At 34.2% G+C, this 72089-nt stretch overlaps 6 protein-coding genes across 10 annotated transcripts in view; 3 read left to right on the top strand and 3 right to left on the bottom strand.

The window, feature by feature from the left end:
- Positions 1 to 1780, bottom strand: part of LOC121115309 (transient receptor potential cation channel subfamily A member 1) — a 2131-nt gene extending 351 nt beyond the window's left edge. The window contains exons 1-3 of the mRNA XM_040709531.2: positions 1628 to 1780; positions 1365 to 1565; positions 1 to 1310 (exon numbers count right to left, since the gene is read on the bottom strand). The exon at positions 1 to 1310 is cut by the window's left edge and continues 351 nt beyond it. Coding sequence (XP_040565465.1) covers positions 1 to 1310; positions 1365 to 1565; positions 1628 to 1661 — 1545 coding nt within the window. The 5' untranslated portion in view covers positions 1662 to 1780. The remainder of the gene's footprint in view (positions 1311 to 1364; positions 1566 to 1627) is intronic.
- A 934-nt stretch (positions 1781 to 2714) lies between these two features.
- On the bottom strand, positions 2715 to 4588 carry LOC121115307 (uncharacterized). The gene is made up of 3 exons (XM_040709530.2): positions 3992 to 4588; positions 3197 to 3929; positions 2715 to 3065 (listed from the first exon to the last, which is right to left on the bottom strand). The coding sequence occupies exons 1-3, from the start codon at positions 4134 to 4136 to the stop codon at positions 2990 to 2992; spliced, it is 954 nt and encodes a 317-aa protein (XP_040565464.1). The 5' UTR covers positions 4137 to 4588; the 3' UTR covers positions 2715 to 2989.
- A 7317-nt stretch (positions 4589 to 11905) lies between these two features.
- On the top strand, positions 11906 to 15518 carry LOC121115306 (uncharacterized). Of its 2 annotated transcripts, none has more exons than XM_040709528.2 (2): positions 11906 to 12218; positions 12288 to 15518. In XM_040709528.2, exon 2 carries the CDS (start codon positions 12595 to 12597, stop codon positions 14008 to 14010), a length of 1416 nt encoding a protein of 471 aa, XP_040565462.1. In that variant the 5' UTR covers positions 11906 to 12218; positions 12288 to 12594; the 3' UTR covers positions 14011 to 15518. The 2 variants fall into 2 exon arrangements, with proteins under 2 accessions (XP_040565462.1, XP_040565463.1); XM_040709529.2 differs by having other exon boundaries at positions 11916 to 12218; positions 12265 to 15518.
- Positions 15519 to 19709: 4191 nt separating this feature from the next.
- On the top strand, positions 19710 to 32181 carry Nipped-A (Transcription-associated protein Nipped-A). Its single transcript, XM_040709527.2, is given in 6 exon segments — positions 19710 to 20161; positions 20231 to 20570; positions 20639 to 20869; positions 20933 to 23887; positions 23890 to 27594; positions 27596 to 32181. Coding segments are annotated over 6 exon segments (11898 nt in total). The 5' UTR covers positions 19710 to 19874; the 3' UTR covers positions 31976 to 32181.
- A 3009-nt stretch (positions 32182 to 35190) lies between these two features.
- Positions 35191 to 38823, bottom strand: LOC121115304 (retinoblastoma-like protein 1). The gene is made up of 5 exons (XM_040709526.2): positions 36863 to 38823; positions 36666 to 36794; positions 36310 to 36599; positions 35775 to 36254; positions 35191 to 35700 (listed from the first exon to the last, which is right to left on the bottom strand). Exons 1-5 carry the CDS (start codon positions 38643 to 38645, stop codon positions 35470 to 35472), a joined length of 2913 nt encoding a protein of 970 aa, XP_040565460.1. The 5' UTR covers positions 38646 to 38823; the 3' UTR covers positions 35191 to 35469.
- On the top strand, positions 38795 to 60617 carry ATP8A (ATPase phospholipid transporting 8A1). Of its 4 annotated transcripts, none has more exons than XR_005863455.2 (5): positions 38795 to 41736; positions 45391 to 46170; positions 53422 to 53616; positions 58393 to 58436; positions 60054 to 60617. XR_005863455.2 is itself a non-coding variant. In XM_040709524.2 (4 exons), the coding sequence occupies exons 1-3, from the start codon at positions 39144 to 39146 to the stop codon at positions 58434 to 58436; spliced, it is 3417 nt and encodes a 1138-aa protein (XP_040565458.1). In that variant the 5' UTR covers positions 38795 to 39143; the 3' UTR covers positions 60054 to 60617. The 4 variants fall into 4 exon arrangements, 2 of the variants coding, with proteins under 2 accessions (XP_040565458.1, XP_071743567.1); XR_011779470.1 differs by having other exon boundaries at positions 53422 to 53684; XM_040709524.2 differs by lacking the exon at positions 53422 to 53616.
- The last annotated feature ends 11472 nt before the right edge of the window (positions 60618 to 72089 follow it).

Below are 72089 nucleotides of genomic sequence, written 5' to 3'. Positions count from 1 at the left end.
TTCAATTAACTTTGAACCCGAGTCAGAAAGATACGATATCAAACCTTCAACTAAAATGATTTGTTGTGCTTTATTAATAAGTTCTTGCATCATCCCAATGTGTCTCAATTCGCTAAGATCGGAAACAATTATTGCGACTAGTAAATTGATGAGTACGAGACTTCCAATGAATATCAGACCCACCAATAAGACCATTGTGAACGCCAAAGATACCATATCTTTTTCATGGGCAACATAGAGTTCATTAAACTCAAACTCTCCTAACGTCATTACAAGAGTTTTTAAAATGGCCTTGATTGGATTCTCAAAATGATCATTTGGCTTTGAGTGTGAAATGATAAAAAACCCAAAGGCGAAACCAACTATTAATACAACCAATGTTAGTACACTTCGATAAAGATGTTTTGTTATGCTGTAGAACATGAGACTTATTCTGCCTCCAAGGAGTGGATAGCGACCCATCAAAAATATAAGCTCTAGATATGAAAGACAAATTCCTATAGCAGAGAGCCATTTGAAAGTTTCTACATCACGTTGGGTTATTAGGGAGAAAGATACTATTGCGATAATGGTTAATTCTAGCCAATTTTCGAATTCTCGGAAATAAGATTTAGGACGAAGAGCAAGTAGTTGTATAACTTCTTGTAGAAACAAAAAAACAAGGCATATAGTGAGACCAATTTCAATTGAGCAAACGAGCTTCTTATATGAAGATAATCCTTTTTCGTTTTTCGGAGCTTTACATCGAGAGAAGGTTGATTTGAGACGAAGTTTCTTTTGCTTTTCAAATTCTTCGTCTTTTGGAAAAAGAAAAGGACTTCCTGCACCTGCAGAAACATCAACGTCTCCAAAACTCCTCCTTAAACTTGTTACAGGAACACAAAAGCCGCCTCCATCATTGAGTGTAAGGTCTTCAACGTTGAGTGACACTTTCTTGTTTGAGGGTCGATAAAAAATATCACCCAAAAACGCAGAGTAAATCAATAGAAATATCAAATATATTAAGAAATTCAGAAAAAAGAACCACTTGACTTTTCTCCATTTCATTTTTATAAAGGTTCTAAGCGTTGGATGCTCAAGAAGTTTCATGACGTTGCCATTTGACTTGTAATGTAGGATATCTCTAATGATATTCACATCGATTTGTTCGAGATTCATCACAATATTATTACCTCCCTCAGTTTTTCCATCAATATTTGAGATTTCTATACATTTGTCCAATTTTTGTGAGGCTAAGGAAATCCCATTAGTGGATGGATTGGTGAGTATATGATGAAAAGCCGTTTTTCCGCTTATTGCAGACTTTTGCCCTGAAAATGTTGGATAAAACATGTTAAATTGATTTTTTTTTTTAAATCCCTCACATAAGTAATGTTGATCCAAGTGTTTCATAATCAGCTCAGAACTTTTACTTTCCCCCATGATCTGAAATGCCGCTTCCACCTTGGGACTAATTTTTTTACTCTTATTAGTACTTGCTGAAGAACTCCTTGATGAAGAAATAGATATCGCGGATGTTCTCGTACTTTTGTCATCTTGTTCAGAGTCTTCCTTATAGAATAAAGCTTTAAATAGAATACAAATTAAAATTCCCTAATTGTATGAAAAAAATAATGAATAATATTACCTTCTTTATTAATTCCGTCTTCGACTTCCTTCATCCTATGCGTTTGTACAACTAACTAAATCTATACAATATGATTCTAAGGTATAGAAAAAGGCCCGCTTTCCAATTATATTATAATAATAGTACCATCCACCATACCTTAAGAGCTAATTCATTTGTTTCTTCTTTTTTTGCAAGTCCTCTTTTGGATTTGACCTAATTATATTAAGTAATGAACTTTATTCCACAAATAACGCAATATTTATTATATAAAATATTTAAATAATTAATTATTATATCAACTTCGAGTGATTTTTGTCTGAATTAAATTGTAAGCAAACATACGTTTCAAAAAAGAATTCCCCTTCAATTATCGGTATCAATCCTAAAGTAACTATAAATTTTATAAGCAAATACGCTTTTGTTCATTCAATACTAGTAATATTTTATACTTCAAATAATACTCCCTTTGGCTTAGAAGCAGGTGAAAGCATGTGGGATTATTCCTACAAAAACATAACCCTAAAAAAAAGGATGAACAAAGGTGGAAAGAAGTCCTTATACTACAAGTCCAAATCAGTTTCAAGTCTTTGAACATATTTTTCAGTGAGTCCAATTCTAGTCCTTAGAAAATAAAAGATACTGTAGAATAATTCGTATCCATTTAATAAAATTAAAAGGACTTTCAAGTTCAAGTCAAGACACGTAGCTTAGATTTTAAGTGGAAATCGAGTCCCAAGTGAAACTTTTAGTGAAATTACAATGGTTTTCCTTGATATCCTATAAAAAGGCTTAAGAATTAAGATACTCAAAAAAATTCAAAGTCCTAACCAAATTCGATATGAAAAACTAATTATAGACTGGTTATCAGATTGTTGATAAATAATATACTTAGATATTGATCTTAAAATATTATTTGTGCATTTCATACTTAACTGTAGGTCAATAATACATTATTGAACAAAGTTCGTATTGGTTTTGTGAGAGAAAATGCCGACACTCTTATTATAGTGGTGACCCAATTATAAAAAAATGCAATAACAGTAGTTTTCTTCCTTTCAATTAGTAGAAGAGGCCCACTTCGACGTTTAAATAAATCTAGATTGAGTAAGACAAGAGATAATATATTTCAAAGATATTTAGACACACGAATATTTGAAATAAGGAACATAAACTAAAGGGAAAAAAGATTACATATACCAAGAGCTACCACATAGCATATATTCAATAATGCACAGCTCTAAAAAAAAGCCTAATAAATGCCAATAGAGTTAAACACTCACATAATATAATATAATAATGAGCACGAATATTGAGTTTTAAAATATTTGTATAAAATATTTCGATAGGATTAACAAAATATATATTGAATTACAATTATTTTTACATATTGTATAATTGGTCAATGTATTTCAAGCACGTGATAATTTCTTCTGAGTCCTGCTTGAGTGGAATCATTCTAAAAAAATAAGGAACAATAAATATTAATGAAGATCAGGGTTTCAATTGAAAAAAGAAAGAAAAAAAGGATTTAAATTCAATTTACTAGATATTTAAGTATATATAATAGAATGGATAAAAGCAACGTACTTGTTCTTTATGTCAAGGTAAACCTCATCGCTCCACTCTCCCCTCTTTAAAGAGTGCATGCAATTAGCAGATAAGGATTTAAAGCATTGCTTTCGAATATTATTGTGAGGAGGATTATCCCATACCGGAGTTGTCCGTACATAAGCCCATGCCATAAGAGAGTAATCCAGGAGTGCAGGCCATTGATTGGCCTCAAGAAGCACCTTTCCTTGATCAATAAGTGTTTTTTTAAAAGCAAGCAAATGAGTGGCGACTCGATTATAAGCCATGGAGTCCGTTTTAGACTCTAAACGAGTATTGGGGAGGGCTTTATAGACATTGCGCTTTAAGTAGTTGAGGCGTTCTTCACAGGGAGCGAGATCCGGGGACGGCATTATTTGTCGTATATCTTCTGCAAGCTCTGGCTTCTTCTCCATGAGTCTGGAGACAAGAGAGACCAATTGATCCGGGGATAAGCCTTTCAGTGCACATGAAACAGATTCCACTGACTCCAGCCGGAATTTCTTGGTGATGGGACTCCTTTTAACGGGACTGGGAGGAGAATCTGTGAGTGTGAGTCGTTTACGAGGTGAAGATCGAGTGGGTAGGAGAAGGAGTCTTCCAGAAGTGGCTCGTTTACCTCTATAAGGGGTTAAATGGACATCAGGACTAAAAATGAGGGGAGTGGAACGACGGCCACGGGCCTGAATCACCATTTCGTCAGGGCTTGGAGTCAGCATACAGACATCAGAATCTGATACACAAAAGATACATTAGTCGATTAATATTTCAATTAAACTCAATTAAAATTACTACCATGATCCGGAGTCGTGGCGAGGAAGGATGGATTGTTGGTGATGGTAGAGGCAGTCATATTATCCAGCACTCCACCTCTTCCACGATGTCTTCGCCGAGTTGTAGGCGAGAGAGGAAACAAGTGCGTTCCTTCCGGAGCTTCCATTTTTAAATATCCACAAGATTAAATAATAGTAATATTAAAGAACTCAATGAACTAAGCTAAGGAGAGGACAACAGAGACGAGTCTTTGAAATAATGAAAAACCAAGCTTCCCTCCAAGTTTATCTTTAAAAAAAAATACAACAACCTATAGCTGCATAGCATTGCTGCTCGCTCCTCGACCACCCGGCCAGCTCTTCTACGCTTACCTTTTTTTAAATACTAAACTATTATGTACTTTAAATAAACTAACATCAACACTCCATCGCAACTCCACTTCGTAGCAATTTAGTCCATAAATTCTCGAAAATGCCCTCATATACTTTATTCATGCCGTTAAATATAATGCAAGGATCCAATATAATCCCATTTTCTTATCGATAAAATGCTTCAAATCACTCAAAACCCTTTGGTCTGATTTTAGGAGTTTAAATACGCTTAAGTCAGTTTAAATATTATGCGTGCGGGTCAAAGAAAAAAAAACAAGGATAAAAAACTAACCACCTAAAAACAACGCTACGAACCTAACAACAACAACAAAAAATTCCTTTTAAATGTCTAGCGACGCTGTCCTTTTAAATGCAATATAAAAGAAAATTATTTAAAAACTTTTTTGTTAGCATTTTTTCTCTCTTTAAAGAAAAATGGTTTTTGAGGAGGACTGAAAGGATATAGGGGGACTTATAATAGTCTCTATAACACATTTTTGAATAGGTTAAGCTAAAAAATTGAGTAGTTATGTGTTTTTAAATGACTCCAACTTGTAAATGTATTATAAATCCTGCAAAATGAAATACAAAATGTTTTCAACCAAGTTTTTACCAAGAAAGTAAATGGAATAATAATGTAACCGATAGTCATTTTTGAAATATAATACATATAGCGGGACTAAAAACAAAGAAAGAGAAAACGGAACGTTTTACGCGGGAAAATAGATTAGATACAGGAGGGATTATGACGTTAGAGGTTGGATCATTGACGTGTACACTCTACCTACATAAATAGTATGTTAACATAAAGTTCAATATCCTCACTTTTTGCGAAGATTATTATGTCTCATATTCACAATTCAGGCTTACCAGTCAAACAGTATCTATATAATTGGCTATTTGATCATTTAAAAATGATTTATTTAACAATGACGATATTTTCTTAGTTATAAATTGAGAAGATGCTGTTAAAGCTTTTTAGGCTTAAATCAAGGTCACTTATGTGCATATCTTACTTTATGAGTCACTACTTTTTTGGCGGGGCTTTACATATCATATTGATAGGCGTATTTAATTCTCAGAAATGCGGTTTTTTTCTGTTTTCGTAATAATAATCACATTCTCAAACATATCATCATTTCGTAGGGACTTTTTTATATATCTGTGAAATGTCCGGTTTTATTAGTTTTATTCATTATCCAATATTAAAGATTTATTAATTCCCATTCCCCTCCCCCCCTCTAAAACCGACCCTGATCATAGATTACTAGACTTAGGAATTGTGAGTGATTGCTCAATTCCTCAAAAAGTGCCGATTTTGCACTTTTTTGTGGGAAAATTGCACATTTTTCTAAGCTTGAGTGAAATATATATAAAAAAATTGGATTCTGGTTAGTTTACAATACAGCTTTTGATGATATGTTTCGTGAGAAAATCCACTTGGAAAAACCCTCCTTCATTAGGCTCTCTTTTTGGAGGGAAAACTATGCATATGATGCAATTAGGGTATGATTACATGATCCCCTTGGATATGCGATGGAGTCAGATTCTGAAAATAGCTAATTAGAGGATATTTGAATATTCCCCTCTGAATCTTGGAACTAAGGAGAAATACATTTGCACCCAATTGCAAAATCCTGATCTTCCCTTTATGCAAAAGTTTGGTGATGATGAAGTGCCTCAATCTAAAAAAAACACCTCTCGATCTCGCCAACTTCAAATTTACTCGAACTACTTATGGGGGAAGATCAACGGTATATTAGTACATTAACTACTAATATTGATGGACGGCAAAAATGAAGGGAAGAAAATATTTTTAAAACGATAAGTGAACTCGATTAATCAAAACTCGAAACATTTGAGTAATGATTAGTCAAATTATATCTAGTATCTTCTCGTCATTCCAAATGATTCAAACGTCCGTACAAGAATTGAGGAATTTCGGAAATTCTTCACACGGGTCGGCCTCTTGGCCATTGTGGCCTTACTAAGAAGCAGGAACTATTGTTGACGATACAGTTTCATCTTCAGGTCCTCCCTGACCACCCCTACGCATGGTTTCTCGAAACACGCATTGCCATCATTAGCCATCTTTCTCATGGAGAGCTTCTTTTTATAGTTGATCTTCGACTCCGTTGCCTTGATCAATCAGGGTGTCCTCGTGTACCTCGGAGTATCACTCCTGAGCCTGTCATCAACACTCTTTGTACCACTTGTTCGTGTAGTGAACCGATGACTTGAACATATTGAGGCCATTCAGGGCCTTGGTAATGACATTAAAGGTTTTTCCTTCGAAATGAAGCGAAATGATGGCGTACTTGAGGCTTATGATGTCGTCGTTAGAAGCTCAAGAACACGTTAAAAAAGAACAAACAGAATTAAAAAGTATACACCTGCCTAAGAGAAATATTAAGTTGAAGTTGCTGTCCCGAGACTTCTCGTTACACCGTTGAAGTCAACTTTTAAAACATCTTCACAATTAAATGAATCCATTATTAGTCAATCATCACTTAATCATTCCAATTCTTAGCAAATAATTAAACTTTTTATCATTAAAAATTGGAGTAACATTATTGTGAATCATTTTTAGATAAAAATTGCAGGATGAATTTAATCATGATATGTATGATTTATTTTTTCGGCAATGTTCTGCAAGTTGGCTATCAGCAAAGTGTCGGCGCACGGATATTGTATCCAATACGAACCCAACTCGACACAGAGCTCAAAAACTTGAACTTGACCAAAGGAGAATACAATATTAAAGATTACTCATTTTCTTATAAGTATAATGTGACACATTAGATAATTATACGACGGTCCATGGTTCTTTTACTTGTACATAATTAAGTTAGATTAACCTAAAGATTTAGAGCAGTGATGTACAACACGTGGCCCGCTCAATTTTTAAGTGTGACCCACCACTCATCCTTACTTCAATGAGTATTTTTTTGAAAAATTATCAGGCTGGATAAAAAAAAATATGAGAAAATAGAGAAATAAATTTTTTTGAAGGATTTTTTTTTTCTAAAAAAGATGGTCATTCGATCAAATTATGCAGCAGAGAATATTTTTTTTATTTAAAAAAAAAAAAAAAAACCAACACCCTTGAACAGGGTTGCTTTTTTTAAAATAATTTGCCCTAAATTTTTAATAAATATATTTTGATTTATATTTATCATTTTTCATGAAATTTAATTTAATAGGTTCAGAGGTTCATAGCATATTAGAATAGGTCCTTGGTGCTAAGAAACGCAGCGGTGCTAGAGTGTTTTGGGATATTATGAAGATTCTTTGATGCTCAGGGAAGCAAAATGAATATAATTAAAATTGAAATCTTTTTCTGCAAAATAACACTAATTATTTTAACACTTGTATGACATATATAGTAAATTGAACAATACTTATTTATCATACTATCATTTTTGATTGAATTCGTATGATAACAATAAATGAAATATCCTTTTTCGGCCAAATGTCCAAATCATCCGTCGGCGAAATGTACGTTCGGGAATAATATTTTCGCCCAAAATTGCGGGATCATGAATATGATTGCTTGCTTCGCAAAAATAAAATTTACAGCGTATTTTTATCAGTTGTTGATATGAATCAATGTTATGACTAACGTTGATTATTTGTGTTCGAAAAAATTTCCCAAAATAACTGCATTAAATTGACAATTCATTAATTAATAAATTAATTCCTTCCACAGTATCATTCTAAAGAAAACCTAAGAAAAACTGTTAAATGATGACGTAGTATCATTTAACAATTTTGTATTCAAAGTCATGATTTATTTATTTTTAGATATTGTGGAATCAATGTAAAGAGCATAAAGCCTCAACGGCACGGATTGTCACACGTACAAACTATGTCATGATTGAAGAAGAAAAAAACCGCTGTAGAAAATCCTAAATATTCAGCGAAGCTTTTCAATAAAACGTTTTCACTGACGTCATTAATTTGTATCTTAATTGAAGGTGATTTCATTTTGGGAGCTCAAAGTTGATATTTTTACTACATAAAATGGACTATAAACTTTGATAAAACTCCATCAAATGGCTTTATGATTAAAAAAGGCTTAACACTTGCATTGAATACTACTTTATTGAATTTAATCAAGGTATTACCAGGTGGTCAATTGAAATCTAAAAACTTACTAATTCAATAATTTATGACAGTTGAGTGATTGAAATTAATTCATATTCTGATATGTTAAAGGACAAAAATTAGTTAAAAAATAAAACAAACTTGAGCTATCTAGCTTAGGTACAGGTCGAGAAAATGACACTTGAACGTGATGGACGAATTTCCATTCGCTCGCTCGAAGCAGTAGGGCGGCTCCAGGACCAGCCTTTACGCTGTCAGAACGTCTAAACGTTAAATAGGAAGAAGGACTCTGTCAAAAAGTACAAACTGGACCCGGAGGAGTTAAAGAAAACAGAGCCAGCCCATCCCCTCAAGTCTATGCAAGAGATCCCTGGGTTTTACACCAGACTGTTCAGAGAGAAATAAAATAGTTGGCAAAAGAGCCTTATGAGGGTGGAGAGGCCACTTTTTGACACCTGCAATGAAAAAACCCATCTCTTGCGTTGTAAGACTCTTTTGAATGAGTCTTTTGAACTCTTTTTTGACACTTTTGGTCGCCACCCCCACCCCTCACCCACCACCCTGATGACAATCTCCTCGACTACAACTTTTGGGTACATGTCGAGGGGAAGAACACCAAGCACCGAGTCCCTCAAAGCCACTGTCAGCCAGTACTGGGACATCATAATAGAGGACTACATCCACAGCGAGTGCCAGGCCTTCCGCTGCCGCTCGAAACCCATCATTGCCACTAAGGACGGCTACATTAATGATAAAGAGAGCTCAGACACAACTCTATTTATTGTATTAATTTTGTTGAAGTTCTATAGTTAATTAATAAATGATATCTTGTTGAAGTAGAAAATTCAAAAGTGTTCAGATTTTAATGGATCACCCTTTATATATTTAAAATGACTAGATCTGTACATGTGTTTCGATCGATTAGAGACGAAAAAAGTTGGATAATAACGGGAAAATATCTTATTCTTTCCATTGCAATAGTTAATTCTTATCTACAACACGGAAATAAGATTGTATATTGAAAAATATATGATATTTTTAACAAATTTTAGGGTCAGATATATAACTAGAACGGGCACTCGGTAAAGTACAAAACCTCCGCTTAAAATCAAATTGAGTTATGTATCTCTATTGGTTTCAAAGTTATGGTTGATTATGTACGTTTTACGTTTTGTGTTACATTGACGTCTACAAATTTAAGGGCGTCTTACTCTGGCCATATATAATTTTCACACCTAATTTGATCAAAATGGCTACTTAAATTTTGCCGACTATTCTAAACTGGTTTTTTAAATCAGGAACATCTATTTCTATAGCAGCTGAGTTCTTCTACCCAAGTTTAATATAAAAAAAACATCTGCCTCACAATATCAAGCTGGCATAAAAAACAACTTATCGTCCCTCTAAATTTATTTCTCTATGTTTCGGTACCTTATACACAACGTGACCTTAAGTATATCACGTAGCCTTTCCTCTGAAAAGAAGCAGAAAAGAGTTACAAAATAAGTTCATAGTTGGCTAATTCTTCCGAACTATGGAATTATAATTAATAATTGTCGGGCATTGTTCACAGCATAATAAGGACTAGTTCTAATTCAACCAATCAGCGTTCAGAACACTGATTAAGAGAAAATAAAAATTGAAAGCTGACAACAAAGTATACTGTATATATATGTTAGCTGTGTAACGCCGTGTATAAAATATTCATCGCAGGAGAGTGGGGGCATTCTTCTCCACCACTGCTCCCTACCATCAGGACTGAATTAGGTACAGTGTTGTACAATGATGAAAATCTAGTAGAATGGGCATGTTAACAAAAAAGAAACTGAAAATCAACAATGACAATTTGAGGAATTTTTGAAGGAGAGCAGTTTAGCTGCCAAGACGTATCCTTAGATCAGCTGCAATCAGCTGTGACAAGGGAGTAGCAAGAGAAGGAAATAAACAAAGACATGGGCAAGACGACTCCGATGACGATACCCAATTCTACTCTGAGGTCAACAAGAACTTATAATTATAACTCTGTAACAAATCATCAGGGTTACTCACCGTCTTTTATGAGCACACACGAATTTTCAATCAGGTTTTGATTATAATTGAATTTAGTAGGAAAGGAAGTTCACAACTCAGAAATTAAATAATAATGACAACTTCTAAAGAAAAGAAAATTCATTCTTCAGATTACCAATTAAAAAAAACAACAAAAAAAACGCACCAGCTGAAAAATACACCGGATTTTTATCATTATCTAAATATGAAAATAAAATTCCATAAGTTTGTAATAACATGTTTTATAGACATTTTAGGCTCAGATATATAATCAAACTAGGCAATAGAGGAATATTTTTTTGATAGATAGTAAGGTTTAAGTCCTTTTATTTGTTAATACCATTTTGACATCTAAATGTTCGCTATCATCCTTAATATTAGTAAAAAAGGGTTTTTATTATTATAAATAATGATGAAAATCCAGTGTAGAATAGTCATGTTAAAAAAAGAAACCGAAAATCTATATGGACACCCTGACAATTTGAAAATTGTTTTTGGTGGAAAGGAAGAATTATACCCATGACATTTCATTAGATCAGCCACAATCAGCTGTGACGAGGGGACAAAGAAATAAACTAGGACATTTGCTAGAATTACTCCTATGTCGATCATCAATTATACTCGGAGCCCAACAAGGGACTTAGAATTATAACTCCCCCAACAAATCCTCAGGGATACGTCTTTTATGATTACACACGAATGTTCAATCAGGTTTTGAATATAATTGAATCTATTTAGGAAAAAATGTTCATTACTCGGGAATTAAATAATAATGACAACTGCTAAGGAAAATAAATTTTATTATTCAGACTACCAATTCCAAAAAAATGGACCAGGTAAAAAATAAAATGGATTTTCATCACTGATTATAAAACTTGGTTGTTTAGGGCCCCAAAATGGCCAAAATCGACAACGTTGAGGTTTGTTGGATCAGGTTTCATGATTCATGCAACCAAAAAAAGGCCCAAAATCATTTGGTAGATGGCCCATTCCTACCAACTATGAAATTATTATTCAATAATTATTGAGAACTGTTAACAGCTTAAAAGCAGCTTAATCTAATTCTACCAGTCAACGTTCAAAATATGGATTAGAAGAAAAGAAGCCGAAAAATCGACAGATGACAACAAAATATATCGTATAAATCTGAACTTTTATAATACAAAAATAATAATAATACGTCTATTTTATTACGATAATAAATCAGAGTCGTTTTAACATAGTTTCTCAAAATTCACTGAGGCTCAAAGGAATCCCATTTGTACCTCACTAACTGTTACTGCAGAGGTGAGGGTAATTGTACTTAAGTGCCCTTAAGTACTTTGTCCTCATTTAATATTTAATTTATACTTAAAAAGAATAACAAAATAATCCGCTTTGTTTACCTTCGGATTTTTCTTTCTTTTTTATGACGTCATAGAAAAGAAAAATGTTAGGTTAGGTTATTATTAAAGGATCTCTGTCTAATTCTAAAGCTGTTTCTGTCTTAAAGAGACCTTTAAAAAATAATAACTAAAATCGCAAATAAAACAGCAAGGTGTAAATCCACCTTAAGTCGACCCAAAATGGCGGAGAGTCCTCCGACTAAAGTTCCTAAAGTTTTAAGCTTTTATAAAACACCTTGTATTTTACCATCTGGTACATTTAAAGTTAAGTGCAAGTATTGTGATAAAGAGATTTCGGGCTCAAGATTAGTTACCACTAATTGGTGGAAGCATTTGGTAAGTAGACAAACTGATATACATAATACTATTAAGTAACTAATAGTTATAATCACATTCCATTGACAGAGAAAAGTACATGCAGGTTTCGTGAGGAGCACTCAGGAAAAAGATCCAAAAAAATCAAGTCGCACCCTTAACATTAAACCCCTCACAACCACGAAAGAAATACGACTCAAAGAGCCCTATTCAAAACAAGGCGACAGAAAAACTTGTTGATTTCCTTACACATGATGTAATTCCTCTATCTATTGTGGAAAGCACTAACTTCCAAAGCTTTGTTAGTACTTTGGATCCACAGTATGTTCTTCCAAGTCGAAAGCATCTCTCCACAACACTTTTGAAAAATAAATATGAAAAAATTAAAAATGGAGTTATGATCAAATTAAGAGATACGGATTCTCTTTGTTTGACCATTGATATATGGTCGAATCGTCAAATACAATCATTTTTGGGATTGACAGCTCATTATATTTCCAGCCAATGGACTCTTGAATCTGTTATGCTAAGGTGCAAACGCGTTATAGGTCCCCATATTTCAGAGAATATAACTTTGTGGTATGAGGAGACTGTATCAGATTTTGATATTGGCCACAAGGTGAAGTATATAATTACAGATAGTGCCCTCAATATGAAAAAGGCATTTCGGGAGATTCGTCTTGCTGATTTTGATGACGAAGACAACGGTTTATTTAATTATGACTGTGACACGGAAGAAGAATATTATATGGAAGAATTTGACATTAATGTGGAAATGGGCAATAACATTGCCGATATCCCATTTCCCCAACATGTTTGCTTTGCTCACACGTTACAGCTAGTTGTCAAAGACGGGTTGTCAAAAAATGGTTTAGATGTAAGTGGAATAGCATTGAAAAAATGTTTTGAGCTAGTTGCATCGATTAAGAAGTCTACAATAATTGGTCCTGATTTGCTGAAAGATGAAAAACAGCGACCTCAATCTGATAATATAACGAAATGGCTTAAGATGATTAGATCGGTCCTCTCTATTTCGGACGATAAATTGTCTTCTTTGCAAGGAGTTTCTAAGCTTACTTCCTACGAACGTCTTGCACTGAATGATCTACTTGACATTTTATCTCCTTTTGAAGAAGCAACTGACGCAGTGCAGCTCAGCAAGGGTCCATCTGCTGGGTATATTTTACCTTGTATTAAAGGCTTGACTCATCATATTAACAATAAAATATCTAAATACAACTCTTCTGTCATATCGAATCTTAAACAATCCCTTGTAAAACGAATGTCTTATTATGAAGAGTCAGAAGCATACCTTCTTGCAGCCTTATTAGATCCGAGATTTAAAACTAAGTGGTGCTCATCCGATGATGAGAAAAATAAATTTAATAATCTTCTAAAAAAAGCAGTATCAAATGTTGATGATTCGCAATCATTTTCTTCGACACCCCCACAGTCTTTTAGTATTAAGCAACCTCCAGTGAAGAAAAAGAAAACATTGTTTAGCTTTATGATCGATGAAAAGGAAGAAGATTATGTCCCTGGGAGGAATCACATGGCCAATAAAGAGGTTAAAGACTACCTTGAATCAGTTACACTTGAAATGAATGAGAATCCTGCTGAGTTTTGGAGAAGTAACTCCAAAAAATATCCTCTACTTTCCAAACTTGCAAAGGAGTTCTTGGGAATCCCGTCTTCATCAGCCCCTGTTGAAAGACTATTTAGCGTCGCTGGAAATATATTTAGGGTTGAAAGATGTCAACTTACCGATGCAAGATTTGAACAGTTGATTTTTATTAGGTGTAATAACAGATAACTGAATAACTGTAATTAAAATTTAAAAAAAAATGAAGCTATGTGAAAATTGTAAGGCCCTGGATATAGCTAGGCTAAATTATGCCGAGCTTTTGAAAAGTAGTTGATTAATATGTATCAATGACTACTAGAGAGAAGATCTGGCGACGTCATTGAGACTTTTGTTGACTGCAGTCCTGAAATTTAATTAATTTATTCTTTTTCCTACATTGATTTGTTAGTATTTCACTTAATTAAAGTCACTCATAAATAATAATGAGCAATTAAGTTAAAGGACTACAGTCAACAACTAACCCAATTTTGTCTCAAGTCCTTCTTCTAGTAATCTTTGATACTTGCTAGTGTTACAAGACTGAGTTGTATGCTAACAAGTAACAAATGAATCCCGAAGATAATATAACAAAAATACAAATGAGAGTCATGGCACAATGACGCTGCTAATTAGCTGTAAAAACGCTGAGCAAGCACGCTAGCTCATGTCCGAGTCTCTATCTGCATGTATGATATATGTAGCTAGGCTATTTATTATAAAAAATAAATGTTCACTGAGTATGTACTATGTACATAACATAGATATTTTAAATCATTGTTAATCACTGAAAAAATCAATTCATGGAATTGAAGGTGGATTTTCTTATGGAACATCGTTAATATCATTCTTAAATTGTAGGGGGTTCATTTTTGGGTAACAAAAGGGGGGTATTTGTCCTCTCCTTTCGCAACTACGCCAATTGATTATAAAATATTAGGTATCTTGGAAAAGTAATTTCGTATTCTCTGCCTTTTTTTAACTCAATATATCTTCCTCATAATATTTCACATCTGATTATACGATAATGCGTTGTATAGGTACGTGGGTATACTACAAACTCTTTTTGTACAGTTTTGGCCTTGGCCGGTTCAGTCGTGAATGATCGTGAGTCGAGTATGGAGGTTCAAAGGATTTTCCCCCCCCCCCATACTTAATATTTTTACTACCTGAAAGGGGAAAACACGTTGAAAGCCACCAAGAAAATTTGCAATGTATTCGGGGCCAATACTCTATCGGTTCGTATTGCACAACAGTGGTTTGAGCGATTTTCATTCTGGTGTAGTCGAGGTAAATGTTGCGGCACGCACTGGTAGGACTGTCGTCTAAAATGTTCATAAAATCATGGAAAATATCGAGATACACCCTCATGTTAGCAGTCGTATCATTGTCCAAGAGATGATCATCGATCAGCAAACTGTTTAGAGCCATATGCAGAAGACTGAATACAAAAAGAAACTCAAATAGGAGAGGAATCGTGTTTCATCAAAACAACGCCAGGCCGCACAAATCTTTGATGACGCGCCAGAAGATCGGATGGGAAGTTCCTATTGTTATGTATTCGTGACTTATTATTTAATTTAATATATGTATAAAGTACTACCCTCATTATTATTCTTATAAATAGCCGTGTATTGTATATGTTTGTCTGAGTAGTAATGATTATGTATTAATAAGAATATATACGTGTTCCTATTAAATTACATCATTGCCTTATTCCTCCATGTCTCTTCTCTCCTCATTTCTCTCGGTCGTCCTGGATTCCTTTATTTAATAGTTTGTGCCTCTTCAACCTCGTCAAGAAACAACACTTATGGATACACCCTACAGTGCGGACCTGGCTCTAAGTGAATACCCCTGTTCCTGTCTATGGCCGATGCGCTTTGGGGTACACATTTGGCACGTCAATAGACCTCTGTGAAAATTGGTTGTCAGAGTTTTTTGCCAATTGGGACAAGGGTTTCTTCGAGAAGGGAATTATGAAGTTGGATTTTCGTTGGTAACAAGCTATTAAATAGAAGGGGGGTATACTTGGCTTAAACATAAATCATTCTAACACTTTTTATAAAGCATTGAAATAATGCAAAAAATATTTAATAATTTTAGAAAAATTAATTTTTTTTTCATCTCTGAATGAGTGGTATAAGTGTCGCACATTGTTTAGGCACATATTTAATTCAAAAAATTTTGGGAAACACTCACCTAGTGGGTGTCATAAGACGTTAATCCTGATGAAATAATGCCCTTAAAGATAATATCGTGATGATACGTGAAAATTCATTTTTTTAAATGATATAAGTAGAGAAAATGGGGTGTGCACATGGCCGGTTTTACCGTGAGTGGACCCTACGCCAAAGATAATTGTGCCCTTTTCTTTCTTTTAAATCTGAATTTAATTTCGATTTATTTTTGTAAAGAAATTTCGAATCCTTGTATATTCTTACAAGATAAAATGTGTGCCTTTTTTAATGTTCAAAGTGAAATTATTGTTTTCGTAAAAAAAAAATATGGCTGCAATTATTTGGTTTTTTCTTGTTTTTTTTTTGGAAAATATATATTTTTTTCAAACGACTTTTTTTTAAGGAAACAGAATAATAACCATTTTTTTATTTTATGAATCAGCATTTTATAAAAATATATAATATATATTTCATAATTAAGAGAGGAGTCGGATCCAATACCTCCACACCCTAAAACTGTCAATGGATTTCCACCAGTGGCAAAAGAAACCATAGGAAAGGGAGGGGGGTGCATTCCATTTCAAGTGTACAAGGAAATTTTTGAGCTTGGGAGTCCCTCAAAGTTTGGCTCCCTTCGAACTTGAGTAAGTCATAAATCAATTTAGAACTGACTGATTTCATTTTTTTTAAATTAAATCAATTCAAGATTAAGAGTTATAACTCATATTTAATACAAAATGGTATATATGTAAAAAATACAATGAAAATTGCAAAATATATAAAATGCTACCCCAGCCAAGCTTCAAAATCGATTTCGCCATTTTTTTGTAAGAACTTTAACCAACTTATATTTTATATTTGTGAAAAAAAATAAACTGTGATCTCAATGGGATCATCTTCATTCAGGCCTATAACTGGAAAAGGTCCTAATCACCATGATAGTAAATTCCGTCCTTCTATTTAGAAAAATATTTAATTATGTCATATGTGTTATTGTTCCTTTCACTTACTCATGAAAGTATTTGAATGCAAACAAAAATGAAATTTATCTGTTCCAAATGGAGTTATGGCTTACTCAAGTTCAAAGGTCTTTCGAAGGGGCCAAACTTTTAGGGCTCCAAAATGGGCCCTTGCACCTCCACAAACCTAAAATTTCACACATGTTGTTTATTTATTCGGATAGACACCATGACTAAAAATTATCAAAATCGGCTTAAGGGTATGTGCACTTGACAAGGAATGCCCAGAGCCCATTGCTCCCCCAATTTTGAAGAATTTTTATAGTAATATCAATAAAAAAAATCCGTCTTGCCTAAATAATTTTTCATTATCAAAATTCTAGAGAATTTATTCATTTTTTTATGAAAAAGGTTATTAATTCATATTACTCCAAAAATTAAAAAAAAGTTTTTTTCTCAAATTGGGTATTTATAAAAAAAAACATTTTGTCAAAATTGTCAACAGAGAAAAATCCTAGTCACGGCCCCATCAAATCTTCCAGGTACCCTTGATAACGCCATCATTATATAATTTGCCCCACTTGTAAATATATTCCGTGCTGGTCATGTGCACTTGATGATTTCATCATTTGGGGAGCTTAGCCCAAAAAGTTATCAACAATTTGAAAATTGTACAAGTTGCTATTTATTTGTGATAAATACATTATTTAATTGCAATATTGGTCTTTATAATTACCTTATATTAATTTTCATTTTGACCTATTAAAATTTCATGCTGATTATTAGTGTTGGGGTTCGGTCTGGAAATCCTATACCGGTTTGAGACCGTTATATTAGAATTAGTTCTGTCAACAAAAAAAACTCGGTCTGGACCGGTCTCATAAAAAAATTTGGTCTAGTTCGGTAACAAAAAAATCGGTCTAGATTGATTTTACAAATAAATTGTTTATAACATAACATTTCAAGTACAATGACGTTATAAAAAGTTTAAACAGAGATGTCTCGGATTAATTTTGATCCTGCCGTCTCTTCTATGTATACAGTATTTGTTCTATCTATAACGTATAGGGTAATTTTGAGATTTTTTTGAAAAAAATTGAATGACAGTTGATCTAGAAAAAAAGAATGGTCTCACATAATATATGAGACCAAATCAAAATAGGTTTACAAAGTGAGACCGAAAAAAATCAGCCCACGGTCTGTACCCAAAAATCGGTCTAGAAAAAATAAAATAAGACCGAACCGAAAAAAAAAATCGGTGCTGGACCGAGTCTCAACATTAGTGACTATGTAATTATAATTAATATATCTGTGGGCAATTGAACTTTATTATGTATCATATAATACTTATATTTTAGTAATTTTCATTAAAATAGTCAAAAATTACACCATTATCGATCATCCATGGAATATTCAATAATTACATTATCCTTATCCAAAGTATTGTAAATCCTTCATTTAAAATAATTTATCTTATTTTTTGGTTGCAACCTTTACAAAATCGCATCTTGTACAACAAGAAAAAAAATAAGGTGCTTAATAAACTTTTTTTTAGGGGGGGGGGGGACTTGAGCCCTCCCAAAAAGGGTCTAGTGACGCCACTGGTAATTACTTATTTGTTTGTCAATTAATTTGTTGAAATAAAAGGATGAAAGACGAAGCAGAAGTAAATCGAATGAATTCATTTATCATATCTATAAAATCAAATAAAAAACTTACGAATTGTAGTTTATCTATTGGCAATTGCATTCTTAAACAAATACGAGCAATAGACAACAAAATTAGTGAGGATGACTATTAAAATCTCAATTAGCCAATTTGATAGCGCATATTTTTATAGCCCGATTGAAAATGATGATCACCCAATTGTGTTTTAAATGTATTAATCATTGAGTACAGCACAACTAGCACTTTATCGTAGGACTCCAAATTAATATCCCTCTAAAATAAAAAAATTGTGTCTAATTTAATGAAAGAGCGAGAACTACGAGGATTAAATAAACAAGTAAGAACATCACATCAAATGAGTAAATTAATTGTATTCATGTAAAATTAATGTTCAAATTGACATTTAATTAATTTTTCATGTTTAAATATCAAATAATTCAATGCAAAACCTAATAATATTAATTGTTAAATCATAATTGAGCCAATCAGCTTACAATGACTATAAATTAAATAATATTCTGCTTACGATTCGTCACACATAATATTATTATTATTTATTTCATAATTTATAATTCAGTAATTAATTATGATCTACTTTTGATTGCCCGATTTCTTGAATAAAATTACTTAAACTAACCCATGTCATAACTAAAAAGACTCATTCCATCACGAAACTCATGGTTAGCGGTAAAATAAAAAGCGCTCTCTTAAAAAATATAATTATAAATAATTTATATGATAATTAGATTTAATTAGTTGTAAATAACTAAATTAATTATGATTAAAATGAGGTGTTTTTTTATTAATATATCAAAAATATTAAAATATAACAAAGATATTACAATTGTAGTATGCTGGGATTGAAGCGACTCTTTCCGGGCTCGTCATAATTAGAAATTATATGTAACGGGTGCCCCATCAAAATTGTTATATTACTTGATGAGTAATTATAAAGTATGAAGAGCTTTTAGATGCATCATATTAAAATATCTGATTATCATATCGATATAATTGATCTGATAAGTAAACGGGATGAATTTTTATTCATAAATAATAATTTTCATTCTTTTTTCCTTTCTTGTAGGGACATTGGTTGTTACTCTATGTAGAGTGTAAACAATGCTGCAGCTGTTGATGAAAATATTATAAAGTATTTAACGAGCTCGTTTTTGTATTATTGAAAGACACTTTTGAAAAAGGATCTGGCTCGACGTCGAGAAAAGTCATAAACTCTCAAACAAATGTCGAGATGACAAGCATGGAAGAGTTATTTCGAGCGCATGCAACTGTGCTTCGAGATCCGTTAGCAAAGGATGAAGCCAAATTGAAGGCTGTGCAAGAGTTAAGTGAGCGATTAGAGGATCATCCGGAAGTTTTTGTAAAGGAGGCTCTAGGAGTGCTTCTGGGATTGCTCAAGGACGGAACTCCACATTTTATAGCAGAGTACAATGTGCAACAAGTTCGAAAAACAGCTTTGGAGTGTCTGCAAAGGCTTCCGGCTGATGCCCTTAAGCCTCATTTCAAACCTGTGTTAAGGTATACTCCCGAATCCGGGACTTGGATGAATGTACCGCTTACTAATTATTATGATTAATCTCTTTGCAGTCTCATGTTCAAGCTTTTAGAGTCGGAAAATGAGGAAAACGTTCTTGTCATCCTCAGGATCATCATTGAGCTCCACAAACAATTCAGACCCCTGCATTCCTTGGAAATAACTCAATTCCTTCAACTTGTCAAATCCATATATAAGGAATTGCCGAATCATTTAGCAAAAATATTTGAACCTAGAGACCCTATCAAAGTTAAAGACTTGAGTGAATTGAATATAGAGGCTCTACTTGGTGAAACATTCACTGTTACTACTATTACGACAGAGAAAAAAGCGCCGGATGGCGCTTCTCACGTATCCTACAACCTCATTCCCAAAGCAGTTTTATCCCTCAAGGCATGAAAAAATATACACATTTCTTGATATTTCCAGATTTGTAATTATTTTTCTCTCTCGTCATTTAGGTTCTTCAGGAGCTTCCAATCATTGTAGTGCTTATGTATCAGCTATATAAACAATTTGTACACCAGGAAGTTGCGGAATTCATTCCTTTAATAATGAATACAATAACTCTACAGCCTTCACTTCAAGTTCGAAGTCATCGAAAATTCAATAAAGAAGTGTTTGTTGATTTCATGGGTGCACAAATCAAGACTTTATCATTCTTAGCCTACATAATCAGAATATACCTCAAGGTAATGAATGGATGACATTTTGTAACATCTAATAATAATAATGATATGAATCCCTATTTCCAGGTTGTTAGTAGTCACAGTGCACAAATGGTAAAAGGCATGTTGTCCCTTTTAGCAATTTGCCCTCACGAAGTAGCGCATTTACGAAAAGAGTTACTCATTGCTGCTCGGCATATTCTAGCAACAGATCTAAGGACAAAGTTTGTGCCTCATATGGAGGAGCTATTTGACGAAAATATTTTACTTGGCAAAGGATGGACTACACATGAATCTTTGCGCCCTTTAGCTTATTCAACGCTTGCTGATTTAGTACATCATGTTCGGCAACAGATCCCGCTATCAGATCTCTCTCGAGCAGTTCAACTTTTCTCCCTGAACGTCCATGATGAATCACTCCCAACATCTATACAAACCATGTCTTGCAAGTTACTCCTTAATTTAGTTGAATGCATCCGAAGTCGTAGTGATCAAGAACAAAGTGGGGGAAATGGAAGAGAATTACTCATGAAAATGATGGAAGTGTTTGTACTTAAGTTTAAAACTGTTGCAAAGTTACAACTTCCCATTCTCATGGCCAAGCATAAAGCTGCAATATCAGCCAGTAACAGCAACAATAATAACAATGTGAGTAGTAGTTCGTCTCAGGGATCTACCTCAAATAGTTCCGCAGGCTCGTCCGCAACTTCTAACAATGGAAATTCTACTCCTGCGGGACATTCAGCTCCCTCTACACCAGATATTAACGTTAAGACTGAAGACATCAAACCACCCTTGACTCCAGCCTCTACTTATGAAACAAATAAGCTACCCACAACATCAACAGAGGATGAGCTTACCAAAAAGTGTAAATTTGGGTTTCCACCCTCACAAGCAAATAACTATACCGTTGCGGATTGTCGAGGTCTTGTTAAAACTCTTGTGTGTGGTGTCAAAACCATTACATGGGGCTGTACCAATGTTAAAACGGAACTCATTAGCCAAAATAAACAATTTCAACCCAAAGAAACTGCAATATACATCCGTTTGGTCAAGTGGGCCATGGTGGCTTTGGACGTTTATACATTGAATACAACCCCTCCCGCCCCTCCTCCTCAAGCAACAACAACCACATCTACTTCTTCGGCGTCAGGGGGAGGACCAAGCTCACGGAGTCCTGCGGTGCAACCATCTCAACAACAGCAACAACAATCTCAGCAACAACAGTCTCAACAGCAACAGCAAACCGTAAGGACCAAAGAAGAAAAAGAGGTCTTAGAGCATTTTGCTGGTGTATTCTCTTTGCTCAACCCACAAACATTCAAAGAAGTATTTTCTCAAACCATCGATTTTGTTGTAGAAAGAATCTACGACAATTATGCCCTGCAAATCATGGCGAATTCCTTTCTCGCCAACAATGTAACATCACCCATATTTGCAACTATTTTGGTCGAATATCTCCTTCAAAGGATGCACGAAATGGGAAGTAATATGGATCGAAGCAATTTGTACTTAAAACTTTTCAAGTTGGTCTTCGGATCTGTATCTCTTTTTGCGGCGGAAAATGAACAAATGCTTCGGCCACATCTACACTCTATTGTGAATAAGTCAATGGAACTCGCGAAATCCGCAAAAGAACCCTATAATTATTTTCTGTTGCTTCGTGCTCTTTTCCGTTCCATAGGAGGTGGTAGTCACGATCTTTTATATCAAGAATTTCTTCCTTTATTACCAAATCTTCTCATGGGGCTGAACAGCTTACAAAGTGGACTCCATAAACAACACATGAAGGATTTGTTTGTTGAATTGTGCCTCACAGTACCTGTTCGTCTAAGTTCTCTACTTCCCTATTTACCCATGTTGATGGATCCCTTAGTATCAGCTTTAAATGGCTCTCAAACCCTCGTTTCTCAGGGTTTACGTACTTTAGAGTTATGTGTGGATAACCTTCAACCTGATTTTCTTTACGAGCACATACAACCTGTTCGAGCAGAACTAATGCAAGCTTTATGGAGGACCCTACGAAATCCATCGGATCAAATTGCACATGTCGCATTTCGTGTGCTTGGAAAATTTGGAGGCGGTAACAGAAAAATGATGATTGAACCTCAGTTACTCAATTTCTCTGAAATTGATAATCCTGGACCATGTGTTACGATTTTTTTCGCTGAATTGAGATCACCCATTTCCTTTCCAGTTCAGAAAATCATTGAAACAGCTTTTAATGCCCTAAAATCTTCCAATACCGAGCCTGGATTCTATAGGAAGCAGTGTTGGGAAGTGATCAAGTGCTATCTTGTCTCATCACTAGTTGTAGATGATGATAAAGCTACACTTTTAAAGCTCCTTTCACATCCGGAATTTCGTGAAGGCCCTATTGGTTCAATCTCTGTGCCTTACTACAAGTGTGGTGATCCACAAGCTCGGAAAGTTCATCAAATGGCAGTTACAGGCATGTTTGTAGCAGCTGCTATCAAGGAACTCCGACAATCTGTTCTTCCTACTATGGTAGCACTTGTGAGGCATTATACCATCGTTGCAATTGCTCAACAAGCAGGACCATTTCCAATGTCTACGAAGCAAAATAAACTCCAGGGAATGGATCCTCTAGTTCTTATTGATGCACTGGCCGTAATTATGGGACACGAAGAAAAAGAGCTTTGCAAACCGGGTCATTTAGCCATGGTTTTAATACTAGATACAGCTGTGAATATCTTGGGTGGAAAAGAACGAGCCTGTCGCCTTCCTCTTATGGAATATCTAGCTGATAGGATGTGCAATCTTTGCTATGAACGTGCATGGTACGCAAAGCTTGGAGGATGCATAGCAATCAAGTTTTTGTTTGAACGTATGGATCTCTTATGGGTTTTCCAACATCAATTTAGCTTCTTAAAAGCACTTTTATTTGTCATGATGGACCTTACAGACGAAGTAAGCTCTGGTGCAGTTGACATGGCAAAATCAAATTTAGAAAAAATGTTAACTCTCTGTGCTTCACCCATCGAAATCCCTCTTAATGTAACGGAGCCCGGCGTCATCAATTAATGGAACTCCAAGCTATACAAACTAAATCCCTACACGATGTTATTCATGAATTGGTTCGACAGGTTACAAGTCCCAATATATATGTACGTGAACACACGATGAGTTCCCTTCAGCTATTATCAAAAATCCAAACTAAGCCCATCACAGAAATAATGGAGCCTCATAAAGACGTTTTAAGTGATATGATTCCTCCAAAGAAGCATTTACTTAGACATCAACCCGTTAATGCTCAAATTGGACTAATGGATGGTAACACATTTTGTACCACTTTGGAGCCGAGACTATTCACAATTGATCTAAAAATTGTGGAGCACAAAGTTTTTTTTACGGAGCTCCTTTCCCTATGTGAAAATGATGATCAATCCCTTCAGAAATTACCTTGTTATAAAACGATATCGAACCTAGTTCCTCTTCGAAAGTCTGCTTTAAAAGCTTTAGCAGCTTGCCATTACATACCTGAGTGTAGAGAAAAAATCTTTGCGGTACTTTACAAAGCATTGAATAGTACAAATAATGAGCTTGTCGATGCTGGATATGAGTGCATGAAAAAGTTCATTACAGGATTCCAGATCGATATGGACATGGCAAATACTGTTCTTCGAACTCTTTCAAGCCTTCAAGATTATCGAAATATAACTATTAATCTCATCAAGCGGCTTTGTTATCTAGCTCGTCTATTTCCCTCAGTCTTTGTGGATAATCTTACAGAGCAATTACTTCAACAACAGTTGAAAAAATGGTTGGAAATGGCTATTGTTGGGTACAAAAATCCAAGTGCTGCTCAAAATGTGGCCAATAAAGTCGGGGTATCAAGCATTGGAAACTCTGGCGGTCAGCATCAACTCAAAACAGCAGCATCAATAATTGAATTATTTCACAATTTTCCACCGCCAGTGAATTTCCCTCCCACTCGTACCATCGAAATGTTGTGTAAGTTGGTCTTGACGACTGAAAGGGCGCTTCTCATCGAGCCGGGAAGTATATTGAGAGTGCCTTTGATGAAATATCTTTCTTCTTTTCCGAATGAAACTTTGGACTATTTAATGGTAGAGACTTCAGCTAAAGATGCTCAAATCCGTCGTTATTTGGAGTTTATTGTCAATCATGAGGATGGAGGAGTTTTTCGAAATGCACTTATGACAACTAAGATTGATAAATTGATAGCTATGGCTTCAGGCCAGTCTACTTCAAATAATCAATTAGTCCAATTAGGTCTACATCAACCACCCGCGTTGTCACCTCATGAAAAAAGTGAAATACAGTTTGGAAGTGTTTGTTTGACCTATGTCCTTGTAAAAAGGGACTCTAATTGGCTCAAGGATCAGCATAATTTGGTCAATGCTTTTAAAAATATATGGAATCAAGATAAATATCATGAGAAACACAAAAAAGGGGGTGACAACGTGGACTATGCACATTGGAAGGAACCCAAACTCATCGTTAAAATACTTCTTGAATATTTTAAACACCATAAAGACGTAGAAATTCTTCTTTTATTTCAACTACTTCGAGCATTATGTGGTCGATACTTAGCAGACTTTCAGTTTCTAAAGGACTTTTTGGAAACTGAAGTGTGCTCTAAATACTCAATTTCTTGGAAACGAGCAGCATTTTTTGAATTTGTAAGACTTTGGAAAATTCCTGGTGAGGGATGTCTGTCCCAGGAACTTAAAGCCAGAATACTTCAGTTTATTATAATACCATCCTTTGCGTTTACATTTGATAAAGGAGATGGAGATGCATTGATTGGTTCTCCTCCAGCTCCAGACCAAGAATGCGCGGAGAATGTCGTCTCCACTTTCATTATGGACATTATTGATCCTGATATTCCATTCGGAACATCAGATACAGTTAGAATTTTATTACTTCAGTTTTCTTGCTTATTAGTGGACCAAGGCTCAGCTCACATTCATGATGCAGCAAACAAGCGGCAAGGTAACAAACTTCGAAGACTAATGACTTATGCATGGCCATGTCTATTGAGTAAGAACTGTGTTGATCCAGCTACTCGCTATCATGGGCATCTTCTTCTCTCGCATATAATAGCTAAATTTGCCATTCATAAACGCATTGTTCTTCAAGTATTTCATTCTCTTCTCAAAGCACATGCTGTGGAAGCGAGACAAGTTGTTAGACAAGCCTTAGAAATATTGACTCCTTCAATGCCTGGTAGAATGGAAGATGGAAACACAATGCTAACTCATTGGACTAAAAAAATCATTGTTGAAGACGGACACACTGGGTCACAATTGGTTCATATTCTACAATTGGTTGTAAAACATTATAAAGTATATTACCCAGTACGACATCATCTCATTCAACATGTCGTCACTTCGATTCAACGCCTTGGATTTACAGCCACAGCAACCATTGAGCAGAAGCGATTAGCTGTTGATTTATGCGAAATTGCTATTAAATGGGAAATGCATCGAGTTAAAGAAGAAGGAGGTGAATCTGACGGTTTCGCGCCCTCTCCTGGTGTAAAACGACCATCTTTTGAAGGTTCACCAGATCCTAAAAAGATGAAGCTACCATCTATGAAATCTGTTGCTTCTCCCTCAAGTACCACATCCAGTAAATCTGATGCACATAAACCATTAGATAAAGTTCATTCAGATGCGATTGTGAATTATCTTCTACGTCTTGCTTGTCAAGTCAGTGATACTCAAGCTGCAACTGGAACATCTCCTGGAGAAATATTATCCCGAAGATGTGTTACACTTCTGAAAATGGCCTTAAAACCCGATGTTTGGCCGAATCTAGACTTGAAGCTTCATGCTTTTGAAAAGATTTTGACTGGTCCTCTAGGTGTGGATTCTGGTCAGCCTAATTATATAAATATTTGCACCTGTCTAGATATACTCAGTTTCCTTCTCACAATTTTACGAAAGGATCAAATTTTAGTTGCTTTTAAACCTCTTCAAAAAGCAATTGCTACCTGTACCACATGTCCTAATTCTAAAGTCATCCGTGCAGTTCATAGTCTTATGTCCAGACTCATGAATCTTTTCCCAACAGAACCAACAAACTCGAGTGTCGGATCGAAATACGAGGAACTAGAACAACTCTATGCCATGGTTGGGAAAGTAGTGTATGAGGGACTTGCAAATTATGAAAAGAATCCTCAAGCCCCACCTTCAAGTCTGTTTGGAACTCTGATGATGCTTAAAGCCGCTTGCATTAACAATTCTTGTTATGTCGACCGATTAATTTCAAGTTTTATGAGAGTCCTTCAAAGAATGGCGAGGGAGCACTTAAATCCTGTCTCGAACGAAAGCACTGCTGCTGCCAGTTGCGAACTTTTGATCCTAAGTCTAGATCTAGTTAAAAATAGAGTTGCTGTTATGGGACATGACATGCGTAAGGCCTTTATTGGTACAATTCTTGTCGGACTGATTGAAAAGTCATTGGATGTGAAAGTTATGAAAGCCATTACCAAAATGTTAGAAGATTGGATTAAACATAAGGATCTGAAAATGTTAAATCAAGGCCCAACATTAAAGGAAAAATCAATTTTACTTGTCAAAATGATGCAATATGTGGAGAAACGCTTTCCTGATGATACAGATTTAAATGCACAGTTTTTAGAGCTCATCAATTATGTTTATCGGGATGAAAGTCTTAAAGGTACAGAATTAACTTCTAAACTTGAGCCTGCTTTTCTCTCTGGCCTACGGTGTACACAACCTCATATACGAGCCAAATTTTTTTGAAGTTTTTGACACGAGCATGAAACGTCGCTTGTATGATCGATTATTATATGTAATATGTTCTCAAAACTGGGATTCCATGGGACCTCACTATTGGATTAAGCAAGCTATTGCTCTTGTCATGACAACAGCAACTCCTGGAACTCCCATACAAAATTGCACTCCATCAAGTCATCTTCCTTCCGTAACATCCGTCATTGCTCTTGCAGAGCCTTGTGATCGAAATGCATTTCATGTATTTGCTAATAGCAGTAATGTTTTAACTGATATGGATGTTGGTGAGAAGGATGAAGATTTGGCTGAAATTGAGCTATCTAATTCATCATCATCAGATGGCTTAAAAAAAGAAGATCCGAGTGGCACCAACTCCAATTCTAATTCCCTTACCTCCACAAACAATAGATCCTCCTTATTTCAATTAATTTCGCGTCAATTTAAATTTTTAGAGTCTATCAAAGAAGTAAAGACTGTACACTTTTTAAATGCTGCTTCTCAGCTTTGCCACATGGATCACAATCTTGCAGAGGATATTTGGTTGAATTTCTTCCCTCGTGTTTGGAGTGTTCTTGCTGACAAGCAGAGAGAAGCTTTAGCTCAAGAGATAATTCCCTTTATATGTTCCGGAGCTCATGTTATTCAAAAAGACTGTCAACTTAGTGCTCTTAATACGTTTGTTGAAGCTCTATCTCGATGTAAGCCATCAATTGCGATAAAGCCAGCATTGATCAAATATCTTGCAAAAAGTCACAATCTCTGGCATAGAGGTACTTTGATGCTTGAGTCCATTGCTTTTGATGGACTATCTTCACCTATTATTAAGCCTCGTAAGGAGTTGAGCAACTCAGACTATGAAATAGAAGCCAACTCAACAACAAGCCTAACTTTACATCAAGAAGCGACTGATGCCCTCTCCGAAATGTACTCTCTCCTTAAAGAGGAAGATATGTGGGCCGGACTGTGGCAAAAGAAGGCCAAATATACCGAAACCAATATTGCCATAGCATATGAGCAACAGGGTTACTTTGAGCAAGCCCAAGGAGCATTCGAACTTGCAATGACGAAATATAGAAATGATTACGGAATGACACCAAGTCCTGTTTCTATTTCTCAGGAAGTGAGACTTTGGGAGGATCATTGGTTAAGAAGCTCGAAAGAACTTAACCAGTGGGAGCTTTTATTAGAATATGGAAATTTAAAAGGGATTAATAATCCTTTACTTGTTCTGGAGTCAGCTTGGAGAGTTCCAAATTGGCAGTTAATGAAGGAATCTCTTAATCAAGTTGAGGTAGCGAATCCGAAAGAGATGGCTTGGAAAATGAATATGTACCGTGGTTACCTAGCAATATGCCATCCCGATGATCCTCATTTGGCTAGTGTGGAGCGCTGTGTTGAAATGGCATCTTCCCTTTGTATGAGGGAATGGAGGCGTCTTCCCCAGATCGTTTCTCACATTCATCTACCTTACCTTCAGGCGGCACAACAAGTAATGGAACTTCATGAAGCAGCGCAGATACATCAAGGGCTTCTTCATGGAAGAACTAATTCCTTGCACGATATGAAAGCGATAGTGAAAACTTGGAGAAATCGTCTTCCTGTGATAAGTGATGATTTGTCTCATTGGTCTGAAATATTCACTTGGAGACAACATCATTATCAATATATTGCTCTCCACTACAGCTCTGAGAATCAACAGGCACAACATCAAGATTCCAGTAATTCCGGAGCAAGTACAACCACAAATAATAATAACAGTATGTTAGGAGTTCATGCTTCTGCCCAAGCCATCATCCATTTCGGTAAAATAGCTCGAAAGCATAATCTTACTGGAGTCTGCTTAGAATCACTTTCCCGAATATATACCATTGCTTCCGTTCCCATTGTTGATTGTTTTCAAAAAATAAGACAGCAAGTTAAGTGTTATGTCCAAACAGCAGTAACATTGGGAAGAAATGAACTTCAAGAAGGATTGGAAGTTATTGAAAGTACAAATTTAAAATATTTTACAAAAGATATGACTGCAGAGTTCTACGCTCTAAAAGGCATGCTTTTGGCTCAAATCGGTCGATCAGAGGATGCAAATAAAGCCTTTTCAGCTTCAGTTCAAATGCATGATACCCTTGTTAAAGCTTGGGCTCTCTGGGGGGATTACTTAGAACAACTATTTACTAGAGACGGTGTTAATACGGTTTCTGGTACTCCGAGAAATGTTAAATTTGGAGTGGAAGCTATAACATGTTATTTGCATGCATGTCGTCATCAAAATGAATCCAAATCAAGAAAATATTTGGCAAAAGTACTATGGCTACTAACTTACGATAATGATAAATTGGAACTAGCCGAAGCAGTTGATAAATATAACGTCGGTGTCCCTCCTATTCAATGGCTTCCATGGATACCTCAATTGCTTACCTGTCTAGTACGATCTGAGGGGAAATTGATTTTGAATTTACTAAGTACCGTTGGCAGAATGTTTCCTCAAGCTGTCTATTTTCCTATCAGAACTCTTTATTTAACTTTGAAAATAGAGCAAAGAGAAAGATTTAAGACTGGAGAATTGGCTAGCGAACGTCGATCATCCGAAAGTCCTGGGGACCAACAACAACAGCAGCAGCAACAACAAGCTAATTCTGAGTCGGGTCCCATACGCGCCACTGCTCCTATGTGGAGATGCTCAAGAATCATGCACATGCAAAGGGATTTACATCCTACAGTTCTTTCTAGTCTCGAGGGGATCGTTGATCAAATGGTTTGGTTTAGAGAAAATTGGTATGAAGAAGTGCTTCGACAACTTCGCCAAGGATTGGCAAAATGCTATGCTATCGCCTTTGACCATCGTGGTGAAGTTAGCGATGCTACCATAACACCTCACACTTTAAATTTTGTCAAAAAACTTGTATCTACCTTTGGGATTGGAATCGAAAACTTTAGTAGTTCTGTGACTGGAAACTACTCCTCTGCTGCAAGTGAAAGTCTTGTGAGAAGAGCCCAAGCTACTGCTCAGGATCCTGTATTTCAACGAATGAAGTCTCAATTTACCTCAGATTTTGATTTTGCTGTGCCAGGATCCATGAAACTTCAAAACCTTATCAGTAAACTGAAGAAATGGATATCTATACTTGAAGCTAAGACGAAAATCCTTCCCAAGTCCTTTTTAATAGAGGAAAAATGCCGCTTTTTGAGTAATTTTAGTCGTCAAACTGCAGAAGTGGAACTCCCTGGAGAGCTTCTTCTCCCCAAGCATTCACATTATCAAGTTTGTATTCAAAGATTCATGCCCCGTGTTGAAATAGTACAAAAACACAATTCCGCTGCTCGGCGACTCTATATTAGAGGTCATAACGGCAAGAATTATCCGTATTTAGTCATAAACGACTCTGGTCTTGCTGATGCCCGGAGAGAAGAAAGAGTTCTTCAACTTTTACGCATGATGAATCATCTTCTTGGAAAGCATAAGGAAACTTCCCGTCGATTCCTTAATTTTACTGTACCACGAGTGGTTGCTGTTAGTCCTCAAATGAGACTTGTACAAGATAACGCTTCATCTATATCTATATTGGACATATACAAGCGAAGGTGTGCCAAACGTGCTTTAGATCATGATAATCCAATCGCAAGATACTATGAAAGGCTGACTGCTGTGCAGGCTCGCGGATCTCAAGCCTCTCATCAAGTACTTCGAGAAATACTCAAAGAAGTTCAGTCTTCAATGGTGCCCCGAAACATGTTTAAAGAATGGGCTGTCACTACATTCTCCTCAGCCACAGACTACTGGACATTCCGAAAAATGTTAATTCTTCAGCTAGCATTAGCTAGTTTTGCTGAATATGTTCTTCATCTATCTAGACTCAATCCAGATATGATGTATATCCATCAAGACTCTGGTTTAGTGAACGTGAGCTACTTCAAATTCGATGTAGACGATGCCACAGGTGATCTAGACTCAACTCGACCCGTTCCCTTCCGTCTCACTCCAAATATTTCCGAGTTTTTAACTCAAATCGGTGTTTGTGGCCCCTTGACAGCCGCTATGATATCCACTGCTCGTTGTTTTGTTCATCCTAGTTACAAGATCCAGGCCATACTTCGAGCTGTGTTACGAGACGAAATGATCGCATGGAATAAGAAAAATAATCATGGAGTAACAACTGACCTTTCTGGAGACCGTGGTAACCTTGACGCCAATGGTCAATTGGAAAACAAGGACAGTGAAACAATTATAAATATGGTCAACCGTGCTGTTAGTGCTATTACTCAAAGACTTGGCAGTTTATCTGCTTTCGACGGTACAGATAGTAAAGTATCTACTCTAGTAGCAGCGGCCAATTCTATGGACAACTTATGTCGAATGGACCCTGCTTGGCATCCTTGGCTATAACCTACTTGTGTGCCTACTTTACTTGTATTAATTATTATCATTACTATTTAATATTAATATTATTTAAATAAATTTTTAATGTGTATATATAATTATCTATATATTATGTAGGAAGAAAAATACGTTTATTTTGGTAGTTGATCATTCATTAGATTCTCAAATTATTTAATTAAAGCTAAAATATATAAATATATATTCCAATACAATTATGTCTTTTTATTTTGTTTTGTAGCTATTTTATATCGCACCTATCAGGGGTTCTCGGGCTTTTACACCATTAATGTTTTCATAAAATAAGTTTAATTAAATTAAACGTTAAAATACATATTGAAGTTTGTTTTTCATTATTATACAAGCCTTTACCCCCCAAAAATTACCTCGTTCATCACTAACTATTCAATTATTTTTGTTGCTGGCCGTATCGGCTTATGGAACTCAAAAAAGCAGGAACCGTGGCTCTAACAAAGTTAACCCATGCACTATTAGCAAGGTTGTTCCCTTATCGGTCTAGCGGTTCCGGTTCTTGAACCGTTAAAATCGGAATCGACAAAGTCGAACCGAGACAACAATATATTGATTATCGGTCTCGGTTCTTGTACTTTTGTTCATATATAGAATGTATAAAGAAAATACAATATATTTATTAAAAATAAGATAGATTTAATCAATAAGTCAATTTTCTGAGTTTTTTATGAAATTGCAGCGTTTTCCAATGATTTTTTTTTAAACCGTCAGTGTGATACAGCTGCATCGAAGTTCCAAATAGCTTCTTATGGATCTGGAAAAGTGGTTTTAGGGACCAAACGGTGTAAATAAAAGAGGGAAGGGGTGGGGTAGATTATGGATCCAGGTCCGCTACTAACCTTGTCGGTTCTATAATATAATAACTATAATATTTGTTAAGCCAGGGTTTCCCAAACTTTACTATGCCAAGGCCAACCTACACTAATACATTTTTAGCTGAGGCCCCCTTTATACGAAACATGTGTAGACTGAAAGCAATCCTCAATTCTACATCTTCCTGCATCCTACTTGGAAAACCTTTATCTTAAGCAACCTTAGTTTTCGAGACCAATGCTGAAACTTAGGGTATTACGCACTCTGGGTATAAGATATCTACGGCTCTGTTTGTATCTAATATCATTTCCTTAGGACAAATTTTCTAGCAACGCCACATGCTTTAAATGCATGTTACCGAACTGAGCCTATATAAAAAAGAAACGAGACCGAACCCGTTGGAATGAAAGAACCGAAACTGGGACCGATAGAATCACCGAACCTGAACTAGACACAACCTTGACAATTAGTGGTGATAATGATAAAATGAGAGTTGCGAATTTACGAGTTAAATTTCTTCTTAAAATATAAAAATAAATATTTAAATTTCATTTACCTCTATTTTATTTATAATTCACTAATGGCCAATGGGATCCCACTGAAAGATAATTTATTGGGAAATAATTAACCTTTTTACCTACAACCTTATAAATATTAGGGATGCGTTTTGATATGAGTATAATATAGAATTGAAAATATCAGAATCGATACCAAGGAGCCAATACAGATATTTAACGTCAATTGATGGCTGCAAATTATAGGTGTAATAAAAAGATATCCATTATTTCTCCAAAATACATGGCTTTTGTAATATATATTTTGTGTTGTGTAAATGCTTTCCATTTTTTTTTAATAATCCGAAAACTGTATGTTAATAAAATACTTGTAGTGATGAATAACTTAGAATCCGTCCTTCAAAGAATCATAGTAATTATGCTAATAATATATAAAACAAAATTAATTTATAATACTCAGTGAAGAAATGAAAAAGGCCCACATACAATTCTGTCTAATTTGATATTAATATTGGTTATCAATTAATCATCATTCGATCATCTCTCTTTTTTAATTCTATATTAAAGAATGATTTACTTTATATTGTACAGGGTTGATCAGGATAATCCGGACCACTTTTAACTGCATCTTGAGCAATAGGGACAATAAGGGAAGCAAGTAGAGGATTGAAATTTTATTTACAATTTATTTATTTTGGTACCAATGAAATTATACACTCAATATATATCGCAGGAACTTTTTTAAAGTCCTGAATTCAGTTATTTTTGATTTTTTGTAACCTACCTATTTAATAGATTTTGTGCTAATCCCGTACATGGGATTCATATCGGGAGAGTTAGGTGGCCAGGTCTGAGGATCCCAAAATGCCACCTTCTCTTCAGACAGGAGTTCACAATGTCCGTCGGCATCTACCCTATTTTTTTGCTCAAAGAGCATGGAGGGGGGGGGCATGACACTGCCATTTCTTGTAATGGCCCCAAGCGTCATGATGCTGGCCGGAAACTTGTTTTAAAGACGTGGGGGCATAAGATCTCTCTTTGGTGAACCATCTATCGTTCTGGATATTGTGGGATCTGTCGAGAGTCCATTATTTCTCATCCGAATAAATGATGATTCGGTAACCATGAGACTTCAAATCGTTCAGCAATTTTCTACCTTGGGCAGATGACTTCATCCTTAGGTCAGCGTTTATGGCCCTGGAGACTGTTGCTTTGCTTAGTTGGCAAAAACGTTAATCGGAGTCCCAGGAGATCCCTTTACATACTGTTTCAGGCCAATGAGGAATCTAGGAGTGTGTTTTTATCACTCCGGGACTTTCTCTTATTAAGTCCGCCTACTCCTTCCAGTGGTTGTAGACGTCGTAGAATGTGCTCTTTGGATACAGGAGCATCTTCTTGATGTACGCTGGTAGTGTTCTACACAAGCCAATTCGATGATGGTGTTCCTTCGTCGTAAATACTTGTTTTGAATTATAAGTTGCGAGACTAACTTAAAGCTAACGTTCAACCTCTCACTTTAAAATTGAAATAACGAGAGTTAAATGATTTCCTCATTGTTCAGGATGTAGTTAAAGATGGTCCGGATTTACCTGAACGACCCTGTACATCCTTTGCCAAAAAAAAATTATACCTAACTAACGGATAAAATGTTAAATCTAAACTTCATTTTTTGTAATCGACTTACCTGTTAAAGGTAATATCTGTAGCACTTCCCGGGAAAACGGGTTCATGCCGGGCGAAAAAATTAGTGTTATGATCTATTACTTGGATTAACCGAGCCAAAAAGGAAGTGTTGCAACTGTTTCTAGTCTCCCAACAGAATTTTGCTTTTAGTCCGCTCAGAGGCAAAAATTAATACGAATATTTGACACATCAATAGTATACTTAATTATCAATTTAAATACAAGAGTACATGTAATACATAGCATAGAATAAAATGGTCATTTAGTAGAATATTTTTATTTATAAAAATAACTAAAAATATAAATATGTGATAATAATCACTGATCAATCATATAAGTTTATCGTAGGATAGGATATGTAAATTATATCAGTTGCGACATATAATGAAGAAAAGGATAAAAACAAAGAACTATGTTCATACATAAATAAACAATACGTAGTCATTGCACAATCACACTACTACATTTGGGATCGATCCCCAAGTATAAGTTCAAGTTTATTGTTAACTCCACCGGTCCCTAGAGGTGGTGGCACTGGAGGTTCATTTAATAATTGGAGTTTTATGGGAGACTGATCGGAATCTAATTTGCTAGATTTGGCAGACGGAACATCTTCTTCTGCTAAAAGTCTTTTACCACGAGTAGACTTCTTTTCAACCTCACGCATGAGTTCATTGATTGCATTTAAATTCTGGAACAAAAAATAATAAAAATATAATTTAAATTTGAAGCGGGGAAAAAAAATACGTTTTTCATGTCACTTACTTTGGCAGGACTCCTATTGAAATTATACAAAAGGGGTTTATGAGGAGAATTATTAATTACTACTTCATTGGCTCCTGTCTTTAATGGACGTATAAAAATTCTTTGATTTTCAGAGACCTTTTTACAAGGAGACTGAGGATTGGCACGCAATTTAGGTAAAGGAGACAAAGGAGGTGCTTCTGATTGACGACTTCGTTTAAATTTAAGGGAAAACTCCTGAAGTCTCTCCATGAAGACGGTATTGTAGAATTTGATCAAATCACCACGTTCCTCTCCGTCTTCTGCAATGGTTGAGGATGCGGCCAACCTTGTTGGAGTGGGTGGTGTTATGGACTTTTGTGCATCAGAAGATTCGTTTTCCACATCTCCCTTCATTCCTCTAGGGCGCAACAAAACGCTTCGATAGACATGACTCGCAGCTTGGGGTTGTGTACGATAATGTTTCATGATATCCGTAAAATATTTAGTTGAGCCCACAACCTAGAATTGAATGGAATAAAATAAGACTATACTTAAAAAAAAGAACACAGACTACCTTGCAAACGATATATAAGGAACACATCAGTAGTTGATCCAAATGTCTATCTTTCATGAGATCCGTGTTTTGTTTAAGAGTGTATTCGAAAGTGGTCCAGATCTTTCTTTTAATGTCCTCATCAGCAATTTGCAATGAAAAACAGAGCTGATCAAGTCGGAGATACGAGAGATGATAGACTTTTCGAAAGAATAACCCCAGAGATCCGGTTCTTTTGGGCCTTTCAGCAACTTTAGTAATTTTAGGACTTGCAAGAATGACTTTTTTGACACTATCTGAAGATGGATTTCCTGAATGTTAAAGAAATATACAGATGGATATATATTGAAAATGATTCAGGTAAGGCTTTTATGTACCTAATGGCTCTTGATTAAAGAGGAGAGATTGTCCTGCATTCACAGGAGATGAGGAAGAACCTAAAAATAATTGCCTTCGCGCAATAGCATTTACAACTGGAGATTTGAAGCGATCCACAGCCATAGGAGCTAAAAAGTAAGAAGGAATATTAATATACTGCGCTCAATTACAATGTAAAAAGTATGCAATAACGTACACTTTATCACTGCAAAAACTTGTTTCTGGTTGGACATGGGAGATCTAATAGGATCAACAATTAATGAAGTACTACCCTCATTATTAGGTAAGGCCACTTCTTCACAGGAAGGAACACCTCTTCCATCTTTTTCAATTTCTTCCCATAATGCACTATCTCTTACCCAAGCTCTTGACTCCAAAATTTGTTCCTCGATTCTTTGCAAGTGCTTAACAACATCTCGAGGAAGCGCATCCTCGTTGCGAATGATTATTTCGATGACTTTGTAAAACTGAATAGATTCTAAGCCAAATGTATCCAGGATCCAAGGAAAGGTTCTTTGCGAGTTATAAGAAAAAATAACAACTTCAAGACAACACGCAAAGAGTGCGCAATGGAACTGATTTTGATCCAAGAGATTTCCAATAGGCTTCCCCTTTTCCTTTTCAGACATAAGAATCCTTTCGAGAAGTTTATAGTATAAAATTACACCCATTTTTAGACGCATTCGGGCAAAAGATCCTTGGGAACCAGGGTGCTTATCGCTACGTGCAGTATAATTTTCAGAAAATATATCCCCAAGCCTTTTAACACGTTCAGCAATTGTTTCAGCGGGGTTATTATCACAAGACTTGAAAAATTCAAGTAATTTTGAACTAGGCTCAGCTTCCCGCTTTCCAATTAGATTGTTAAGTCTGGACACTAAGTAAGTGGCTGTCGAGACCGGCGTTATTTTTAATTGATCTTTAGCTTTTAAATAATGTTTTCCACTTAGAGGTGTATTAGGAATAAGGGAATTTCCATCAAATTGTCTCACTAAATTCCGCCGCGCCATTTGAATCTTTTCCCCTGGTTCTCCTGTATCCGGATTTCCACACTTTGTAGGAGTTCCGGCTTCATTGACAGCATTTTCTCCCAAGAAAACACGCTCATCGTATTCCCCAATACTCAATACATAAGCCTCATACTCTTTACGAATGGCTTTGGAATTGTGCTCATAATTCCCTGGATCTAAAAGACCAGAAAGGGTTTGTGGATCTCCTTTGAGTGTTTTTTGTTGAATGAATTGCTTGATGTGAGGCTTCCAATAGTGTTCCCGTATGGACTTGACTTCTGAAAGAATTCCTTCGTGCGTTCTACAAAGAGAATCTAAAATATCTGTCGTTTCTGATTGGAATACGGGATTCAGCAAATTATTTTTGTGGGAAAGAAGCGCGTTTCCATAAATGTGATCCACACAGGAGAGAAGAAGATGATAGGAGTTGACCAGATCGTCTGAGATAGCAGGAAAATCCGCTTTCACACGAACAAAGAGACCCCAGGTAAAGTCAAAGACCTCGGCCGGACTCAGTCCACTCTTTTTCTTTCCGCCTTTTTTCACAGAAGGGTCTTTGAAGAGATGCACGAAAATGGGCTGATACTTTTTGAAGATCACGTTGGAGACGGCAAAGTTCCTTTCCAGGCGGTCGATCTTGTAGCGGAGTTCCTTTTTCAGGTTGAACATGTCTGCCCACTTCTTGGCCTTGTTGAAGAACTGAACGAGGCTCAGATGCGAGGCGCGGAGGAGGCGGGTCAGGGAGAGACCGTTCCCGGTGATCCGCATGGCTCCTTGGGGATCTCCGATCGTGGAGTGCACCATGTTGCGACAGGCCACGTAGAGGGAGCAAGCCAGCCAATGCATCTGATTCCCTTCCAGAGAATAGTTCTCCTTGATGGACTCGTAGTCCTCCCAAGCCTTACGCTTACTCAATGCATCCATGTTCAACTCCTGGCAAAGAGCCTCAAACTCCGCTTTCACCGCCATCCTTGAATCGATTCCAAGTTCCTTGTTCCAGGTCTAATTACTCAATCCCCTCCACAATAATTTTCCCGCAGTCAAATCAACGATCAAAGAACAAGGCTCAAAAAGAAGAGAGAGAAAGAGAAACAAAACAAGGGAACCAACTATTGGTAGTCATCCATTTCTAGCCAACACAAATAGTACAGATAATTGCGCACGCCCATTATTTATTCTTCTACTTTATCCTCCCACTCTTTTCCTTCTCTCTCCCTCTCTCTGTCCTTTTTCTTCCCTAACCCTTGATCCCCTCCCCCCTTAGCTACAGCTAGCTACGTGTTGTTGTGATTCAATCGTACTCTATTTCCATGTACTCTACACTAGTGCTTCCTACTTGAATGAGCCAAGCATGATAATGAATCCAAATTATATTTATTATAATATAAATATCTCGGGAAACTCGACTCTTGGTTTTCTCTAAATAATAGTTGTAGATTGTATATTCAGTATTGAGAAGAGGAAAAGATGGTGAGCAACAGATCCTATCCTCTCAATGATTCCCGCTCCATCCAAATCAACCAGAGTGGTGTTCCTCCGGAGCCCTCTAAGTACATGAGGAATCACATTTCCACCGCCAAGTATTCCCTCTTTTCCTTTCTGCCCAAGTTTCTCTTTGAGCAATTCCGTCGCTATGCCAACATATTTTTCCTCATGATTGGAATCATGCAGCAAATTCCGAATGTGAGTCCCACGGGGCGCTACGTGACCATCGTTCCTCTCCTCATCATTCTCACAGTTACGGCCCTCAAAGAAATCCTTGAGGATTTCAAGCGGCACCGTGAAGATGATAAGCTCAACAATAGTCCCATCAGTGTCCTTGATTTCCTGAGGAAGGAATGGTATGTGAAGCGCTGGAAAGACATAGTTGTAGGGGATGTGCTTCTCGTGGAGGACAATCATTTCTTTCCCGCGGATCTCGTCTTACTTTCGTCCAGTGAGCCTCAAGGCATGTGTTACATTGAAACCTCCAATTTAGACGGTGAAACAAATCTCAAAATACGTTCTCCACCCATAGAAACCGCAGATTTTAATACGAGGGAACTCTTATGCAATGAATTCCATGGTGTCATTGAATGTGAAGCTCCTAATCGAAATTTATATGACTTTAAAGGCAATATCAAAATACGTCCCTCGGATCCATTCGCACCCATTTCTCCATCTGCAATCCTTCTTAGAGGTACGAAGCTCATGAACACACCATGGATCTTTGGAGCAGCTGTTTATACAGGGCACGAGTCCAAACTTCTCAAAAACTCGACTACCGCACCGCTTAAACGTTCCACAGTGGATCGCATAACCAATTATCAAATCATTTTTCTATTCCTTATTCTGGTCTTTATTGCACTATTCTCTTCTACTGCAAGTTCCTTTTTAACGATTTCGGGTCAAGCCCTTCCCTATTTAGGAGGCAGTGACGAACATAACTTCTTTATGAATTTTATGACCTTTATCATCCTCTACAATAATCTTATTCCAATATCTCTTCAAGTCACATTAGAGATGGTTCGCTTTATTCAAGCCTATTTCATTAATTGGGATAGAGAAATGTTCTATGAACCTTCTCAAACTCCTGCAAAGGCTCGTACTTCCAATCTAAATGAAGAATTGGGCCAAATTAAATATCTTTTTTCTGATAAAACTGGAACTCTGACCAGGAATGAAATGATCTTTAAAAGGCTAACAATAGGTGGTAAAAAATATAAGACTGATGAAAGCAAAGAAAGTGATATTGATTCAGTTCTAATACATGATTTAAAAAATGGAGCTGAGAATGCAGAGTATATACGGCATTGTTTGATACTAATGGCTATTTGTCATACTGTTATTCCTGAAATGAATGACGAACTTGGGCAAATGGAATATCATGCATCATCTCCAGATGAAAAGGCTTTAGTAAGTGGCGCTGCACGATTTGGATTCAAGTTTATAGCTCGAAAACCCGAATCTGTTGTTATCGAAACAGCCTATGGAGAAATAGAAGAATATAAGATTCTTAATTGTATTGACTTTACTTCTACTCGCAAAAGAATGACTGTAATTGTTGAGAGTCCTGATGGTTCTTTAACTCTATATATCAAGGGAGCTGACAACGTTATCATTGATCGACTTGGAAAAGACAATGCATCTCACAAGTACTTAGAAACGACAACTAGTCATCTAGATGTATTTGCTCGAGAGGGTCTACGAACGCTTTGTATTGGTATGCGAAAGCTGGACAGAAATGAATACGAGTCTTGGACAGACACTTGGAATGAAGCTGCAACTGCTCTAGAAGACAGAGAAGAAAAAATTGACGAGGCTGCAGCCTTCGTGGAAAAGGATTTGTTTCTTTTAGGAGCCACTGCAATTGAAGACAAATTACAGGAAGGGGTTCCAGAAACGATTCAAATGCTATTGAAGGCCAATATCAAGGTTTGGGTCCTCACTGGTGATAAGTTAGAAACCGCCATCAATATTGGATACTCTTGCAAACTCTTGCATCATGACATGACTCTCATGGTTATTGAAACAAAAACGTTAGATGAAACAAGAATGGATGTGACGAAATTTTTGGCTGATGTACGTAGAAGTGCTGTAGCAGGAAATACTGGGAGACATGCCCTTGTGGTTGAGGGTAAATCACTTGGATTTACTTTGGAAGAATCTGTTCGTGGAGACTTTGTTGAATTATGTTGTGCCTGTAGAAGTGTTATTTGTTGTCGTATATCTCCCATACAAAAGGCAGAGATGGTAGAAATGATCAGAAAGCATACAAAGTCAATTTGTCTAGCCATTGGAGATGGAGCCAACGATGTTGCAATGATTCAAAAGGCAGATGTTGGGGTAGGTATATCAGGAAATGAGGGAATGCAAGCTGCAAATTCTTCAGATTTCTCAATTGGTCAGTTTAAGTACCTACAAAGACTCTTACTCGTTCATGGAGCATGGAATTATACGCGAATTTCAAAAGTTATATTATATTCATTTTACAAGAACATTTGTCTTTATATTATCGAGCTATGGTTTGCTATTGATAGCTACTGGTCTGGCCAAGTTCTGTTTGAGAGATGGACTATAGGTAAGAAGGTGTTTTCTTTCTTTCTTTGCATTTTAAGCAGTATTAAATGTACATATATGTAAAGGTATTACAATCTCCTTTGAGGGACATAAATTTGTTCCAGATATTTAAACTACATAATATTCTTATATTTCCATACAAATGAATTTTTACATACATATTATCTTATTAGAGAGTGTCATGTATCATTTTCGAGCACTTGCACTCAGATAAATCTTTTTTTAAATATGTAAAAATAGCATATGCCATGTTGAAATGAACACATGTTACTACTTTTAGATGATTTTTTGAAATAAACAATTAACATATGGGTGATATATTTTTAATAAATGGTGCTCAATCGAGTTAAATTTTTTATTTATGTATTATTGAACTTTATATGGTACAAAAAACGTTTGACAGTTACCTACCTCAGAATAAGAATGTCCTCTAGACATTTCAAAATTATTCTGGAGAGCAGAAATATTTTTTATTTTTACAATTTATGTTATAATTGGTAAATAAAAGATTTGTCAGGTTGATGATTAGTTTTGTGTCATTCCTTATTTATTCGGTCCAGTCCAGTCTTAGGACCGGTCTTTTGGACTGTCAGTACAAGAACTGATTAAAAAAAGAATAAATAAAGTTGAGTGACGTCATCAAGAATGAACTTTATATGTTACAGTCCTAAATAAAGATTGACATCTTGCTATTGGCCATTTTTACAATTACAAAAGCCACAATAATAAAAGTAATGAAAATTTTATTTTTACAGACTGTAAAGCCGAAAATGAACACAGTAATGATAACTCAATTTTTGAAATTTAATCAGATATAACATTTTTATAATAGAGCAACAATTGTAGCTTGTCAACATGAAAGGAAGCTATAAGGATCTTTCTAAATGTTGAATCTGGTTTACATATTTTGTATTCTTGACAAATAAATTATCGTCAATTTCTATCTACAAATTATTATGATTAATCAATTTCAAATTGCACTTAAAATTGCAAATATTCATTGTCAATATGAAAGAATTAGACACTGATAGATTTATGTATTTGAAAGGGGACATAACTGGGTAAATTAAGTTTTTCATTAATCAAATTATAAAGGTGAGGCTTAAGTTCCAAATTGTCGTAGCTCAGAAATTACAAATACTAGTGTTATTCTCTATATGTCATCCCAGAATTCTAATATCTAATGTTAGTATTTAAAAACAGAGAAATTCAGACTGTTCAAATGAATTTCTCGGATCTATTTTATTGTAAAAATTGGAAAAACACCATTGTTAATAACGAAAGAATGGAGTTTCCAATTTCGGTTATGTAAAGTCCATATTTGATTTATGGCAATTTGGCACTCACCTTACGAAGTATACTTAATATTATTTTGGGGTATCTTAACTCATCCAACAAATTTTAATACAAAGGCTATAATTGATCGAAATATGTCTATGAAATATCTATATCTAATGTAAAAAAATTAAAGTCTTGATCCTTGTTCAAGATATGTTTTGTGACAACTCACTACAATTATCCTTTAAGGAATGTTCAATCAAAATAGAGGGCTATTAATTTCGACTAATTATCATTTCCTTATCACGTTCATGATTAATATTCTTGGTTTTATGAAAAAGGTGTTATTTTTAAAGCCATACTATTTCATAAATATCATATTGATATTCTAATCAATTAAGTTGATTAAAAATTAAACATATATTTGTAAATTTTGTCATGAATTATTTACATTTTGTGATCAAGCTTTCATGAAAATTGAAAACTGTAATCATGCATACCTATCTTGATGGTTAGTAACATGCAAAAAAGGTATCCATTTTATTTGAGATATTAAATCAAAATCAACTCGTAAATATGTTTGCAAGTCCTCCTGGTGTAATTTTAAATGTTTTTCATTTTTAATGCAATGACACGTCTATACTCCATTCAGGGCCGTGCCTAGGATTTTTTTTTATTGGGTGGGGTTGTGGCTTACTTTGTATCTAAATATATGAATAGCATTTTTTATATAAAATACATCGTTTATACTGTACATTTATCAAAGTTTCGAATTAGTCTTATAATCAGTGTTGAGTAATAACGCATTAGTTAGAAATATATTACTTTTCTTGTAACTAATAGTATAACGAGATTACTTTACTATAGCGATATAACTTTTTAATTGGTTATTATATAATAGCTATACCGGGTGGTACATTGAAATCTGAACACTTACTAATTCAATTATTAATGAAGGTTGAGTGACTGAAATTAATTCATATTTCGATACATTAAAGCATAAACAGTTAGTTACAAAACAAAACAAAGCTGTTTAGCTTACGTACAAGTTGAGAAAAGTACATTTGAACGTGATCAACGAATTTCCATTTGCGCACTCCAAGCAGTTGGGTGTCTCCAGAACCACCGTCAGCAAATCTGCCAATAAGGCCGAACTGGACCCGGAGGAATTAAAGAAGGTAGCCCAAGCAAATGCCCTCAAGTATACGAGGGTCCATGCAAGAGATTTTGGGGTTTCACACCAGACTGTCCAGAGAACTATAAAAAAAAGTGGGTGGACAGAGCCTTGTGAGGTTTTTTGACTTTTGACAACAGCAATGAAAGAGACCCATCTCCTCCGGTGCAAGTCTTTTGATTTCCTTTGAACTATTTTTAGCACTTTTTGCCCCCTTACAGCCCTGATGCCCACTTCTTTTACTACTCCTTTTGGGTGCATGTCGAGGGGAAGGCCTTCATTGTACGTCATCCAAACACCGAGACCCTTGAGCCATTGTGAGTCAGCACTTGGTTGCCATGGCAAAAGACTACATCAGCAGAGGATGATAGGCCTTCCGTCGCCTCCTGAAAGCCATTATTGTAGCTACGGCTGGCTACATTAATTATTAAGAGAGCTCAGTCACTCATCTTTTTATAATATTAATTTTGTTCAAATTATATTGTTAATTAATCAATTAAATCTTGTTGAAGTTTAAAATTCAAAGTGTTCAGATTTTAATGGACCACAGGGTATTTATTATTTCATGGAATCTGTCATTACCTATGTAAGTCAATAATTAAAAAAAAAAAAATATTGTAGCCAAATTCATTTCTAAAGAGAATGTCGAAAAATAAGTAATGTTATTACTCTTGATTCTAAATAATATATATAACTCAATTACTTTTCCACTAAGTTATATTACATAAATAGTAATAGAAACTCCCTTTAGTCACAGCCCTGAGTACCCTTATATTTCTACTTGTCTTCCTTAACCCTGTAAAATATCATCAGAATAATGAAGAACACAGAAATTCTTAGGATAGAGGAGACAAGACGGTTGATACAAAAATGAAACAAAAAAACATGTATGTAAATTATGTTTACTCATTCACACAGCCTAGATCAAAAAATGGCTACCTACAGGAATTCTGTTGAGTACGAGGAGAATAAAACGGTTCGGTTTCTCTACAAAAATCCCATCCATAACAAAGACGCTAGTCAAATGATGAACAAGGCGCAGTAGACAATTTTAAACCTATCATAATTGAAGGGAATATTTTTTTCTCCATTGATTTGTATGTCACCTCTTTTAATGAAGAGGTTTCCTATAATTAATTAATATAAGATGATAATTATAATAGAACATTTTCTAATTATTTTATTTATGAATTAAATTTTTAGGTTTATATAATATTCTCTTTACGAGTGCACCACCAATTGCTATGGGACTGTTTGATCAATATTTTAGTGCAAGGACTAGACTCGCCCATCCAGAATTATACATTGAAACTCAACGATCTGAATTTTTTAATCATGTCGTTTTTTGGAAATGGATATTCAACTCCATTTTCCATTCCATTATTATTTATTGGTATCCTATGAAGGCTTATAGTTTGGGCACGATTTGGAGAAATGGTCGAACGGGTGACTATTTGTCCATTGGAAACATGGTTTACTCTTTTGTCGTTATTACCGTTTGTCTTAAAGCTGGCCTGGAAATGGATTCCTGGAATGTATTTACTCATATTGCGATATGGGGATCTATTGTTATATGGTTTACATTCCTTGTGCTTTATAGTTTTGTGTGGCCTCTTGGCATTCCTCTTGCAGCAAATATGGCTGGAATGATTGAATTGATTTTTACGAGTCGGATATTTTGGCTGTCCTTGATCCTTGTTCCTTCTGTTGCCATTCTTTTAGACTTTATTATCAAGGTGGCTCAGGGTACAACGGGAAAACTAGCCACCCGACAAACTAAATTGGCTAAAGAGGACAAGGAGCGAGCAAATGAGAGCTCTAGTCTTCTCGCTACACTTAAAATAAGAGATGTGAAATCCACAAATCCCTCTGAAATCGAAATGACCCACGGTTATGCCTTTTCTCAGGAAGAAGATGGAGATGTGAGTCAATCTGAGATCATACGACGCTATGATACCACTCAAGGAAATAATCAAATTCCAGGTAGGCCTCTTTTCATTTTTTTTCTTTTTCTTCACCACTGTCCTTGGGTGTCTTTTTTATATACATATAATATCATATACCAGCTATGTTGTGTACATGTTGCAATAAACTAAAATGAATTTATAGCCTACTTTGTTTAACTGTGTAATTTTTATTAATGACAATTACCATTTGACTAATATTCTATGGCACCTTCGATAATTATTTATTAATTGCAGAGGTATCCAAACTTGTTCGGATTTTTAGTAGCTTAATTTATTCATTAAACTTTGTGTTCCATTTTGAGGACATATAATGCTTCAAACATTTAAAATTGATAATATATTTTGGTCTACCCACTCTTTTATCCTCTATTTTTTTTTTTTTTTTTTTTGCCTCATTAGTCAAAAAATAATTTTATTGCTATTTAAAAAAAATATTGCAATAATAAAGTTGGCAAATTTTGTTCAACCAGGTTACCAAAGATGCGCATTTGCCAAATTTCAAGGTGATTGCTTGGCCCGTTATCATGTTTAACCCGACATACATACACGTAGTGTTGTGTCAATCCTTATTTAGGACTGCGGACTAGAGTCAGGTTCAGTCCTGCATATCAGTCCTAAAACTTATAAAATTCGCTCCTTGATGACGTCACTTCACTTTTTTTTTTTTTTTTAATCAGTTTTTTAATACAAGAACCGACGGTCTTAAAGACCAGTCCCAAGGAGTGATAGTACCAGTCCTAAGACTGGAATTGACCGAATTCATGAGGACTGGCACAACACTACTACCTACATGGTCTTTACTAATAAATGTAGAGATTCCAAGGATCCACAGTTATATTACTCATAAATAAATAAGTAATTTCAATGGATCCAAATGAAATGTTAGCATCAATGTATTGTTAGTCATTATTAAAATGGCTGGTTTTGTTACCTGTAATTAATTAGATAAATAAATAAGATGTCATTTAATAGTTGTACTATTTGTATTCAGAAACCCCAACATGTACACAATATAAAGTGGAGCAAAAAATCAGCGTACCTCTATAGGGAAATAATGCGTTTTTAGTCATATCTGCAGATAATTTTATATGAAAATAACACTAAATCATCATTTTATACAATATTAGGAATTATCATATCTGTTTAAATAAATAGGTAAAGGAAAATTTAGCTTAATAATTTTATTTTTTCTAAATTATAGACTAACGATATGCAGGGTAGGGCAGCAACACGTAGACTTGAGAGATGGATTTAGAAAAACACCAATGATTTTATATTTTTCATAATAGGCAAAAAAGTAATCTTAACAAAAAATGTCGACAAGGTTTTTGCAAAACTTTTTTCAATTAAAATGACCACTTTCATTATCATTCACAGCCTTTACACGTGGCCTGAAGGGCATGCAGGAGTGGATGTCAAACTCCTCTGATAAGTTGTCCCATGCAGCCACTATAGAGGAAATAAGTGAGTCCACATTTGGATATGATGTCTTGTTAGATTACCTCTTCAAAGTGCCACACATAGAAAAGTCCAGTAGGTTCCAATCTTGTGAGGAAGGGGGCATATCTCTTTGGACCAGAATCGAGCCATATTATCTGCGCAGAGCTTTTGGACTTGGCGGATGTATGAGAGGGGGCGCTGCCTCTTTGCTTGTTGCTCGCTCATGATGATGAAATGACTCAATGATTAGTATAGTTTGTTTAGGTAAAAAGGACGGCGGAAACAGAATGTCCAAAAATTATCACTAAATCTTTTGATAGTAATGAGAAAATAAACATTAATTAACAGTCCACGCTTTGCTACCCTACCCTGTAAGTACCTAGAAATTTTTTCTAAATAACAATTTAGTTTACAAAAATTAATTTGTTACACACAGTTTATTAAACAATGAGGTGAATATATAGGTGCCACAAAAATAATTACAATACAAAACATACATGATTAGCTACTAGGATTACTAATACTACAATTATTATCAATATTGAACGGATATAAATATGATGAATGTCAACTTACTTAGTCAAAAAAAGGAATTCTATTATTTACTCATGACGTAAATCAGAACATGATTAGTTAATACAAATATATAACGTCGAGACATGATAGATTACTTTAATCTTTATGTAAACAAATTCTATAATATGTAGATTAAAACATTTGTACGAACCAGCTGAAATTTAATTCTGACTCACTTGACCCGATTTATTAGGCCACTTTGACATATGTCTAAAAATTTATCACTTTTACTTCAAAACTTGATATTTTAGTATTGAAAAAAACATAAAATTACTATTTTATTCAGTATGAATTTAGGAGTATGGACACTAGGGAAGGGCAAGGTCCTCTCTTTACATAAGACATAGTACATGGTCGTTTAGGTAAACCTGGACTTCCTTTAACTGCGTCCTTAAGGGGGAAGCAATTAGATGCTTAAAATATTGTTTACTAGTTTTAATAATAGAAAAGAAAAAAAAGCATTCAATGTGTCTGCTATCTCTGGCAATCATTCACTCAATACGAGGCCTTGACCACATCCGCGGGGGAGTTTTTGGTCCAGTACTTGATTATGGAGGCCTTCAAGGTGTCGATGCTGTTGTGTAATTCCCCGACCACTGCTCTAAGCGAAGATACAACAAAACAGTTGTAATGATAATGTAAAAATAAAGATCTATTTAAATTCACTCATTCACGCAACCTCTACCCAAAACATAAAAAGTAAAGCCACTTTGGAACAGATGAGAATTAAGTATTCACTAAAGATATTTTTCCTTTTTCCTATTTATTAAATCTATTTGGTAGACTTGTCACGTTACCAATATTTTTATATCCGTCTCTATATACGTTAAGGTGCGGTTAAATGGATTCCAATACTAATTTAGTATAGTACTGTTTTAAATATGTCAGTTCTTTGGTACCTCTATATTTAGTACCGTTATAGCAAATAACATTTAAATATATAGAAATAATTTTATTTTAAGATATTATTATATCTACTATTTCAGTGCTGATCTCCCCAATCTTTCCTCTTTCTGAAAGAGATATAAAAAGATAATCAAATCTCTTGATCATTTTGAATAAATTATTTTTAAAAGTGAAACTATTCTCCATTTCATTGTAGGAAATTGTTCACAATTCTTATTCTTATCAGAGCTAATTTAAGTTTAGAATACACTAGTAAGAAGGTAGAAATGTAGAATAATAAATAGTTGACAAAACAATACTGCGTACATTTTTTTTTTCTTGGGATAACGCCTTGCTATATTAAATATTTAGACGTCATTACTTCAATTACATATTGGTTTTCTTTGTTTTTTGTTGTCAACCTTCGATTTCTCTAATCCCCCCCCCCTTATCAGTGTTCTGAAAGTTAATTTTTGAATTCGAACATGTCCTTTTCTTAAGCTGTAAATTACATTTGCCAACAATTATTAAATAATAATTTTATTGTTAGGAAGAATTTGCAAACTACCAACTGCTTTTGGGCCTTTTTTCTGACTCTTTTTGGGGAGAAAGGTTCCTAGATGCAATGAAGGTAACAAAGTGTTTAGGCATACGCCTAGGACATGATCATTATCAAGGGGGGCAACTTTAATTTTACCACAATATTAATGATTAATTCTGTACAGATTTGGCACTAGGGGTACTAGTGTCGGATTTAGGTCTGGAAATCGGTGCTCGGTAATTTTCCGCTAAACTATTTTGCCACAAGGATATTTCGCCTTAATATATAAATAAATGAAGTTTGTACGTAGTTATTGTTTATTTCTGGTTGAAATTGATGTTCCCTTTAAATTTTCAATATTTAAAATGCATTAAATGTTTGTTTTCTGTTGGAATAATGATGAAATTATGGTCCTGTCTCATGCTTATGCTTGTTCGTCAATCCATGAGTCTTTTCTACTATGAATATTCCATCATGTCGATGATAATTAATAAGAACTAACGGAGAAGTCGTACTTCTTCTATTCGAATTGTTGCCGTATTTTTGGTTTTTCTAATTATTATACTAATTTTATTACTTAAATTGTCTTTGGTTCGAATTCATTACATAGTGGTATATTTTTTGTGTATATGTATTCAAATTTTGGGTTATGATTCAATCATTTTAACAGCAGAGAACAACCATTTAATGGATTTTATAGTAATACACATTACATATTTTGATTAAAAAATTCAGAGGGTATATCAATTTTAACCAAAAAATAACAAAAACGACCTATAAATCTAATTAATCTATATATTAGGAGGAAATATCCTTGAGGCAAAATTACTTGGCGCCTGAAAATCTTAGATCGGTTATTATTTATGCCAGACCGAACTTTTTTGGTCTGGAAGGGTCCTTAAGTAAACTTTGGTTTACAAAAAAAATCTAACAGTTTTCTTGGAGAAGAAAAATATTTATGAATGATCTTATTTTTTAGAAAATGAAATATCGGTTCAATATAAATCCCAGGGATCTCTGACCTAGTCTCAACGCCAGTAGTAGTAGGTAAAATTATTTTCGCTCATAGATGTACGCGGTGACTTTTCCTCCTCTCCGCACGGTATCCATGTATTTATTACTTAAATATGAGAATGTATATTGCTTTATGCCTGATTTATTTATATGCATTTGTACTATTTTTACATATCTATTTTGTCCTTTTAATTCAAATTATCTTCTTATTATTATTCACTTTTTTTGTCTTGGGTCTGTCATCTCGTTTTGTATGAACCTACTTACTTTGTTAATGCATAATATGTTAAAGGCGGTGATGGTATATAGATAGTAGAAATATAAGTTTGTAGAATAATACGTATATTATTTGTTGGGTTACATATCCATAAAGAAATGTATATTACGGTATCGGAAAAGTGAGGAGAAGACGAAGAATAATAATAATAAAAAAACGCAAAGAGGAAAGAAAGAAGGGGCGGAGTTTGTTGGTTAACCAACCATTTTTGCTCCTCCTCTCAACACTACATACATACAAAGTAAACCATATTATTTTATTATGCTATATATTCATTGTATGTATCTATTTGTAACTACATATGATATATAGTAATATGGAGCGACTCCTCACGCTCTCTCTCTCTCTCTCTTTTCAATTTCGTAATATTTTATTATATACTTACCTTATTATGTATGTAAGGTACTACTGATATGATAGTGATGCCTATATTCATTTGAATTTACATACATACTTACTAAATAGTGTTGTGTCGACTTGGAAAACAAACAAACAACTATGCACTACTTGAGTCATGCATTTTCATACTCGCAATTCCAAGTTGATTTTCCAATTGCTTGTTTACACCTTACCTCATATCCCTATATCAATATTTTATTTAGATACTAGGAGTCGATTCTTTTTTTATGTAATCACTTACCTCACAAAAATATGTAGTAATAATGACCATTGATGAAAATAATTCTATCTAATGCTATTTTAATAAAAAGAAGCCGAAAATGAACGTGGTTACCCTGATAATTTAAAGAATGCTTTGGAAGCTGTCATTAATTTTCATTAAATTAGCTGCAAGCAGCTATAAAATGAAGGAACTAAACACAAACCCCACTCCATATCTAGCAATGATATGGCAGGCCCACAGGGATTGGGTCCCTCCTTCCAAATTAAGGAATTTTTGCTTTTAAAAACAAATTATACGTATAGCCTCTTCTATTATTTTAGTCTATGATAATAACCCCCTCCCCCCAAAAAAAAAAAAAAAAAAAAGGTAGTATTTATCGCCAATACTAATATTGAGTCATCTATAGTCACTCCAATAGCCTCCTCTCAATAAAAAAATTTATATTTTTATTTCAATGATGTCAAGGTTTCAAATTGATTAAAAATAAAGACAAACATAAAAATTATATGCAAAAAAATATATTTTATAAAACATAAATTATAATTTATTTGATTCCCAATTTTTTAAAATTCAAAATACTATCACCCCACCCCTCTCCTAAATTCGAAACTAATATCACCATGCATCTTCTTTTTGAAAATCAAATATGGTCGGTCCCAACATGATGCATTTTTGAAACAGTCTTTTAAATAATATGAATTTTTAAAAATTCAAAATACTATCACCCCACCCCTCTCCTAAATTCGAAACTAATATCACCATGCATCTTCTTTTTGAAAATCAAATATGGTCGGTCCCAACATGATGCATTTTTGAAACAGTCTTTTAAACAATATGAATATATATATTCATATACCTCCAAATAAGAATCCTAGTCAATTCTCAAATTGCTCATAAATCTTTCTTCTCATCATCAAATTACCTTTTAATTATTTTTTTTTGGTGACGTAACGTTTGTAAATAGAACCATCCATCCCCCTCCCACACTTTATATAACAACTTGTCACAGGTATGGTAGACCCCGTCAATTTCAATCGTTACGTACTAAGTGAGGAGCAAGTAGATTTTTGTTGGGAGTGGCAAATACTAGGGCTCTCAAAAAATATCGATATGATAAGGTATAGATATAAATTAGTATTGATACTAATATAAACTATCGATGCAGCTTTAAACTAGTCATTAAAAGGAATCTTAATTAAATGAGTGAGACGAGCACATTTTTAAATGTGCGAGGATACAATTGTAAAAATTAATTCCTTCTCCAAATGCGCTCATTTTCTCTTCTCTAGAGGCGATATAGGTCCTATGTAGAGAAGTGAAATGAGATGATAAAATTGTTCAAGTTATTATATCACAGTTGTATCTTGTACACGAAAATTGTATATTCTTATCCTTACACGATTAAAAATGCGGATATTTTCACTTCTATATTTCTATGTTATAGACAAGGGAAAATAAGCGCATTTGATGTATAAAATGAACTACTTCTATTAACTTGTATAAGCCAATTTATTGATTCAATATCATAAAGATAATTGTGCCAGCGTATCATATGATACTTAGTTAAATATCTCCTAATATTATATCATGAAACCTTACAGATTTTGTGAGAGTCGTAGCAAATACACACCCCGACTCGAGGTCTAAAAATCAAGCCTCGCACTACTAGTGTCTACTTAATTCTTTCGTAATTAATTTATTCACTCAAGTCGGTACAACACTAATAATAATACACACTTAATGTATAAATTTGGATTATGTATTTCTTTCTTTCTTTCCTCTTTCCTGAATTCTTTGGGTCTTCTTGTATTTACCTATAGTTATATTATCTTTCCTTGAAGTACATCATATCTCTTTCCACATATTTACATAAATTCACAGTTGACTGACTTTTCCTTCCTTTCCTCCCTAGATGGTCGGAGCAAATGCGGAGTACTGGTTCAATTCTAAATACAAATGAAATGTACTACAAATGCCTACTTGATATCAGTTGTGGATGATATTCTCCTTGATTGATTGACTGGACACACACACAGATACATAATAGTTATCATTATTACTTCATCCAGCTTTAAAGACTGATCCATCCAGCTTACATTATTTATAAGTAAAGAAACTTGAGGCGCGCATATAGTTAATTAATAAAACAAATCTACAATTATAATTATTAATAGGGTACCTATCATAATAGTATTTAATATCCTCTAAATACAAATTGATTTGCACTATCTTGAATTGATCCATTGATAGATTCCCACATAGATACTAGAGTTGGGTGTCGGTCTGGACATCACAGATCGGTATGAGACGGTTTTAATTTTAACTCATTAAAAATCTCGACCTAAAATCCTCCTTTTTAAAGAAAATAAATTTGAGTAATTAAATGAAGTTGTTTTTAAGAAAAGGACCAAACCAAAAACAAAAATTAATCTCGGACCGAGTCTCAACACTAATACATACTTATAAACTATTATATATTAAACATTGTTTCCTTTTTATTTTAAAATGTACACCACATTATTATTATTTATAATTAACTAATCTTTATGTAATGTTTAAACCAAACTACAAATAAGTAATATATGCTTGTGAGGAACAAACGACTGAACACACTCTGTTTTCAGTAAATCATACCAACTTGTTAATGTGTTGATTGCCACACATACGAAGTATATGAAATTGCCTGTTAAAAAACAAAATGAAAGACAAATAATGGATATTTAAAGGAATATTAAGAGCCCTAATGATTGTACGAAAGATTTTTGCCCCTCCAACAGTTGCCCCAGAACCATAGGAGTCATTGTCCCCCTCTCACTTTAGCGAATTTTTATAGTAATATATTTATTAATTTTCAGAAACAAAATTTCCTCCATTTGTCTTTTATCAAAAAATTTTTTTATAAAATTAACTTTTCCCGAGCTCGAAAAGCCCGTATCCCGAAGCTTCAAGCCCGACATTAATTTCTAATGTAAAATATGTAATTCCTTTGCAACTAATCGATGGCACCATCTTTTACTTAACACCTTATGATGACGTTGTTGATTATTTGTAAGTGTTACACATCTTTTTTATATCGTATTTTTATGATTGATTTAGTACCGACATTCGTTAATCCCCTAAAATGTAAAATCAACTAAACCCCCGATATTAGAAATTTAAAAAAATAGGCGTGTTTGTATGATCAAAAAGTCGTAAACACATTGATATAAGTTTATCAATGTGCAAACCTTCAAAATTAATCCCTTTTTATTTAATTGATCGGGATTTGATTGTGCGATATTTGACTTCATGAATTAGTTATTACATGCTGATGTTTTAAATTTATTTAGGTTTCATGAGTGTATATTTGATTACCTTTATTGTATAGACACCTCGTGCCCGATATTTTTCTAGTCTGATCCACCTCTAGTCTATTCATAACTCTTAAAAAATATTAAGTCTCTTCTAAATAAAAAGTTATTTGCTAAATTTGGAACCAATTAAATTTAATGATATAAATGGGCCCTCTCATTTACAAATATATTCCGGGCGGGTGCTTTCAATCTTCGCAATTGGAACACATAAAGCGCGTACTTTATTATAGTCATGTTTTAAATTTTAAAGAAAAATCCTAATGTCGGCATGGTAATCGTCACATTTAATGTCAGTGATCAAGGATATAGATCAATGGATTATAAATTCATTCATTTTCTATTGGATTGTAGGCGCTTTTTAGTCTTACTGGAACCCCATAATACTTTTACCTTTTTAGTTCTAGGTATTTCTATAATATTTTTGGCTGGCTTTAACCCCTTGTCTAGGTCGAAATTAGAAGAGTAGCAAAATAGTAAAGAGAAATTCTGTTTTTAAATTTACAAATTTAGGTTTTTTTAAACTACTTAATTAATGTAAAGTTTAATTTGTTAGTTTGTAAACAAATTGCAGAGTAGGCAATGCATCAACGGAGTATGTAAAAGGTTCAAAATATGAAGTAAATACTCTTATTCATCATACAAAATATGTCTAGTGTGTGTTTTTTTCTTTCTGAATTCCGTCTAATAGTATGTGAAACTTTATTATGTTTTTTAATACAAATTCATATTGGTGTATTTTTCTATGATTATGAGATGAACACGGTGTTACTTGCCTAAATCCGAAATGTACACGGTATTTTGTTGACAGCTGTCGATCTTTCTTCTATTTCCTTCTTTTATCCGTGTAGTAAACGTTGCTAATTGGTTGAAGTAGAATTAGCTTTTGTTAAGCAACTATTGGATAATAATTCCATAGTTTGGAAGAATGGGCTAACAATTACCAAGGTATTTTAGGCATTTTTTTCTATTTTTCCCCAACCAGAGAAATGAAGGTAACAACGTGTCAAAAATGATGGATATATGTAGTATTTAATTAAAAAACCATTATTATCCTTTTTTGTTAATGTTTATGTTTGTTCCTCGCGTATTATTATTTACAGATAAAAACATCCTTTTCAAGATTAAATCCGCTTATTTACTTATTATTATACACACCTAATCCCCCTTATACCTAAGAATTCAACAACTTTTTATAAGAATGTTTTGATAAACGTTCTAAGCTACATACAATGCAGTGTGTTAGGTGAAATCGTTGACTTTTTGATAAGGAACTAATAGGGTCAACTTTTGCATGAATGAAAAGTAGTACAACATTGAGGCTTTATCCTAGAATTCTTTATTGATCAATCTTTGAATTTTTCAAAATGATTTCCTTTGGCTGCTACCATGGCCCAAATTTTGGTAAAATTTGAGGGGTAGAACAGGCTTTCTTCTCGACGACACCCTTAGGATTATATATATATATACAGGGTGGACAAGGTAAATCCGGAATAACTTTAACGGATAATTACATATGAGAGATAGAAAGATTATTTTTTCTTCATCTAAAAGCCATATTAAATGTAAAATGATTATTTATGATGCAAGCCTTCATTCTCGATCACGATCTCTACACGGCTCCTGAATGCCTTGCTATTCGTGTAGATCCAGGTCCTTCATTGTATTGACGATAGAGGCCTTCAAGGCCGCAATTGAGGCATGATTATTCTTGCAAGGGATCCTCTCCACCCTGTCCCACAAGTAAAAACCACATGAATTGAGGTCCGGGCTGATGGTTGCCCAATAGAATGGAGGCCAAAAATTCGCCACATTTTGTCCTAATAACTCTTGGACAATTTTGGCCTAATGTGCAGGTGCTGAGTCTTGCTGGAATGTATATGGCTTCCCATCAGTGACCTCATTCATCCATGGGATAACCACGTCCTTGTAGACCTCCTTGGTCACCTTCTGGGAGAAGGGGTGGGGGCATAACTTGTCCTTCTGTGCTGATGCCCGCCAGGACTTTAAGCGAAGCCAGATTCTTAGTTTTCATGACTGATTGGATCTCATCAGGGTCCAAACAGATCCATCTATCGTTTCTACAGTTACAGTTGGCGTCAATGGTGATGGTTTTCTCGTCCGAAAAAAACCCCACACGTAACCACCTTTGCACTTCATTGGTTAATAAGATTTTTACCTTTGCTGATTCTGTCTGCCTGATTCTGCTTTGTTAGCAGATGCTTAGAGGCTCTGCTCCTTGATAAGTAACCCAGATCAATCCTGATGGTATTTTTAATGGTTCTTTACTCATGTTACGATCCTTGGTCAACTTAGCAATTGGCGTGTCTAGATGAGTGTCAATTGATCGTTTCAAGCCAGCTATGAACCTTTTAGTTCGGATTTGATCAGATCTTGGTGAATGAGTTTTGTACTCAGTCTTTCCCTCCTGATCAAAGGCCTTAATCACGTGATAAACTGTTGATTTTGGATTTTTGAAGGTCTCCTGAGCAGCGGTAAGCTTCGATGATGGAAATTCTCCTGACTTTTTCAATGCTTGAACGACGAGATACTCTGGAAACCTAGTTATCAAATTATATATCTAACAAATTTAGCTTGTCGCGTGTATTATTTTTTTATATTACGTAACCTATACAAGTCTCAAAATTAGCCATTAAAGTTATTCCGGATTTACCTTGTCTACCCTGTATATATATATATGTATGTATATAAATTTTTATTTTGGGGAGTGGGGGTCTTGGTTTTTGGAAATTAAATTATATATATTAATTTTATTTGGAAAAAAAAATTGAAAAGTTAAACTTTTTGGAAATAAATTTGCACAATTAAAAATTTTATATTAATCTTGTAAATAAGACTATTAAAAAATCCAACGACTTTCATGATCTCTTTGACACTCACTTGGGTTTGGAGCAAATCAAATACCATTTGTCTTCTCGCCTCCATGCTGAAAACTGTTGATTTTTGAAAGTTTTTATTATTATTGTTTATGAACTGAAATAGTCCCTACTTTTAATAACGCAACCTAGTATTTTAAAATATTCAGCCTAAAGTAATCCAGATTGATTTAAAGTCAAGTCCACGATTTTACCTCGCACAATCCTATAACTTATAACTAAATTATGGTCATTCAATGGATTCTAATTTACATACCTGAGTGTCGTTTTCTTTATATATTACTAACTTTAAACCCTGTTGTTAGTTAATATACTTACATAATATTTACTCAGAAAAGAAATAGTTTCTTTTCTTTATCCAAGGCTTTAGTTTTTTTATTGAGATATCTATTCTTCCTTTTCCCCTGATTCTTTTCATGGTATGTAGGTAATATTATATCAATTTATCGATATTAAAATTATTATACTATGTATTTAATTGCTTATAATTATTAATAGATCCTTGTATACTATATAGAATCAAGTGCACTTTAAGTTGTTTAAATAGCATACATAGAAATAAAGCACAATATTACGATTTATAATATACATACTTTCTATTTTCATTAAATATCAAACCTTGTTTTCATATTTCAGAATCAACATCTCATAAAATACTTCCTGGTTATATAAATGTTTAGGTAAGGTTTTAAAAAAATAGATAATATTTTAAATATACATAGATTGTCCTACTTACTCAATGAATATATCTCTTCCCTTTTATTTTTGACCAATTTGAGGCTGTTTTTGTTTTTGTTTTTTTAAGTACAGTGTGGGTAAGCAAAAATGCATCATAGTGGACAAAATTAACAAAATCATCAAGAGCTCTAATGTGATTAAGATGAGCACCTTGAAATTTATAAACTAATGAAAAAAACACATCCTTATTCATTAAAATTCAAAATGGCCACCTTAGTTTCAATTGTAGCCTCTACACGATGTTGGAAGACCTTGGATGACATACTCATCAGACATGGGCATCGCTAAATGAAGGCCTACATCTCAACATTATTTCCGTGGGAACAACATAAGCTTTGGCCTTCCAAATCACATGACCAAGTGGGTTCAGATCTGGGTAGAAAGAAGGCCACAATGACCAGGGCAAGAAATCGTTCAATTTAGGAGTTTTTTGCCTGGGTAAATCTGGTGTCATTTATCGTTGCTGTTGTGAGCTAGCGCTTTCGGCAGACTTAGCTCTTGAGGATCACGTCATTCACAGCATTCCGAATCTTCCTGTTACTAACATAGTGATTTTTTTGTACGCTTGTCCAACTCCCAGTTTTCCGTTCATAGCTGCTATCAACCCCAAACGCCTTTATGATCCTCATAACAGTGGACTTGGTCACTTCCACAATCTAGACCACCTTATTAACTTATTACCCAGTGTGGAGTAAATCATACACTACGTTTCTTCGATAACATTAAAAAACTTACTTTGTTTACAAAAAATTGTATGAGGTAAAAATAAAGGTCTCAAGAGTGCTCTTTCAAAGAATGTTTGTGTCATTTTTTTCGGAATTCATTTAAGTTTTTATGAATAATGCATTTTTGCTTTTGCACACTGTACAATATGTAGTTATAAAATGATTGATGGAAAAACAATTGTGTAATGAATGAAAGTCTTAAAGAATTGAAGGAAAAAAAAAATATCGATACAATTAATATAATCAGAAAATCTATTATTATTACTAAAGTAAAGTTTGTCTGAATGTTTGCCGGTACCTGCTTTTTGTGAGTTCGAATTGATTTAAGTAATAACAATGTAGCAACGAGTGCGTGTGGCTAAAGCTCAGCACGTCATATTAAAAAGAAAAAAATACAAAGGGATATTCTTTTTTCAATAAAAAACTTATTCAATAAAGTATGGATACAATTTATAGAAAAAGGCAATTTTCTTTTTTTTTAAAAAACATTCTAAAAATAAACTTGTTTCTTTTAAAAAATGTCATTCCATTATGATATTGTCAACAAAGTCTGCTCAGAATACTTTTTATTTTAAATAAAAGAAAAGGCCCCTTAACTTATATTTGCCCTAGTCCAAAAATTATATTTCGAATATAATTGTTTTGAAAAAAAATATCAAATATTAAATTTCCTTCTAATAAGCAAAAATTCCTTTATTTATTTTTTAATAAAAATAAAGGGGGTACACCCCTCCTTTCCACCTGTTGCGGACGCCCCTGTATATACTTAAAATCATCTTCTATATTGTTTTGTTCATTTAAATATGCTATCTTAATAGGATTTTTAATTTTCAGATCTCAATAATGTCGTACGAGGACTGTTTGATTTCACAAATTCAAAACTCAATGCATTTAGTAAATCCATCTTTTGGTAATAAACTAGTCCGTGTCGTTGGATTAATTGTCTCTCAACGGAGAAATCGCTCAGAAAAAAATATATCTTTTTATATTGATGACGGAACTGGCGTCATGTCTGTTTCCTACCAGCCCCATGAAATTTTACCCTCTTTGACTAAAACCAAGAGTCTAAATTATCCTAGTAAGTTCAATGATTTGTTGAGTTTTGCGCACAACCCCACTCAAAATGGACAATCAATAGAAGCTATTGGTCATGTTGTTAAATTTAATGATGAGCTTTTTTTAAGAGCTTTAAGAATTCGTCTTGTCTCAAAGAATGAAGAAATATTTAGAAGCATTACTATGTTTAAAGAGATTTAAAGGTTTATTATATTCACTATTATTTATTTATTCATGCTTCATTCTATTTTTGTAATATTTAATATATATCTGCCTCATCTTTGATTTATCCAGTAACTATAGGATTATATGTCAAATAAAAGCACTTTACGCAAGCATAAATATATATGTCCTTTTATTCACTTTCTTTATTTTATAACATTATCGCGTATAGGGCTGGACTTGGAGCTTGTCATTGATAGTAGCCCTGTGGTAGGGAGGTAGGAGTCTCGCATCACTATACCATTTCCAATTCTATATTAGAATAGTCCAGTTCAAAATGAGAATAGTCTAACTCAAATTTATTCCCATTTTGAATTTGACTATTCTGTTTTGAATAAGACAATTTTCATTTTAAATTGGTCAATGGTGTAGAGTTGACTTGTATGTAATGAAAAAACCATCGCTTAAATGAGAAAAATTGTGTGTGCTCTTTCTTCTTTTTTGTACGTTAACTGGTCGTCGTGGTCTGAAGTAAGCATTCTCGCCTACCTTTGGTGTCAATTGTTTTAAAAATTCCAAATAATATAATTATAATATTTTCCCTTACCAATGACATTTTAAATATAAAAGGTTCTCCTTTTTATTGAACTAATTAATTTTCTCCCACAAAATCATATAATAGGCAGCTGATATTAATGAGAATCTTAGGTATATCATATGTTTGCTTCTGCCTTCTCCTAGCATTCTTTTTTTTATTATAAAGAGGCCACTTTTGATAATACCAATGAAAGAAGCCAATCTTTTCCGTTGCAAGACTCTTTTGAATGAGTCTTTTGAGTTCCTTTCAACTCTTTTTTGGCCCTTTTGCCCCCCTAATGTCAACACCCTTGACTACACCTTTTGGGTGCATGTTGAGGGGAAGAACTGTAGTGCCCGTCATCCAAACACTGAGGCCTTCAATGCCACTGTCAGCCAACCCCAGGACGCTATGACAGAGGACTATATCTGCAGCGGGTGACATGCCTTCTGCTGCCGAAAAGGGGAATGACCTTTGAGAAGTAAAGGAATTTTCTCTGATAATTAATAATGGACAAAGTCCAGAAATAAGAGAAAGTCATTTCTTAGTATTACGTGACAAATTTTATCAACATGAGAGTACAATAATGTGCTTTATCTAGAAATGTGGATACAATGTTCCTATGTGCTTGCTTATAGATACATATAATGGAAAGAACATCAGCTCATCATAAAGAATAGTAGGTTAGTACAGGGGCGTCCGCAGGATTGTCTGTCTATATATATATATATATACATTTTTTTTTTTTTTTTTTTGGGGGGTTTAAAAAAAAATCCATAGGTATTCAGAATAAATTTCAAAAATAAAAATTTTTGAACAAAATTAATTAACAATAAATTTTTTTTGAAAATATTTCAAAAGTCTACAGCTGTTGACAAAAAATTGAATTTTGTGAGAAAAGAAATTGAAAAATTAAATTTTTTTAACCAAACTGGACAATTTTAATTTCAAATACTTAAATTTAAAAAGGGCCAAAAAAAAGAGTTCAAAGGAATTTTTGAAAGAAAAGTTCACTAATGAAAGTAAATATGTCATTTCTTAGAAAAAAAAATAAAGTCGAGTGTAAATTATTCATACCTTTGATGATTTTTTATTTTTGTGAGGAAACTAAATCTGACTAATCAGAGTACGGGATAGTTGACCAAAAGATGTGATCTTGTTTCAGATAATATCTATTATAGGTCAGGCGAGCGTGTACATTTTTTCTCCCAAGAAGTGGCGTCGTCTGAGGCATACGTCCATGAAGAACTACTCTGTGCTAGACATACTCAATGGAGGACTGTGACACATCTTCGTCCCTATTTGGTCAAATATTTCCATTAGGTTGTTGTTGACCTCGTAGCATAGTTCTCTTGAAAATATGGGATTATTTTATGCTTCCTACTACACCCGTTGAGTTTTTTTTACAAAGTTGAACCTCTTGTGAATGTTTACTATACTCTGGACACATGCCCCACTAGGGGCATTAACCTACTTTGAAATGGTCTTGTAACCTGGACACACACAAGGCGCTAACTCTGGTCCTCACTTTTTTATGCATCCTTTAATTTATCAGATGGAGTTACGCGGATGAATCCTAAGAAACATTATAGTATCTTCCGACCTAGGAATCGTCTTTGAAGTCCATATACATAAAGTACATTTCCTTCTCTAGGAACGACCGAGGCGCAAACCTATGCACATGAAGTATGTTACAAAAATTTCAATTTCAATATTTTCCTTTTAGCCTATTTAATCTGATTGGTCAAATAAACATTTTGATATCAAAATCATGTCTCTAGCTTCAATAATGGGGAAGTTATGACGAATTTATTTTCACAATTTATCATCGTCTTTTTTCCTACTGTTTATGTAATAGGCTACAGCAAAATCTGTGATCTAATATGATATTTCTATAAAACAACACAACTTTCTTAAACATCAAGAGAATTGAATGAAATTTTCATGAAATACAGAATACGATATTGTGTAAAAGATGCTGGCTTTAAATACCTGCAATTGAAAAAAAAATAATACTAATAATAATTTCATATTGCGCAGTAATAAAGATTGAAGGTACCAATATTGGTACTATTTTACGGACTTAACCTAATCTTAATCCATCTGACATTACAAGGTAGGGTATACCCAAAATAGGAGGGTGGGGAATGCAGTTTCCAGAGTCAGCCAAGATTCCCTGATGGCAAAATATTCCGGAAGGCGTTGTGCATTTAGGCTGTATCTGAGTGACGAGGTGTCTTCGTCAAGTTTGTTCAGAATAAGAGGAAACACATTGAATGGTGGGATATTGCTGGAGGGGCTGTCCCCACCCAATTAAGGAATTTTTGTTTTTGACTATAAATTTTTTCGTAATTCGGCCAAAATATTCACCAGAGCAAAAAATGTAGCATTTGAAATTTTTTTTGGTAATAGCTGTTTTGATTTTTTTTCCAAAGGATTAAATATTTGAAATATTTTTTTCAAAATGTTTTATTTTGAGTGAATAGCTATGAATTTTTGTATTTTTTTACCAAAATTGTAATTTTTAAATTTTTGTTTTTAAATTTAATTTTCTAAGAATGACTATGAATATATAATTATTTTTTAAAAAACCCAATGGATTTTTTAAATTTTTTTCCAAAAAATTTAATTTTCTGTGAATGGCTCAAGATTTTTGAATTTTTTTTTCAAAATTTTTATTTTCTGTTAATAGCTATGACTTATTGTATTTTTTTTCCAAAAAATTAAATACTTTGAAATTTTTTTTTCAAAAATTGTAGTTATTCGATTTTTTTAAATTAATTTTCTAAGAAGGGCTATGAATATTTGAATTTTTTTTGAATAGCCAATGGATTTTTGAACAAAAATTCCAAAAAATTTAATTTTTTGTGAATGACTCAAGAATTTTGAATTTTTTTTTGAAAAATTTTCTGTGAACAGCTATGGAATTTGATTAATTTTTTTCAAAAATTTTAATATATGGATTTTGTTTTTTGAAAAAATCATAAACCAAGCCCCCTTCCCTGTCAATAAAAATATCTATATTTATAATCCCGCGGAGACACTGTGAAAAAAAGTATTTAGAGAAATTATTCTAGAAATACCCATAATCTATGAGTAATGTAATATTTTTAATGGAACTCTAGTTGAGAAACACCACGTATATATTTAGTAAGATATCTTTTAATTGAATTATCTGTCATATCATGTTCATATGAATATTTTTTTCAGAATAAATTATACACGAAGCTAAAAAGAAAAGAAAAAAATAAATAATAAAATGATGTCGTTATGTTTCCACGCTTCTACAGACTTATAGTTATGGGAGGAATGGAATTGGAACGAATCAACATTATTTATTTAATATGATACACACAGCATAAAGAGTTATTCGAGGAATCTTTTTTTCTTTCGACTCCCATCATTTTTAATGCTAAGTGAAAACAAATCAGATTCATTTATGGATAATGGCATTTTGTATGTGCATTGTAGTGATGCATTGAATACTCGTAATCGGACCTTTAATTTTCTAAATGTTGAAAATCATACCGGGTGGTCCAAATCTTTACAACAGGAAAGAAAGAATCCCATGCGAACCCCTTGGACTACACCTTTTGGGTGCATATCGATGCGAAGGCCTGCAGTCAATCCAAACACCAAGGCTCTAAAAGCCACTGTCAGCCAGCACTGAGACGCTATGACATAGGATTACATCTGCAGGGGGTCCTTGTCCTTCTACCGCCTGGAAGCCATCATTGTCGCTAAGGGCAGCTACATAGTATTAATTTTATTGAAATTCTATTGTTAATTAATATATTGTATCTTGTTGAAGTTTAAAATTTAAAATGTTCGGATTTTAATGGACCTCTGGTTATGAGAAGATGTCTGATAACTTCTCAACAAATCCTCAAGGTTACTCTCTGTCTTTTGTGACCACAGACAAATTTTCAATCAAGTTGGGAATAAAATGGAATAGGAAAATAATTTCACTACTCAGTAGTTAAATAATAATGACAACAACTGAATAGAAAATGCATTCTTCACATTACCAATTCCAAAAAAGCAGGCCAAAATCCGCAAATTATTCATACTTTAGAAACATGTGCATTCGCAAATTTAAAAAAAAAATGAAATTCAATCTCCATTAGCTAATTTCAAATGTTGATAATCTCATCCATATTCATAAATGTGTCTTTATTTTGATATTCGAATATGTCTTTGCAAATTTAAAATGTTGATATTTGCATCCTTATATTAGCAAATTATCATCACTAATACTGCGAATAATCTGTAATTTAAGAATACATTAATATCTCTATAACTCGATAAGCCGTAATTATGAATAATTTGGCATCATGAGTGAAATTTGGTGATATACAATAAATTATTCAGAAACTTAAAAAATTTAACTTGGTTTAATATTTTTTTTCTATGTCAACATTTTTTGCTCTTTGAATGAATTGGTGTGATCCTGATTGCTTTTACGCCGAGATATATGACCCAAAGTTTTTGATTATCTGGCCCACAATGTGTTTTTTTCAAAAATATTTTATCTGAATATACATGATTTTCTGCTATTTATTGCACTTAAATACAAAAAAAAAATATATATAAAATATAATTTGTAGGAACATGTTTACAGATTCAAAAAAATATCTGAATGATTTCTTTATTTTTTTTCAGATTGGAAAAAATACAGAAATTTAAAAATGTTTTTAAAAAAAATAACACAACAATTTGTCTCTTTCTTTGAAGTTTAATCCACATGAAATAAAATTTATCCTTTATTTTTTTTATGGGTTGAATGGCGTTTATTATTGGTTTTTATTCATATCATTTATGTAGTTTAGTTATACATAAAGCATAAAATATTATAATATTAATGGCTTGATGGAATTGCGGTATATTAACATGAATACGCATCGTAGCTTAAAATTAGACTTCCTATACATGACCTACGCATAAAAATAATCATACTTTTCAATTCTTTTAAACTACTTGAAAGTCCTTATATCAGATATAATTTGGAGTGTATCTTACAGAATTTTTACACGTACTGTTTTTAAGATAAAGCCCATTTTGTTTTTTATAAGTTTGCATAAATTTTTGTAGTTAATCAATAATTTTGATAACACCTCCATATATTTAAAATTATTTTTTTTAATATACAAGATAAATCTACGATTCTTAAAATTTGTACACGTATCCCCCTGTTATTCTTCTAAAATTTAATATTATATAAAATGCATTGTCCTTCTCCATAATGTAATAAAATGAGATCCGTTTCCATTGCTCATTCTGTCCATTACAACAAGATATACGAGAATATGTAAGTAAATACTTCTAAAAGCAATTCAATATGAGAGTTATCAATGAAAAATCTGTGGATATCTCAAAGTTATGGGTATGTAATCAAGATTAACAAAAATTTGATGTTTCCTATGTCTATGGGACAGTCTTGCCACTATGGAGCATTACACCAGAAATAACTTGGATCTTAGGTCTACATATGACCCAGGGACAAGCAGTTTCCATTCCGTCCCTTTAGTGGATCTCCAAAAATCTTTCTACTACCTCTCCACATTAAACTCAGTTTAACGGATAATTTTGTAAAAGCAATGGGTAAAGTCAATTTTGAAAGGTTCCAATATATTTTCAGAAAATTTTCGAAGGTTAGCAGCAAAATTGAAGGAGGGAATATTTGTTGAATCACAAGTAAGGAAGGTTTTGAATGACACTGAATTTCAAAAAGCCTTACGTCCACTGGAATTGAAGGCCTTGCCGGCTTTTAAGTGAATATGTGAAAATTTCCTTGGGAACAACAAGTTCCTGCTTATAAAGATGGAGTCTAGAACTGGCTTGATGCTTACAAAGAACTTGAGTGCCAAATGTCGTTGAAAATGCACTTTTTACATTACGACTGAGATTTAATCCTCGAAAACCTTGGTTCAGTGAGTGGCGAACAAGGAAAGCGATTTCACCAAGATATTAGCACAATGGAAAATCCCTACCAAGGATTTTTGGAATGGAAGCATTATGACAGACCGTGGTTGGATGCACATTCAGAACGTTTCTAATATATCATCTTTATGATATTGTTGTTTTGTGTTCCAAAAATTAGACTTTTTGCATAAAGTTAGATCTATGTATGTCGTATAACAATCTCAAAAAGTTTTCAAACCACTGTATGTCAAAAACTCCACGTGCTACAAAAAATATAATCAGTGCAAAAAATGTGTGGAGAAAAATGCTATGACTTTCGTGATGAAAAAAAATAATTTAATTTTGTGACCTGTGATATGGACTTGAAATGAACTCAAAAGAAATCAGAGGACTCGAGCTGAACTAATTAAAAATATTAGATAACTCAATGTTGTCTCTATGAAAATATTCTTGGAGTTGACCTGAATTTGTGAACAAAGACTTGAGACTCGACTTGTAGTATAAAGACTTTTCCCAAGCTATTGGAAAATTACCAATTTATAAGTGATAGGAACATTAGGGCCCATCAGACTCCAAATGTATATTTTTAGATACATATCCGATACATTACTTTACAACCATTATAATTGCGGTCGTTAAATAATGATAAAAAGCTTGGAGCTGAACGAATGTTCCTTAGACTCTTTTTCTATCACGGAGGATAGAGGATCTATTCCTACCATTCATTTTTTTAATATCTATGTATATATTATCATTTCAAACTAAATACAGCCCATTTAACCCATGATTTAATCAAGGAATAAAGATGGAAGGAATGAAAGGGAAGTTGTGATTTGAATCTAATTAATTTTGACTTTTGGGGGAGAAGAGAAGAGAAAGGGTGTGAGTTCGTTCGTTCGTCCCCTCGTAGATAAACAGTGGATTCATTCTATCACCCACGAGCACCACCACAATAGAAATGAAATGATACAGTTAAGAAAATGAATATAAAGGAAAGCTCAACCCCTCTAAAAAGAAGGAAATAAGATTTGTCTCCCTCTCTCCAACCAAGAATAAGAAGAAGAAATTGAAGAAAAAGAAAAACCCAATATCTTATTTACTTCCTTCGCTATGGATATATCTCACTTTACTATGTAAATAATAAAATAAATCTCTTCATTGTTACGATATTATCTTGTACATACAACATACAAGAATGACAAAGGATATAATTGCTTTTCTGACACTTTTATTAGGTTACATGATTGAATGATCATTGTCCATTGATGGATCATACCTGTACTACAAACTATCTATTCATATACTTCTTTGTTCTTAGTCCTCTTGACAACCCATAAGCTTATAAAAAGTAAAAGCAGCCCCTGCCATCAACACACTAAGGTTGTCAAAAGCTAGGTTGGTCCCCAGCGGGGGTTGCTAGCTCCTTTTTAGGGGCTCCCCCCAAATGATTATCATGCACACATATACAGGGTAGGCAAACCATCTATGACACCACTTTGGTGAGCACTTAGGCAGCTGATTGTTTGTTTTTGTGACAGCTTGTTTAACCCCGTGCCAGTAGGAAAAGAAATAAAATCATTTGACGAATTTCTTGTCCCAAATATTTGGAAAAGGCACAGAGCCCTCCATGGATTCCGCGCCAGGAGCTACAACCTGGACGTACTAAAGACATAAGTGAATGCTTGGGTCCACAGGGTTGCCGATGGGATGCCTTACATATTGCAGCAGGATGTGGCTCCGAGCTACACCTCGAAAAAAAAAAGTCTCAAATTACAATTTTGACGAATTCATATCGCTGGACTTTTGGGATCAAAGCTCGCCAGATCTGAATCCGATTGATTTTTGTGTGTGGGTTGCAATGGAGCCACAAACCAAGACTGCGCCCTGCAATACCTAGGATGTACTAATCTGTCGGATCAAGAACAATTCCGGGATTTGTCAAGGGACCAAGTGGAGAAGGCCTGCTCGCTCTTTCGGCCTCGTATAGAGACTGTAATTGAGGCTGGTGGTGATTTTATTAATTAAAATAAATCAGAATCCATCAAACTTTTAGAATCTGGTTTTATTTTTTAATCTGATAACTAGTTGGAGAGAAAATCATCTTTCCGGGACAGAAAGCTTGTCCAGCCTGTACATAAAACAAAACCTATTTACATAAGTATTACGGTGTTGATAATTTTTGGGGAGAAGGCTCCCTCCTATGATGAAAGCTAGTAACGCCCCTGATGGTCACCAAATTTTTGTAGGACACGTTGACAAAAACCTAATTGCCGTAAGCCACTTTGCTGAACTGACAAAAAAAAAAAAAAAATAATATCTATTATAGGTACTACTCCAATGATAAACACATCTGGATAACTATTATTGTCAGAGACAACCTTGGGATAGATGAGTGTCAATCAGGACTTGACCAGGTACATTGGAGCTCCAACAGATTCGATTTAAACAATTGATTCTTTTGCATTGTCCAACTGTTGCTAACTGTTGAAGCATCCTTATAACAAAATGAATCAACTATTAATTAATCAAAACTTAATCATTGCAATTCGTGGCAAAGAATGGAATATTTGATGTTTTAAAATTGTTGTAATATGAATGGGAATAATCATAATTAGATAGTATTTCATTATGATTCATCCTCAAATATATTCATTATGTTTTGCAGCAAAGTGTCTGTTCGGCAAAGTGTCCGCACACCACTAAATTGTATAAATCTATATTCATAAAGAAAAGTTTGACTATGTACATCTTATTTTTGAGCTTGCGCTTAATATTTTAGAACTGCGTGATTACTACTTAATATTAGAAATAAGAATGTAGCAACGAGCGTTTGTAGGTAATGCTCAGCGCTTCATATTAAATAAGAAAAGGGGTTGATAATATTATTATAGCAGAGTGTGTCTGTTCATCGACACCGAATAACTATGATTAATGCCGGGTACTCCCGTTGCTAATTCTATATTCGTAAAGCAATGTTTGGCTATAGAACACGTATTTTTGAGTGTGCACTTAATATCTTAGAACTGAAGAACTAATTGATCTAAGAAGTGCCAATTCAGCAATAATTGCGTGCAGCTAAAGCTCAGCGCGTTAAATTGAGAAAGAGAAGAAAGGTGCTCCCTTTTTCAAAACTCTATCGAAATTTAGTTTCATTATGTTTTTTTCTGTTTTTAAAAAGTAATATTTTTATCACTCCTTGGATCCATTTTGGGAACAGTCGTTGGCTTGAGCTGAGATGAAACCTCATAAACTTATATCCATACAGAAGGCACACCCCTTGAAAAAAGACTAAAAAGGGTGTGGAAAGGACTAAAGCATCCTAGAATGTAAATAACAAGACCCTCTCTTCAGGAACGGCCCTAGGATTTTCCTTTTGTAGGGGGTGGATATATTACATATTCATTTGTTCCAACTCGAAGAAAATGTGACTTTTTAAAAACTAAGATATGGGCTTTTTCATTTTTCCCAAGCATATTAAATGACCTTTCTTCATAAATAATTTAGTTCATACCTACTTATTGAAATGGCGTGCTTTTGTTACCATGATTTTTTGGGTGTATACATCCATATTATTAAAGGGAGGGTTGTCTGTCATTTTGTCTGTTCGCCGACCCCTAATAACTCCGAGCAATGTCTGGTACTCTTGCTAATATAATATAAAACAAAAATTAATTTAAAAAAATAATAAAATCAGTTGCTTGAGCACCGTTATCAAGATGCTCTAATCGAAAGAAGATCTTGATTTCTTCTTTTTTTAATCAGTTCTATTACTGACAGTCCGGAGGACTTAGGACCAAATGATTAAGAACCGACACAACACTACAGATATACAATATACAACTTTGAAATATTATCATAGAGTGGTTCTCAATCTCCCTCGCCTATTTCACTATTTGTCAACATATCATCCCCTCCACTGTGGGTTGGAGTTTATTTAGAGTCTTTTTATTCCTCTACTCACCCCTTAGATTTACTCTCGTTAACAATTTACCCCCTATTGAGATACTCTCTTTTAACACATTAACTGTTTCCTAGATACGAGTACAAAGAAGATTCTTCTTAATTAGGGCGCATTACTTTTTGACCCAATTAATGGGATGTAATCATTTATAAAAGACTAGTAAATGCAATTGATATTTTGTAAATTGAGAATAAAGTGATTTAGGAATCAATGAATCTGTCGTTATTTATAAAGAATTTTAAGAAAATAGAGACTCGGAAACTTATAGTAGGATGAATAAATTATGAAAAACGTATTTTTTATGAAATCCAGAAAAGGTAACTCAAAACGAATTTTTGATATGTTTAAACACTATATTTATCTATATTTTTTATTAAATATGTTCTCCTTCATAAGCAATAACAGCTATGATACGCCGGCGAACAGATTGGTAGCTCCTGATGATGAAGGCCCTGTCTATGACGTACCATTCTGCCATGACAGAAGCTCTAAACGAATCCAAATTTGGATGTGAGATGCAGCAGAAACTTTTCTCAAAGACACCTCAAACTGCAAAGTTTAGGAGGTTGAAGTCATGGCTGGAGGAAGACCACATGGAGGCACCTCTGAAGTCAGCCATATTGCTGCTGCAAAATTTTTGGTACAACTATGGCTGTATGGGCCTGTAATTGACTTCTGGGTAATTTAGGCAGTACGTATGGAGATGCCAATAGTTTCCAAAGTCTTCTTGGAGTACAAGTTGCCTTTTTTTTGTCGTTGCTCCGACATTTTTAAATCTAGAGACATGGGATCAAATCAAAATGTCGTCTGGTTGCCTAATAAAACGTCGTACTTAAAAATAACTGGGGTAAAATCGTAATTGAATGCTACGGCAAGTTTTGTGTCCCCACATCAGGGGCGTCTGCAGGGGTTAGGCTCGAGGGGTTGTAGCCCCGCCCAAAATTTCCAAATTAAAATATATGTGTATATATATATATTTTTCCTTTTTTTTCCGAAAAAATTTAGTATTTGACATTTAATTTTTGAAATGTTTTGTGAACAGCTATGGATTTTTGAAATTTTTTTTCAAGGAAAATAATTTTTTTATTAATAGTTATGAATTTTCAATTTGAATTTTTTTTTCAAAAAAATTTAGTATTTGACATTAAATTTTTGTTTTGTGAACAGCTATGAATTTTTGAAATGTTTTGTG

This window comes from Lepeophtheirus salmonis, chromosome 3, assembly GCF_016086655.4.
Source record: "Lepeophtheirus salmonis chromosome 3, UVic_Lsal_1.4, whole genome shotgun sequence".
NCBI classification, from domain to species: Eukaryota; Metazoa; Arthropoda; class Copepoda; order Siphonostomatoida; family Caligidae; genus Lepeophtheirus; species Lepeophtheirus salmonis.
This window is presented reverse-complemented; position numbering and strand designations above follow the sequence as displayed.

What these genes read in the sequence shown, in the direction of transcription:
- ATP8A (XM_071887466.1), top strand. Translation starts at nt 39,144, where the DNA reads ATGGTGAGCAACAGATCCTATCCTCTCAATGATTCCCGCTCCATCCAA. An exon ending in GTTTGAGAGATGGACTATAG is followed by an intron (nt 41,737 to 45,390) that starts GTAAGAAGGTGT and finishes TTAAATTTTTAG; the next exon opens with GTTTATATAATATTCTCTTT. An exon ending in AGGAAATAATCAAATTCCAG is followed by an intron (nt 46,171 to 60,053) that starts GTAGGCCTCTTT and finishes TTTAATTTTCAG; the next exon opens with ATCTCAATAATGTCGTACGA.
- LOC121115304 (XM_040709526.2), bottom strand. Translation starts at nt 38,645, where the DNA reads ATGGCGGTGAAAGCGGAGTTTGAGGCTCTTTGCCAGGAGTTGAACATG. An exon ending in CTTTAATCAAGAGCCATTAG is followed by an intron (nt 36,600 to 36,665) that starts GTACATAAAAGC and finishes TTTAACATTCAG; the next exon opens with GAAATCCATCTTCAGATAGT. An exon ending in CCTTATATATCGTTTGCAAG is followed by an intron (nt 36,255 to 36,309) that starts GTAGTCTGTGTT and finishes ATTCAATTCTAG; the next exon opens with GTTGTGGGCTCAACTAAATA.
- LOC121115306 (XM_040709528.2), top strand. Translation starts at nt 12,595, where the DNA reads ATGATCAAATTAAGAGATACGGATTCTCTTTGTTTGACCATTGATATA.
- LOC121115307 (XM_040709530.2), bottom strand. Translation starts at nt 4,136, where the DNA reads ATGGAAGCTCCGGAAGGAACGCACTTGTTTCCTCTCTCGCCTACAACT. An exon ending in CGCCACGACTCCGGATCATG is followed by an intron (nt 3,930 to 3,991) that starts GTAGTAATTTTA and finishes TTTGTGTATCAG; the next exon opens with ATTCTGATGTCTGTATGCTG. An exon ending in TACCTTGACATAAAGAACAA is followed by an intron (nt 3,066 to 3,196) that starts GTACGTTGCTTT and finishes TTATTTTTTTAG; the next exon opens with AATGATTCCACTCAAGCAGG.